Source organism: Silene latifolia, chromosome 5 (assembly GCF_048544455.1).
Source record: "Silene latifolia isolate original U9 population chromosome 5, ASM4854445v1, whole genome shotgun sequence".
Classification (NCBI taxonomy): domain Eukaryota; kingdom Viridiplantae; phylum Streptophyta; class Magnoliopsida; order Caryophyllales; family Caryophyllaceae; genus Silene; species Silene latifolia.
Genome location: NC_133530.1, coordinates 53839950 through 53912038, shown reverse-complemented (window position 1 = coordinate 53912038; position 72089 = coordinate 53839950). Strand labels below are relative to the sequence as shown.

The 72089-nt window shown below is 35.8% G+C and overlaps 3 protein-coding genes across 3 annotated transcripts; all 3 read left to right on the top strand.

Moving 5' to 3' along the window:
• Nucleotides 1-3045: 3045 nt before the first annotated feature.
• LOC141657409 (L-ascorbate oxidase-like) lies at nucleotides 3046-29044 on the top strand. Its single transcript, XM_074464644.1, has 5 exons — nucleotides 3046-3564; nucleotides 6434-6526; nucleotides 7528-7740; nucleotides 26483-26680; nucleotides 27910-29044. Exons 1-5 carry the CDS (start codon nucleotides 3292-3294, stop codon nucleotides 28870-28872), a joined length of 1740 nt encoding a protein of 579 aa, XP_074320745.1. The 5' UTR covers nucleotides 3046-3291; the 3' UTR covers nucleotides 28873-29044.
• A 5537-nt stretch (nucleotides 29045-34581) lies between these two features.
• Nucleotides 34582-44493, top strand: LOC141655377 (uncharacterized). The gene is made up of 2 exons (XM_074462462.1): nucleotides 34582-34692; nucleotides 43561-44493. Exons 1-2 carry the CDS (start codon nucleotides 34582-34584, stop codon nucleotides 44491-44493), a joined length of 1044 nt encoding a protein of 347 aa, XP_074318563.1.
• A 417-nt stretch (nucleotides 44494-44910) lies between these two features.
• LOC141655376 (uncharacterized) lies at nucleotides 44911-46539 on the top strand. Its single transcript, XM_074462461.1, has 4 exons — nucleotides 44911-45420; nucleotides 45535-45541; nucleotides 45648-45817; nucleotides 45937-46539. Exons 1-4 carry the CDS (start codon nucleotides 44911-44913, stop codon nucleotides 46537-46539), a joined length of 1290 nt encoding a protein of 429 aa, XP_074318562.1.
• Nucleotides 46540-72089: the final 25550 nt, after the last annotated feature.

The following is a 72089-nucleotide window of genomic DNA, read 5'->3' as shown; positions in this document are numbered from 1 at the left end:
TATGCACCAAAACCTAATTTGGTAAATGGATGTTTAATTTCCGTCTTGCATGCAAATCAATCATAAATCCAACTCGACATCTTATACTTGATACTTAGATTAAATCAACCGACTTAGAAAGCTCTCACATGTTAGGTTCAAACTATTGGATGCGCATTCATGCATTTAAACCGTTTTATCCACTTTTGCATTCAACCTACCAAGATCGATCAGTAGAGGCCGCTGCCGCGGGCGGGATTGGGTGTCTGATTAAAGGGCTTCCCAATACGTACCTTCACCTTTTACTCAGAAACTTTGGATAGTGGACGACCTTATCCAGGGCGTACGAGAGTCATTCTAGAGATAGGATGCTAAAGAGGGACGATTCCTTATCTTTAGTACCTATGTCAAACACTGCTTTGTGCTTCGTTTGACCGAGGTATAAAGTGGATTCGAACGGGTTCCAAGCATCCCACAAATGCTTGGTGGCGACTCCGAACATCTCTAATCGTTTCGAGACCTTTGCCGAGACGAAACCGACCGATCTAAAACGATCCGGTCGAAAGCATTTTTACGCCGTCGAGCGTGGCTTTCAAAAGACCGCTGCCATTGCCCACAGATCGGTTGGGCATACGCAGGTGGGCCCGTGTCCACAGGATGTGGCCGAGGACGGAGTGAAAACCCGAAAGGGCGCTCCGGGTAAAATGAAGAATCGAGTTGCGTGCTATTGACAGTAGTTGTGAGATGACAAAAATGATAAGCTAGAGTGAAAACCCGCAAGGGTGAGCGCTCTAGGCAAAATGAGAGATTTAGGTAAAGGAAATAAATTCCGATGTTATTTTGATCTCTGGTTGTTGTGTTGGAGACCGTCTTAAAAGAGTTTCATTATAAGTCTTCTTTGCTGCTTTCGTATACTTCTGGGTATCGGTGTTGGTATGAGCTTATAATGGGTCCTTTGAGTTTACTTGAGGACGAGTAAGATCTATGTTTGGGGAAGTTAGTCTTATGATTTAAGTTAAAATTACTTTCTGACCCTTCTTATTTTGGCGCAAAAATTAAAAATAAAAATTCATTTATTTAGATTTTATCATTTTAATTATGATGGTGCTGACTTTCAGTACCACCCAGTGACACTCTATCACTTCCTAATTTTGATTGGCAACATCTATGGGGACTATGACACTATAATATCATAATTGTACTGTATGACTGACTATCTTACCTAAAGAAAAGCTTAGTATTTCATATCTATACCGTAAAGCTATTTTTATAATAATTTTTTCTAGAATGTATCATATTTTTATTATATTGTCTTAAAAATATCATGTGGCTGTGCAATTGATATGTCTTTTTAGACAAAATTTGCATATTAGGACAAATAAAATCAAGAAAGAAACCAAATAATCTAAAATTAAAATTGAAGATAACTAGAGTCGAACTCTAAATGTGTGCGTAAATAAGACTAGTGGGCCACAAACTTAACCATTGTGCCAACCCTAAAAATCTAGTGGGCCACAACTTAACCATTATGCCAACCCGAAAAATTGGGGGCCTTGTGTGTCCGCACGGCCCACATATGGGAAAAGTCAGCTCTGACGGTTAAGACGGATATGACTGTTTTAAATGAGAATTTGTGTAACTATAATCTCAAATAGTTCGAATTCTTAACTGTAAAAAATTGCACCCCTTCTATCCCCGTTAATAGTTTAATTTTTTACTTAAGTTGTATCAATAAATAGTTTACGTACACTTTCCTTTTCAAGTAAAAAACTAACATATGTGATTAGAGATCATTACATTTTCTCCTCATTTTAAGTTGCTTTTGATTTTTTTAATAATTATATACTCATTTCTCTTCTTATATTAATAATCGTGTATAAAGCCACTATAAATTATTGATCAATATGAAAAGAATACTTTGTATAGGAGTAGGTACTTATTATAGGCTTTAGGCCCTGTTCTTTTGGACTGAAACGGATCTGATCTGAATCGAATCGAATCGAACTTATAGAATCTCGAATCGAATCAATCGAACTTATAGGATCTCGAATCGAACTTATAGGATCTGAATCAACTTATAGGATCTGAATCGACTGAACTTATAGGATCTGAATTGAATCAACTTATTGGATCTGAATCAACTTATAGGATCTCGAATCAATCAACTTAATCAATCAATCGAATCAACTTATAGGATCTGAACTTAGCTTATAAGATCTGAACTGAACTTACACGATTTGAATTTAAATTAACTGAAATTAATTTAGCTTAAATATTATTATTATTATTATTATTATTATTATTATTATTATTATTATTATTATTATTATTATTATTATTATTGTTGTTGTTGTTGTTGTTCTTGTTCTTGTTGTTATTTTTATTATTATTTGTTGCTATTATTTTTTTATAAAACCGCAACTTTTATTATTATTATATTATTATTATTATTATTATTATTATTATTATTATTGTTGTTGTTATTATTATTATAAAAATAAACGCAAACTTTTATTGAGATTAAACAAATTTTTTACAAGAAATTAGTGGGCAATCAAGAGAGAACACTGATAAGAAAATATAGTCTAAAACACAAGGTGAAATAATAACATTTTTCCGCTTTATATACATTGGTTTGTTCATACATTATACTACGGTTACATAACGATAAAAAATAATGAGATGAGTTATAATTTTGGTTTAAAAATAATAATGTATATATGTATCGAATAATTAATAATGTCAAATATTTTTGCGTTGGTTTTAAAAATAATAATTTGTATATAATTTTTATAAACTAAATTTATAGGATCTGAACTTATAGGAACTGAACTGAACTTATAGGATCTGAACTGAACTTATAGGATCTGAACTGAACTGAACTTATAGGATCTGAAGTGAAACTGAACTTATAGGATCTGAACTGAACTTATAGGATCTGATCTGAACTGAACTTATAGGATTTGAAGTTAACTTAAATTAAGTGACTTTAAGTCTAAAAAAACAGGGCCTTACTCAACGTGTTACGCTAGAAATGTAGAGTACTAGTATTACTAAATGTACCATAAATGATTAAACGAAAAGAATAATATTAAATGGAGGGCATCTCTCTGGGTAGAAAAATGGCCACGCTCTGACGTTCGTATAGTAGAATGTGTTATATAAGGACACTATCCATCAATACATTTTCATCATATTTGACATTGAAGTAAAGTAAGCTAGCTAAGATATTCTTAGCTGCTAACCCATCTTCTACTCTGTATTATATATCTAAGAAAATAAAAAAAGGGAGGTTGGAGGGTTTTTAGTAAAATGTCAAGGGTTGTAAGGCTCGTGACGCTTTGGTACGTGGCGGTGGCGATGGTGGTAGGATCCATATCCAGTGCGGCCAAAGTGAGGCATTACAAATGGGACGTAGAGTATATGTTTTGGTCTCCTGATTGTGAGGAGAGGGTGGTCATGGGTATCAACGGTCAGTTTCCCGGTCCTACTATCCGAGCACGTGCTGGTGATACTATACATGTTGACCTTACTAATAAACTTCCTACTGAAGGTGTTGTCATCCATTGGCATGGTATTCGACAGGTATCTCTAACAATTTTCAACATTATTCCTCTATTTTCCATTTCTAAATTATTTAGGTTATTCTAGGTTCTACATTCAAGTTTTTAACTTCGATATACTTGACATACTTTCTTCCTTTGTTCACTTAGATTTCATATGTTCATTAAAATACATATATCTTATATATATGAAACAAACGTATGGAATCTAAGTGAATGGAGGAAATACTTCCGAAAACTGATGATGAATCTATGTTAGGGGTTGCTGGATTTCGAGATAATATAATGCAAAATTTGTTCAAAGTAGTCAATTGAAGTTTTGTTATCAATGTCACTTTTAACAATTTTCATATTAAGAGTATGTTTGGCCTGAATTCTCAAAAATGAGTTTTTGGTTTTAGAGCTTAATTTTTTAGAAGTGTTTTTTAAAAACAAAAGTACCAAATTGATGCTTCTATTTCTATGGGCAAAAAAATGGATTTCTAGCTTTTGAGAATTTTTTTAAAACTTTTAAAAAATGATGTGTTTGGCAAAAAAATATTTTTAAGTCCAAAAACACTTTTATAAGCTAGGTCAAACACACACTAAATTAAATTTCAAAACAATAATAAATCTATGAAAAAAATATTTAACAAAAAGTTACTGTAACATTTTTATTTTTATATTTTGGACCATTTTGAGAAGATATTCTTAACAGATTAGATTATTTCGGACAAAATCCGATCTTATATATATTGTTTTTTAGTTGCATTATTTTTATTAACTTAATATTTATTTGAAAAATTTAACTTAGGGGGCGTTTGGTTAGGGGTATTTAGGAAATTAAAGGGAAAGGGAATTAAATCAAATGATTCCCTTTGTAGTTGTTTGTTTGCTTATTTCAATCACTCCCTTTACCCCTCTCTTACCCTCAAGTAACTCCAACTCCTTACCCCTCACCCCCCTAATGAATGAGATTTCATTACCCCTCATTCCCTCAACCACATCACTCATCATCAACCACCACCACTGTCACCATTACTTGCAACCACCACCACACTTGCGACCACCACGACACCACCGCCATCACGACACCACCACCAGTAACAGAGCCACCTCGTCGCCATCGTATCTAAATCTAACACCACCACTGCAAGCCTTACAACCATCAGCCGCCCTCCCCTGTCACCACCTTTTAACCGTCGTTACCGCCACTGTACGAAAGGCGACACACCGGATACATCTACTTCCCACATACAGCGACGCCACTCATGCCCCACAACCCCTCACTATCAGTGGAAACCCCCGTCATAAACTCCACCCAAAACCTCGAAAAACTCTCCCCCACCCTTAGAAACACAAGATCGGTGGTGAGGAGTGAATGTCGGTGGTGGGAGAGAGTTTTTCGAGGCTTTTGATGGTGTTTATGATGGTCGGGTGATGATTTGAAATGGGGTCGGGTTGAGTACGGTGGTGGGGCAGAGGAAATATCCGGCAATAGTAGTTGTGCGCTGGCGCTCAGCGGTTGTTGAAGGTGATAGGCGGAGGTGGTCCTGGTCATTGATGGTGGTGATGGTGGTTGGTAGTTGAGTTTATAAGGGGATGGTTGTGCGGAGGCTTTTGATGGTGTTATCAAAGCAATTAATTTTATTCCTTTGATAACAAACCAAACAATAAGGTAGATTAGAGGTGATCCCTTTCCATACCCCTTATTTCCCTTTCTTGATTTCATTCTCTTTCCCTTTCCCGAACCAAACGCCCCTTAATTTACATGGATTGTTTCGTAGTTACTTCGTTCGTTGTAATCTTAATTTTAACATTTATCTATGTAAATAATATGTTCAAAAACTCTATAACAAAACTCATTAAATTTACCACAAAGCTGAATACTTTTTAATAAACTTCAAAAACATAAAATAAGTTATTCGTAAATTAGTGATAAAATCCATAAACTGGATTATTTTAGGATAATTGAAAAGGTTTATTTTGTAAAGGTTTAGCAAGGTTATGATTACCTTCTAAGAATTTTCCTTTGACTGACAGATATCAAATAATCTATATTAAATAAAATTTTTAATGTGAGACGGTTTTATAATATGAGGCTACATACATTTTTTACAAAGAATTACTCATTTATTACTAATAAATAAATTATCTTTTTGTATAACAAGACTTGATACCGTCTCCTAAAATAAAAAAAACCTTTTCGCTCAATAGTTTTTCGTATTCAAAAATGTCAAGGAGACTATAAGCGGGTGAGACTTGCTATCTACATTCTCATCTCTCCGGCCATCTCCTTTTACTCACTTACAATCTGTTAAAATAAAATATATCGCATGGTTGTGTGGGTAAATTGGTAAGGCAAAATATATGATATTTTAAGCCATAGTGAGAGAAGAAATTGAAAAAAAAATAAGATAGATAGTCATTGTCAGAAACGGGCATTTTCAGAAGACCCTATTATTATGGAGCACCACAACTCTTGAAAATGCGTTCCATACTTGCATTAATTTGAATTTCAAAGTTGTATTAAATTTGTGATGTTTAAGTTGGACCGTGAATGGGAAGGAAAGAATAATCAATAGTAGAAAGTTTAGCTATCCTTAATAGGAAATGAGAAGGACATGCATGCCAGTTCATGAATGCTTGTCAACTTTTACACAAAGTGAGGATTGTAAAGGACAAAGAAATCGAAATATAAATAAAAAATACGAAAACCTAACGTAAGTATGGGGCTTTACAGTTTGATTAGATATGTCTCCGTATTATTAATACATTTATGGGGGTTTGCAGCTCGACGAATCTTGTCATGTGCACTGGCGCACTACTTACTTGAATAAGGATATTTAGACTAACCAAAGTTTATTGTAAAATAGTACTACTGTGTTTAATTGTTTTTGGTTTAATTTCAGCTGGAAACACCATGGGCTGATGGTACTGCATCAATTTCTCAGTGTGCTATTAATCCTGGGGAGACTTTTACCTACAGATTCAAGGTCGACAAGGTAAGCATTGTCAATTGCCATGCAAGCATGCTCATATGAATTATACTCCGTATAACGTGTTTAAGAAAATGACCGTCTGAAATGAGAATTTGGATAGTACCCTATTATGAGAACGTCTTTTTTATATTTAATTCAAATAATGTTTGGTGGAAATTAACCCTACCACAAAGCTAAATAAGAAGAAGAATATAGAACACATGTAACACGAGTCCATCTATAAATCTATACGCACATAGTACTTTGTTCTCAGGTAAAGGTAACGTCATCTTGTGTAATTATGATGAATGAAAACATATTCCATAATTGTAGAAAGTAGTCACGCGTCCTGCTATGCTGTTCAGCTTTAACTATTTCGTCTATGTACCTAACGTCGTTTTATGAAGTCATCAGTCCTCCCTGCCATTTGTGTTCAAAGTTAAATCAATAATATAGCTACACGACCAAAGTTAAGAACGTGTAGGAAGTCCATCTCAACAAGGAATAATAATCAATAAAATAATATAGTTGATTGAGACTAGTTCTCTCATAGTCCGTCCATACATGAAAATTCGTATGAAATAATGGTAATAACATGAACAACTATTACTATTACTAATTCGTGTGATGTGGTAATAGACCAATAGTAAAAGAGGTAAAAACTGAAAGAAGTAGTCTATCTTGAGATGAAGGTATATCGGTCTGAATAAGAAAACCGATTAAATATCATCCCACATAAGTATATACGACCAATCTTTTGTTTTTCCTAATATTTTTTGTTTTATTCTACTTGTATGAGCATAATTGATATGTTTTAATTTTAAGACGGAGATACACGTGTTAAATGAGCATTTGACATGCAACATAAAGATTGCCTAAAAAAAATAGAAATTTTATTTAGACTTTCTTTTTTATTTTTAGTCAAATTTCTCAAACTTTTGGTTGACCAGTTATAGAAGGCATAGGCTTAGTGATTATTAGTACTCCATTATATTACAATAAGAATGTGTGGTGACGTGGTGTAGGCTGGAACATACTTTTACCATGGACACTATGGAATGCAAAGATCGGCAGGGTTATATGGGTCACTAATAGTAGACGTAGCCGAGGGACAGACAGAGCCATTCCATTACGATGGTGAATTTAATTTGTTGCTAAGTGATTGGTGGCACGAAAGCACTCATCACCAGGAGATTGGTCTCTCTTCTAAGCCTTTTCGATGGATTGGAGAACCTCAGGTTTCCCTTCTCTCATTTTTCCCTACTCATCATAACTCGTTTTTACTTGATTTTCATGTCAAAACCAAAAATAAAGAAATAACCGAGAGGAAGACATTATTTATCACGTTCCTAGTTATATTCAATATGCATGAGGAGATAGACATTTGTTAATTTGCCGCATCTAGTATCTCATAATATCAAAGTCCCTCTACGGACTATGTCTATCGAATTAATTAGCAGTGTTCTTTGAAAAATTAGACCTACCCAAATAAGGGAATATATTTATTAACGCAAATTCTCACTTGTAACGGGTAGTATTTCGTCACAAGCTTACGACGGGCCAAATGTGACCATTTTATGAAAAAATGTGACCATGTGTGGAAAGGTAACATTTTTATGTGTGGTTACATTTTATCATAAAGTGGTCACATTTGACCCGTCGTAAATTGTGACTATCACAAGAGAAACCTACTGATTTATTAAAATTTGACCTAATAAAGCACTTTCATTTTTCTTTTGTATAAATATATATTTAACGACAACTTGGAACAATCTAAAATACTTTTTGAAAAGCTAAAAGCTGAAATTGATAAAACAATACTCCGTATTGGTTAAGAGTATCACATAACATGATTATGTTCATACACGACTTACTCGGTACTTAAAATGAAATAATAATGGCTAATAGGAAATTGGCAATGCTTTTTTCCTTTCTAGATTTGTTTGGGTGTGTTGTCCAATATCTTTTGTCGGGCATGAAAATACATTATACATGTGGTCTTTATCATATGGGCAATAGTAATGTACTTGTGTTTATGTTACTATTGGCTCGTGAGGATTGACAGCCGATAATTACGCTCCGACTATTTTGCAGTCCACACTTATCACTTGTCGGAATATAAAGCCCACCTTCCCATCTTTCAAGAGGCTTATCACCTCTACCCCGTACGCCTTATAAAAGGTCGAAATTTGTGATGAAATAATGCAGTCATAGATGCGAATTTGTGATATGTGATTTTTTTTTGATAACGAAAGGAAACTAGGTTAATGATTAATCAACCTATAACATCCTCATGGATGAGAGTGAGAGCGGTAATAGGAGTCGAAGACTTCCAAGTTACCATAAAAAGCATAATAAGAAGAAAAAAAGAAAAAGACATAAAGCATACTACTCTCAACTTCTATCAAGCACCAAAAAATTAAAAAAATAAAATTTTAGTCTATAGCAAGACAAAACAATATGCTTTAAGGAAATAAACTAAGCAGAAAACAAGAAAACATTTTCAAAACCCCAAAGAGGGGAAAAAAATTCTAGATCTGTGATTCTCCATCACAATTTAAAATCGTGTTTCACAATAAACAAATCATAAGCTTCCAAATCTCATATAAATTTATCTCATATAATTTTTTTTGCTTAGTTTTCTGATCTAAACCTTCATTCTTTAGACATATGACAAGAATTGATTTCCTAGGCTAAAATGGAGAACAAAATAAGTCGGTCTTAAAGAAGGTAAAAATCAGAAAATATAACTAAAGAAAATGCTTTTCTATTGAAAAGATTCTCAAAGAAGCTTAATGAAGTTGCATTTCTATGGACAAAATAACTGAGGAATAGAGATGAAGAAATAGGATAAAGAAAGGCAAAGACTCATTTCATATTTTCTAGGTTTTTGTGATTTCTAGAGGATTTTCTCCTTCTACAAATTTAGAGAGAGGGAGATAACGCCCCTCAAGAGACTGAGTCTTGGACAGTTGGAGCAATTGAGTGTTTTGTGATATGTGATATGATTGTATTAAAACAAGCATAATATCTTAAGGTAAGGTACTCTATTTTAAAGGTTATAAATGAGGAGAGTTTTAGGAAATGGAGAGACCATTTTCTTTCGGTGGTACAAATTGTATTCTGGCATCATCGAACGGCTCAAAAATTATGGGTAAAAATAAAAGGATAATGAGGTTTGGTGGAAAAAATATTATTAAATGAGTTTAAGAGAGTAAATGGAGAGAAAGAAAGAGAGAGGATCCATTTACGTTATAAATACCCTCCTATAGTATGTTATCTACTTCAAATGTGAAGGACCAGGCCCGACTCGAATGGGTGTACAACCCGTGCGTCTGCACAGGGCCTCCAAATCTGGGGCCCAATTCTATTGTAAGTTAAATTATTAAATAAACAATACAGCTAAATTCAGTATAATGCTAATAGTGTAGTGGTAGGCATATTTAACTTTTTCACGAAAGTCCCGCGCTCAATTCTTTCTGAAGTAGTTTTGCTTCTTTTTTTAAATGAGGCCCCACCACTACTTTCCTGTTTTGTTTTTTTTCCCTTTATTTCTACTTCAACTGGGCCCCTTTAATTTCCCTCTCTCTAATTTGCTATTCATAATAACATATACTTCCTACTTTCTTGTATACACAAACTTTTTAATTTAATATTAATATTTTACTTGAGCAAATATATAATGGGTAAGTCTCGTGTAAGGCCGTTTACACTAATATGATTGTACAATAGATTCAAACACAATTCTATTATTAATGGATAAAAGTGATTACTAAAAGATCTCATTTAACGATAAATGTTTAAAATCATTCTACACATCTATTTTTGCTACATACTCCTAATATTTACCCTCATTTAATTTATTATCTTTGTTTTCCGCCAATAGTTAAAAAAATGCCTTCTAAATCTCAAAACGGCTCTGATTTGGGGCCTACTATGAAATCCCGCACAAGACCCCCAAAATCTCAGAGACGGCCCTGTGAAGGACTTGAGTCAAGATTATTGACTCTTAGTTAATACTTAATAGTAAGCATACAACCGAAGATAAATGCTATGTTTCTTATAATCTAAATACAAGAGTTTTAATGATACTTATATATTTATAAAACCAATTACACAACATCAACAGAGTTTTTACAAAAATACTTTAAATGTTAAATTACAAACTAAGAGATAGATAACTAATTATCTCCGTTAAAGGACGACTTAACCATGCTAATACTATGTATAAATTAAGATAAATTAAAATTTAATATTAATGTTAGATTAAGTTGTAGTTGTTTGAGTTCTGTACTTGTGTGTGTCCTTTCTTTAATGGAGACTACTTCTTATTTTGCAACTTTTTTTTTTTGATGACGAGGGGTTGAATCCCCCCGGGCCCATGCATTCCCGCACCACCACATGCACCATGTAAGTCAAGTGATCATCGCCCCAGCTGGTAGTCTAGTCGAACCTGAGACTTCTCAACTCCTGCATTTCTACAAGTTTCAAGGTTTAACCCAGCTACCACTGGACTAACACTTTTCTTAGTGGGGAGTAGTGAAGTAACGCTGATAATCCGTTGTTCTCCCTTCCAAGCAGTCCCAACTCCTTTTGGACGGGTTCTTGACTTATTGATCTTTCTTAGTTCTTGATTTCAAAATGTTTGACTCCAAAAAGTAACTACTTCGTATATTTTGATCAATTGTTTACCTTTTTTTCAAAGTGAATAAGTGATCAATAAAATAAGGAAAATGAGATGGCGACACCGGGTGTTACTCAATTTGATTAACACCCAGGGTATAATAGTAAATTGGTCAAGTATTTTCAAATTTAAAAAGTGAAATAGTAAAGGGTAATTAAGGCAATTCAAGTATTACAATTAATTAACCAAATTAAAAGTTGTTTTAAAGAAGAGTAACTAAAAGATTTTTACGGTTGTTATCAAACCAATTTTGTAGGCATTTAGTTGTACATACTCCGTGGACATCAATAACTTGCACATTGCATAAGATGAACAACTCTCCCCTTTAATATGATCAAGTCATCTCTTTCCAATTTCATAAAATAAGATCTACTTCTCTTAATCATTCACTAATTACACGAGTAATGGGCTAATTCTTCGGGTGCGTCGTGCGAAGGAGCATCCATTTAATTTACAAGCACGAAGATATGAACTAATTACATGTATCAATACTCTGTACTAAACAAATCAAGTTTTACAATAATGATAATGATATAAATTAAATCATTAAAATCAAAGTAAACAGTCAATAATTCTAAATTGTGATACATATATGACTAGAGGAAGATGAAGAAGTGTGTTATGATATGTATTGTTGTATAATATTAGATATGGTTTAGTTTAATTAGTACTATCTTTTACTAATTTGTGGGTTTTTTTGGTCAAAAACTACCTTATTGTGGAGTCTATTGATCGAATACGAAAGAGAGGGGGGGGGGGGGGGTGAATTGAGTATTATAAACGATGACCGCTTTTTCGAAATATATGATATAAATTAATTACTTGATTTTATTGATTAAAATCAACTAATTAAATTATTAACAATAAATGCAAAATCGAAATAACAATAATAAAGAGAGAGAGAAAGAGAGACACACGGGATTTTTGAAGTGGTTCAGTTTCACAAGTCGAAACCTACGTCCACTATTCTCGATTAATAATTTTTAGTACCTTTCTCCGGATTACAAAAATTATCAATCCACTCGTATAATCAACTATATGATTATAACTCAGATTGAGTATCGCTAAATACTCTAGGTTGCTCTTACGTTAATAAGAAAAATACAACGATAAATACTAATCTCACGTTATGCGAGTGAATATAATACCCTTGTGTATTTAGTATCCTATAACGATTTTTCTTTGAGTGATTGACAAATTTGATGCGTAATTTTTGTATAAGCAAATTTGGAAAATAAGAATTAAAGCTCAAATGATTTTGCTTAAAATATTTTTCTCTCTTGAAATTTGTAGATGTGTGTGTCAACAATTAATGTTGAATGAATGAGAGTATTTATAGTAGAGTGAATTAGGGTTTGGAATATTCTGGAATTAGGGCATAGGAATGTTCTGGAAACATAAATCCCTAAATGACTTGATGAACAAGTAAGAAGCAAAGGAAGGAGGAGTTTGTCCTCCCTAGGGTTTCGGCCTCCTAGGGTTCGGCCACCTAGGGTTTGGCCGGCCTCTATGGCTCCTTCGGTCCACTCCTTGCTTCTATAGCCCACAACAAATCAAGATAGAATTTAGTTAAAGCCCTAGGTTGCATGACGATATAAATATCGTGTTACAAACCAATAGTTTATTTAACTTAAATTCTAATTAATTAATTCCAAATAAAATAAATACTCTCTTATTTTATAAATCACTAAAAAATATATTTTCCAAAAATTAACGCATCATTTTTGTCTAGTAATGAAGTTATGGCTATTAGGTCATAACTTCACTAACCTTTAAATCAAACAAAGTAAAACCATTACCGGATGACGACCTATACTATCTAATCTTCAGTAGATCTTCAGTAAACGAATCGTCTCTTCACAAGTCTCTCATCTTGAGGCTCGTGGTTGATTTCCAATCTTGATCTTGCTTGAATGCATCGATCAAATGTATTTGAAGTTGTACCTCCTTGGTCCAAACTTCAAGCTTGCGTCATTGTAATTGTTCCTTTCTAAATTAAAACTTAAGCACACAATTACACGCATATGTTTATATATTAAGTCCACATACAAATCATTACTGTCATTATCAAAACAATTAATTGGGACTAAAGGTCCAATAAATTCCCCCTTTTTGATGATGACAAGTCTCCTATGATTTGTGTCTAAGTCTAGTTCCCCCTCAACATAATACTTCCCAAATTATAGAACAGTTGAGCTCAGAAACTAATAACCTCTTCAAAGTTATAACTATAGAACGCCACGAGAGAATTAACTTTGAGACGGTCTCAAATCATAAAAACAATTCCCCCTCTTGGCATCATTGAAAAGATAAGAACAAACATAAAACGACCAGAATAATATATTATGAGACAAGAATTAATCATGAAAAACATATTATATTAATCGCAATCTAGTTCTTAATTAGCATAATAATATTATAAACTTGAAATCACAAAAGGAATAATGCGGAATTGAAAAAGCTAATATCCATAAGAATGGATTTTTATTGTGAGCAAAGGAATTAAAAAGATAAGGCTAGGTTGAATGGATTAGGGCAAGATGGTCAAGGGTAGCGTGGGCTTGGCGGGTTGGACCTAGGACGGGTTCGATATTCCAAGTCCTCGAGTCGCGCATGACAATGGTCTAGGAGTGCAGCTTGGGCAGTCAATCGAGTATCGAAGTTACCAATCCTCAAAGTCATTGCTTTAACTGCTTCATATATAGTTTGCATCTCAGACCTCATCTCCTTCCCAGATTGCAAAAGCTCATCACCAAACTTAACCAAACTAGCCATACCTTCTTTCATTTGAGTAGACTCGGAGTGAGTTCGTACGGCGGTCTTAAAAACACTGTCGAGTCGTGTATCAAACCGTGACAACACGGTGTTAATACGAGCCGAGGTCACTTCACTTGGTCCACTAGTATCAACTCTCCTTTCCTTTTTAATTAGATCAAACAACTCTCCTAATTTCTTGTCTTGTTCATTAATCCTTCCAAGAATAGAAGAGAAATTCGATTCCATCTTAGAATCCAACATCTCAAAGCTCACATTGCTTTTTCCTCCTTTTTCTCCTTTTTCTCCTTTTGTCTCAAAATCTAATTCGTTGGCATTAATAACGAGCTTCATATAAGATAGATAAGATCGCTCATCTCGTCATTAGTGATAACTCCATAACTATGCTTCCCAATAACTCCTTTCTTCTCTAAAATTCGTGAGATCCAATTCCCATAAGGCAAACTTAAAGTAGAAGCTAAATCATCCATCTTAGCCGTTACACTAGCTTGTATAATTTTATGAAACACAAGCAAGGGTAGACTAACCTTTTCTCCTTCAAGCCAAGCCTTCATCATAATCATCTCATGTGCCCCGAATTTATCTCTACCTTCTTTTCGAGGAACAATGGTATTCCAAAGAAAGTTAAAAAAGAACCTCAATGTTGGCGACAACTTCGCAGTTAAGATAGTCTCAGACGAAGTTGCATCTTGTTTGAAAAACCGTTTCACAATCAACCTCTTTTCGGGTGTCAGACTTCCCCATTCTACGCTTGGATTGATTTCGATTCCTCCTCCAGGAACTCGAGCCAAGTCGCAGAAATCACCAGGTGAGACTTTTATGGAAGTCTCATTAACCATAGCAACCAAATTTCCTTCCTTAAGATGAACAGAAGCATAAAATTGATATACCTCAATAGGAAAGACAGGACCACTTACAGCAACAATATTTTCCCATCCTTGATCCTTGAGAAAATTTCTGAAGAACCCAAGTGCTTTATATTTCTTTAACCAATCAATCGAATATACTCGTCCTGCGTGAATGCGATATTGAGCAACTTGATTGACATCTCTTCGTTCTACTTGAGTTAATCTAAGATTATTCAGTCCATTGTTGGTGTAATCATCCATGTGCGTAAAGAACTCGTGAAGAACCATCTTGAAGTATATAATTTTCAGTCTTTGAACTTACCTCAATTTCCGAAACCAACTTTCCCTTACCCTTAAACAATTTTCGTCGCTTTGTGAGGTTGGCGGGTTGGTCGACGGCGGACCGTGGGGAGCGTGGGGTGTCGGCCGGTGAGGTGGAGCGGGTTCTTGGCGGTGATTGGCTTACCTTCTTTCTAATAACAACATGTTTCTTTGATTGAAAACGGGTTGTAGGTTGATTAGTCATTATTAAAATTGAAGATAGTAGTAAAAGGTAATTAGGGTTTAGATGATTAGAATTGATGAGAATTATGGAGAGATTAAAGGGGTATATATAGCATAAGGAATTTGAGTTTAGGTAAGAATAGGATTCCTTAAAAGATAGAGAATAATACCAATTTCCTTATTTCTTTAATGCCTTTTTTTTTTTTCGGCACCTTTCCCCTTTTTTTTTTTTTTTTTTTTCGCACCTTCCTTTTTTTTTTTTTTTTTTTTTTTTTTTTACTTTTGGCATTATCTCCTATTAGATGTAAGATTAGGAAAGGAAATTTTGTGATGGAGTTTAGGCAGGATTTGTGTAGGAATATAATAAGATAGAATTATCTTTATTATATTTAGGCAGTTTATTGTAGATTTTGTCGAATTTTTGTAAGGAATGTGATTATGCAAAATATAAAATATTACCATACACATAAGCAAGATATAACACGTAAAATAAATATTATTTAACATAATTAAACTTGCAACAAAAATATACGGACACAATCGTACAATCTCATCTTCCTAGCTTGATCATTCAGTTCCCGGACATAATTATGACGGATTTAATTATCGCTAATTAAACCAATTTCAAGTCTCAATAACTCAAAGCGTTTTCTAGCTAATGCCTTAGTCAAGATATCAGCCCATTGCCTTTCGGTACTACAAAATTCAAGTGAAATGTTGCCTTTCTCTACATGATCTCGTAGAAAATGGTGTCGAATATCTATATGTTTGGTCCTCGAGTGCTGGGCAGGGTTTTTAGAAATTACTATAGCACTCGTATTGTCACACATAATAGGCATACGACCTACATTAATACCATAATCACATAGTTGTTGCTTTAACCAAAGTAATTGAGAACATACCAGTCCTGCAGATACATATTCGGCTTCAGCAGTAGACATTGCAACTGAATTTTGTTTGATGGACTAGCATCATCTGCAGACGAAGAATCATGATTTGTTCCCCCTGAGTTGGACTCGGGATTTTCTTCAGAAGCATCACTAACTTCATTAGAAATATCATGGTTTGGATCGGAAGTTACAACATCATTAGGTATAACTTCAAGATCTCTTTCTTTATCTAAGGAAGGGTCGATAGTATCATTAACTATGGACTCATCACTTCTCTTAGGATCGTTTGCAGAATTTTCTAGTTCATCATTGATACCTTGAATATCTTCATCTTCATTTAAGGGCTCATTTCTTGCTAGAAAGAAATCGGGCTCATCTGGATCCTCTTCTTCCTGTTCAACTTTATCAAACACATTATCTTCGTCAAAGCGAACATGAACACTTTCTTCTATGCGCAAGGTTCTTTTATTGAACACTTTGTAAGCTTTACTATGATCCGAATATCCCAGAAAAACAGCTTCATCACTTCGGGGGTCAAATTTTCCTAAATTTTCCTTTCCATTATTGTGAACAAAGCATTTGCTCCCGAAGCAACGGAGATGTGATATATTGGGCTTTCTCCCTCTTAAAAGTTCATAGGGAGTCTTTTTCAAAATAGGTCGGATCATAGCTCTATTGTGCACATAGCATGCGGTACTAACAGCTTCTGCCCAAAAGCTTTTAGGAAGGCCACTACACAAAAGCATAGTACGAGCCATATCCTCTAGGGTTCGATTCATACGTTCCACGACACCATTTTGTTGTGGGGTACGTAGTGCGGAGAAGTTATGCCCCACACCATTTTCCCTACAATATTCTATAAATAATTGATTATCAAATTCCGTGCCGTGATCCGTCCGAATCGAAATAAGCTTATTATCATATCTATTTTGGGCAAGCTTCATTAATACCACAAATTCATCGAAAGTTTCATCTTTAGAGGAAAGAAAGATTGGCCAGACATACCTTGAGTAATCATCGACTAGAACAAATACATACTTTGATCCACCACGGCTTCTAACTCTCATAGGTCCACATAAATCCATGTGTACCATCTCAAGTGGTCGTTTAGTGCTAACTATTCTCTTAGGTTTAAAAGAGGATCTAACATGTTTGCAGCGGGCACATGAGTCACACATTGTCTCTTGCTCGAATTTAATTGAGGGCAAGCCTTCAACTAAATCCATGGACTTAAGTTTCTTTAAAATAGTTGGACTAATGTGTGCAAACCTCTTGTGCCACAAGCAAGACTCATCTGAGCTTGCTTTCATACACGCAAAGGAATTTGTATTGACAACATTTAAGTCAATCATATACACATTCCTCATACGGTGACCCTCAAGTAAAACATTACTAGTACCTTCAATTATGATACGACAGACATCGGCATGAAAAACAACTCTATTTCCTTTGTCACATAATTGAGAAATACTAAGTAAATTATGTTTAAGACCACTTACCAGATATACTTTATCGATTGAATGAGAGGTTGAAATTCCAATTTTTCCTACTCCAATAATCATACCCTTCTTGTTATCTCCAAAGGTAACCTTGCCACCAAAGAAGGGCTCTAGTGAAAGAAAAAGATTTTTGTCTCCTGTCATGTGTCTCGAGCATCCACTGTCGAGATACCATAGATTATTTTCTTTCACTTCTACCTGCAAATGAATCAAATACAACTTTTAGGTACCCAAGCTAAGTTGGGTCCTTTATGGTTAGTAATTCTATATATTTGATCCTTTCTAACCCATACTTGTCTTATTATTCTTTTGGCTTTAACATTGGGTTTACTTGGTCTTTGTATAACAATCGGAACATGAGGTACTCTAGGTTTTGTTCTATCGAAAGTAGCTTTAGGTCTAGTACCTTTATGAGACGCTTTAGGTTTAGAGTTATGAACTTTAGGCTTGAATGTATGCTTTCGATTCTCATTTATTTTCTTTGATTTTGAAGAAACAGATGAGTAATCAAAAGCCATATCATAAGTCCATCTAAACTTATTATTGCGTTCTTCGTTGTCGTTAGGTTCATCTATAGTAGAGACATCATCTTCTACTATGAAATCACAAGTCTTAGCAGTTTCGACATTCTTTCGCTTATCCAAGGTGAGTTTGACGCAATTGACTTGTATATGTCCAGTAGAGCCACAGTAATTGCAAATCAAGTATTCTGGAAGATTAACGTATTTTCTTTTTCTGAAATCATTTTCAGAAGGATTAGATTTGCATTTATCATGGTCTCTACGGCTATAGCATTCATGACCAAGTCCTATCTTCATGTTATTATCAGATTGTTCAGTAAGGAAGTTTAAAACCTTTGTGCTTCCTTCCCACTTATCATGAACTTTTCGTGCATGTAAAAGTAATTCTTTCAAGGATTCAATTTCTTTTTCACATTTTGAATGATCTACACTTGAATCCTTGGAGGAGTTACCTTTCTCAAAGTCTTCACGAAATTTATCAAAACGTTCATTCAAGACACGTTTCTCAATTTCATATTGTTCCTTAAGTTTGGACATACTATTACTAGTTTCATCCAATTGCTTAGAGAGAAATACAATTTCTCTCTTGTGTTCGGAAACCACACTATCTTTACCATTAAGCTCATCTTTTAAAATCTCATTGACTTTCTTCAACTCAGAAGTTATAGCATCACTAGCTGTAACTTTAGCTTGAAGATGCTTAATGTTGAGTTTAAGCTCTGAAGTTATGGCATCACTAGCCGTAACTTTAGCTTGAAGATGCTTGATGTTGAGTTTAAGCTCTGAAGTTATGGCATCACTAGCCTTAACTTTTGATTCAAGAGCGTTCTTCTCAGCATTCGTCATCTCTGAAGTTATAGCTGGAGTAGCCATAACTTTAGATTTGAGCTTTTTGGCTTTGGCTTTCAGAAGTTGGTTCTCCTCAGCAATATCTAAAATCTGTTCCTTAAGGTCTTTTAACTCTAGACTTTGTTCATGACAATGATCAAGGGATTGTTCACAACACTTAATTAAATTATCCTTAGAAAGTTTCTTAACACGCTTTTTAAGTTCAAGATAATTTACCTTTTCATCCTCTGAATCTGAATCTGAATTTCCAACAAGACACTTCTCAGCATTTGAAGCATTGCTTTCATTGTCGCTTTCGGAGAATAGGTCAAGACTGACGCTACTTAGACAAACGTTGGCAGTTTCTTCTTCATCTTCGGATTCGCCATCTTCAGAGTCCAAGTCTCCCCAACAATATGCAATCATAACTTGCTTGAATTCTCTCTTTGTTTTGTCACGTTGATTTTTGTCTTTAATTTTCTTCCATGTAGGGCAATCTTTGATCGATCATGTGATCATTATCACCACACTTGAAGCATCCACGATTAGAGAAAGACCCTTTTGACTCAAAAGTTTTCTTGGGAGTTTGCTTTGATTTGTTATTCGTCTTATTTTGATTTTGAAAGAAAGACCTTTTCTTAAGACGTTTAATAAGCAACGCAGTTTCATCTTCAATATCTGAAGAATCATCAACTTTGCTAGACTCAGCTTGTAAGGCCATCTTTTTGCTTGTGCTAACTTCCTCCTCATCCTGATTTAGAGTAATCTCGTGAGCCATTAAGGTTCCGAGTAGCTCCTGATAGGATAATGAAGTTAGGTCCTTACATTCTTCTATGACAGATACTTTATGTCTCCATCTGCGAGACATACTTCTGAGTATTTTTCTAGCAAATTCCTCGGAGTCAAAAGTTTTTCCTAAATTCTTTAGCTCATTGATGATGCTAGAAAAGCGAGAGGACATGCTATCAACTGACTCGTTTTGCTCCATGGCAAACAGCTCGTATTTTCGCATTAGTAATGCCATACGTTGCTTTTTGACAACAGTGGTTCCCTCATATGCTAATTCTAGACCATCCCATATTTCCTTGGCAGATGAACTGGTTGAGAAACGATCGAATTCAGTGGCAACCATACCGTTTTGCAATAAGCTTATTGCTTTTGAATTCTTCTCAGCCTTTTTATAATCCGCCTCAATATAGTCTTCTTCTTTCTTTTCGACGGTAGTGCCATTCTTTGGTTGCAAGTAAGATCTTATTCGGACCATTCTTGATAATCAACCAACACTCCCAGTCGTTTCCCTTAATGAAGTGGGTCATCATATTTTTCCATAAACCATAGTTCTTCCCATTGAATATAGGACACTTTAGGTGTTTGGAATCCATTTGATAAAAAAAAATAAATGCAGCGGAAAAGACGATAAATAGACTACAAAAAAAACGATCAACTCTAGCTGTTAGGCTATCAAGAGCACGAGGCTCTGATACCAATTGTGGAGTCTATTGATCGAATACGAAAGAGGGGGGGGGGGGGTGAATTGAGTATTATAAACGATGACCGCTTTTTCGAAATATATGATATAAATTAATTACTTGATTTTATTGATTAAAATCAACTAATTAAATTATTAACAATAAATGCAAAATCGAAATAACAATAATAAAGAGAGAGAGAGAGAAAGAGAGACACACGGGATTTTTGAAGTGGTTCAGTTTCACAAGTCGAAACCTACGTCCATTATTCTCGATTAATAATTTTTAGTACCTTTCTCCGGATTACAAAAATTATCAATCCACTCGTATAATCAACTATATGATTATAACTCAGATTGAGTATCGCTAAATACTCTAGGTTGCTCTTACGTTAATAAGAAAAATACAACGATAAATACTAATCTCACGTTATGCGAGTGAGTATAATACCCTTGTGTATTTAGTATCCTATAACGATTTTTCTTTGAGTGATTGACAAATTTGATGCGTAATTTTTGTATAAGCAAATTTGGAAAATAAGAATTAAAGCTCAAATGATTTTGCTTAAAATATTTTTCTCTCTTGAAATTTGTAGATGTGTGTGTCAACAATTAATGTTGAATGAATGAGAGTATTTATAGTAGAGTGAATTAGGGTTTGGAATATTCTGGAATTAGGGCATAGGAATGTTCTGGAAACATAAATCCCTAAATGACTTGATGAACAAGTAAGAAGCAAAGGAAGGAGGAGTTTGGCCTCCCTAGGGTTTCGGCCTCCTAGGGTTCGGCCCACCTAGGGTTCGGCCACCTAAGGTTTGGCCGGCCTCTAGGGCTCCTTCGGTCCACTCCTTGCTTCTATAGCCCACAACAAATTGAGATAGAATTTAGTTAAAGCCCTAGGTTGCATGACGATATAAATATCGTGTTACAAACCAATAGTTTATTTAACTTAAATTCTAATTAATTAATTCCAAATAAAATAAATACTCTCTTATTTTATAAATCACTAAAAAATATATTTTCCAAAAATTAACGCATCATTTTTGTCTAGTAATGAAGTTATGGCTATTAGGTCATAACTTCACTAACCTTTAAATCAAACAAAGTAAAACCATTACCGGATGACGACCTATACTATCTAATCTTCAGTAGATCTTCAGTAAACGAATCGTCTCTTCACAAGTCTCTCATCTTGAGGCTCGTGGTTGATTTCCAATCTTGATCTTGCTTGAATGCATCGATCAAATGTATTTGAAGTTGTACCTCCTTGGTCCAAACTTCAAGCTTGCGTCATTGTAATTGTTTCTTTCTAAATTAAAACTTAAGCACACAATTACACGCATATGTTTATATATTAAGTCCACATACAAATCATTACTGTCATTATCAAAACAATTAATTAGGACTAAAGGTCCAACACTTATATTTAGGGGTATTTGTAGTAAGACTATCTTATATTATTTTTCTTGTTTTAGACTACCTTTGTTTTCTCTATACTGAAAAAACGGCGAAATTTGGTCAGTTTAATGACTTTAACCTATCTCACATTACTCTCTTAACACCAAACAACAATGATCAAGAGCGGTCAAACCAATATTTAACTTCAAATAAGCATAATTTATGTTTTCACATTTCAATAATAATTATGAACATTTCTTAAAGTTACGTGTAAGTACATCATGCCTTCCCAAAATAGGGTGTAAGCAAGTTTGAAACATAAAGGACTCATGCAAGATAGGTTAAAGCAAGAAAACATGTCAATTCCGTCTAGACTCTTAGCATAGATAGTTATTGACCAAAAATAAAGAAACCAAAGGTAGTCGAAAACAAAAAAAATAATATAAGATAATATTTTTACAAATACCCCTAAATATAAGGTAGTTTCTGACAAAAAACCCTTAATTTATCAATAATAATTGATTATAAATTACAGTTTTATCCCTACGATTTTGGCCAAAAACTAAAATTACTTCTTAATTTTTCAATTTTTTTCAATTTTTTTATTAGATGTTACTGAAACTCGGTAACACCCGGTGTCGCCCTAGCACTTCCCAATAAAATAATCACGATTCTTTTGACGCACCATACACTGGTCTCTCACGATACCTATAGTTGTTATAAAATGAGTTTGTGGTGATGATTATAAAGAATCTAGTTTTTTTTTTGTCAAAAACTACCTAATATTTACCTCATTTTCATAAATACTATCTAAAGTTTTTAATTTTGCGAGAAACTACCTTATATTTTTTTTACTTTTGTCGAAAACTACCAAATTGAAATTAATGAGCAAATCCGACAATTTTTTCCCAAATTACCTTAAGGTTTTTGAATAAGTCAGCAACTTCGTAACTTAAGAAATCTCGGAAAAACACATAATAATCGACTTCATTATGATTATGTTAAAACCTCAATAATGGCCTTGGTCTAACTAAGGTAGCTATAAAATTTAGCGACTTCTTCCGAATATGAAAGTAAAAACCAATTGAACATATTAGTATTTTTTTTTTGTAACATCTTTTTTTTTTAAAATTAGAATATTAATGAAATTATTTTAAATAGTTGTAATGCTAAAACTTATATCTTCGAAAATGAGATTTGATCTAAAACAAGGGTCTTTCGCCAAAATAGCCGTTTTTCCAAAATGACTATTTTATAAATCTAATTACCAAAATGACCATCTAAGTTATAAAATTGCCTAATTAATGCTAAACTAGAAAATTTTCTTCCACATTTCTCAAATTTATTATATTATATATTCTCTCAAAATAATTTCTACAAAATTGAAAGAAAATCATATTTCAAAATTATTTTCAAAAAATTAAGAAAATTATCTATTAAAATTACTTTTAAGTGAAAGAATCAGAATTATATTTTTAAAATTTCAAAGTAAAAAAGGGTATCATTTCAAAAAATATCAAAAACAAAAACTTGGAGTTTTATAAAAAAAATAAAAATAAAAGTATACACTTTTCTTTCTAATTGACACAGCCGCACCATTAATGTGAGTGTATTCCTAAATTTTCTAGATGTTGATGAAGATTTCGTAGATATTTTCGACTTGTAAAAGAGTTATACAATTTTCTCTACTTTTCTTTATTTAAATGTTCATATATTTTGAAAATAAGTGATTTTTTTCATATATCATGATAAATTAAAAGTTAATTTTTTTAAAATTAAATTTGGATACTATGTTTTGTTTAGATATTCATATTACCAATTTACCATGTTATATGGTCATTTTGGGGAATATAATGAACATATGGTCATTTTGGTAAATAGTTTAGACTAAATGGCTACTTTGGCAAAAGACCCCTAAAACAATGTATATACTAGGTTGAAAGCCCGTGCGTTGCAACGGGTTAATTAACTTGGTTATAATGAAAAAAATGTTCTAAAACTTTAATGTTTACATGATAATCACTTGTTTACATATTATTAAAATATCTCTTTCAAAGAAAATAAATGATAAATACATACACGTCTACCGTTTATTGATTATGCGAGAAAAATTAATAATAAATAAATTTTTCTATTAAAGAGATAATAAAAGAAACTCTAATAAGAGATCTCTAATAAGACAATACTTAAGAGACTCAAAAAAATTTTGGTTGATATTTAAGTGCCAAAGATGACTCCGATTTATAATCATAGGTTCACCCCACTTTATAGTAATTTTCCGATGGGGGACAATTCGACTATTTATACATTATATATTAACACCACCTACATTGTTTTTTCAATATGGAATAAATAACATTGTCAGAAATACACTATGTTTTTCGCATCCAGTTCGACATCCAACCCGATTAATAATGAGAAAATAATATGCTATGTTCGTACGATTTTTCTATACTTATATATATGATATGATGTTTTTTCTAAGTATATTATTTGTCCCACATTGAAAAATAATGTAGGTGTGGTGAATACTACATATAAATAGTTGAATTGTCCCACCTCAGATGATTATCAAGGTGGAGTTTCCTAAAAATTAATTTAGGAAAGTATTATAAATAATATTTTTGGATGCAAGAAATAAAGTGTAGAATCTTTTAATTATTATAATTTAATATTTATTATATTGTATTATATTTAAGTGATATTTCTAATTTTTATATAAAAAATTATACATTTCATTTGATTTGTGGTAACAAATGCTATCATTAGAGTATCGATTTCATATAATTTGTTAACATAAAAAATTGTGTACTTCTTAGTATGTTATATGTTCCACATTAAAACATAATCTAGTGTGATGAATATACTACATATATAAATAATAAAATTATCCCACATCGAAAGATTAACATAAGAGGGGGTGATCCCATGATTATAAATAGGAGCCATCCTGGAAAAGAGATTATATATAATGTATAAATATACGTGTAAATGATAATAAATCTATACTCTAATGGTAATAATTTTTTTTACCACAAATCTAATCATATAATTTTCATAATTTTTTTAAAGATACTTTTTGATCAAATAAAATGAAAAAGCTTTTATATAAAAATTATAAACTATCACTTGAGTATAACATAGGAAATACGTGTTATAATAATTAAAACATTCTCCACATTATTTTTAATATCATATTATGGAGATAATGATATAAACTCCTAAGAACTCTCTAAGATAATATTTGAGAGACTCAAAAGAATTTGGATTGATATCTAAGTTCAAAGGATGCCTTCTATTTATAATCATAAGTCCACTCACCTTTTGTTAATCCTTCGATATGGGACAATCCTATTATTTATATGTTCAATGTGGGGCATATAACATACTTTTGGGTGCCTGGTTGGCTAATATGGAATTGAATGGAATGGATTGAATCAATTCAAATGTTTGGTTGGGTGATTTTGGAGGAGTTGGATACTCAATAGATTCTAACTCCATCTCAACCCCTTCAAAACTCGCATCCACCTTCTCCCCTTTAATAAACTTCATTCCTTCCCTTTACTTATTTAGATTGAATCAAATAAATTTGAGATGAAATGAAGTTGGAATCTCATACATCTATGATATCATACTCCGTTCCATTTCATTCCTTCATCTCGAACCAAACGACTCCTAAGAAATATATCATCTTTAATATATGCAAATAATATGAAATCAATACCCCAATAATAACAATTTTTTTTACCATGAATCTAATTATATTATTTTCATAACTTTTTTTTACCATATCATATGATCACCCCATCTTATAGTAATTTCCGATGTAGGAAAATTTTACTCTTTATACATTATATATTAACAACACCTAAATTATTAATGTGGACAAATAACACACTAAGAAGGAAGAAGTACACCATCTTTTTTCGGACCTAGTTTGACATCCAACCCGATTAATACTATACTATGTTCATAATTTTTTTCTTTTTTTTATCAATTAAAATATGTGCAGATGATAAGAAATTTATACTCTAATGATAGCATTTTTTTTATCACAAATCTAATTATATAATTTTCATAATTTTTTAACGATACTTTTGCAAATGAAATGTAAAAAATATAAAAAATATATATTATAATAATTAAAATATCCTCCACATTATTTTTTTATATCATAATATGGAGATAATAATACAAAATCTTAACTCTTAGTAACTCTCTAAGACAATACTTGAGAGACTCAAAAGATTTTGGGTTGATATCTGAGTTCCAATGATGTCTTCTATTTATAATCATAGGATCAGCTCACCTTGTGTTAATCTTTCGAAAAAACTCTCTTTTATATAGATATATAGATTTAACAAAACTGCGTTACTTAATGCCTCTAAAAGTACTTTAATTGAAATTTCTTGATTAATTATATGATTGTGTGTAGTTATGATTTACTATGTGAATATTTAAGATCACGAAGGTATTATTTTTGAATTTTATTATCATTATAGACAAAATTTACTTTTATTTAGGTATTAATCTATGAATTTATTCAAAATTATGATTTGTGGCAGACATTGTTGGTGAATGGAAGAGGGCAGTTTAATTGCTCATTAGCTCCAAACTTTACGAACTCGTCATCAGCAACGCAATGCAAGTTAAGAGGGAATGAACAATGCGCGCCACAGATCCTTCGTGTGGACCCAAATAAGACTTACCGACTCAGACTTGCTAGCACTACCGCTCTCGCTTCCCTCAACTTGGCTATTGGGGTATTTCTCTCTCTTTTTTCTTCCATCTAATAACTAATAACTGAATATATCCGTTTTAAAAATAAAATGGGTTAAATAACATTTCACATCCATATAAAAAGAAGTTTTTGCTTAAATAGGGTCGAAACCCAAACTATTTAACAAAATAGGGCGGGTTTCAAACTATTTACCAAAAATGGGTCCACGTCATCGATTCCGATTTTTTTTATTTTTTTTTTGAATTTCAGAGCATGTCGCTGTCCTGGACAGCGATAAGTTGGTTCCATGTTTAGGTGTTTGACAAGCTACATTCGTCGTCTCCGTTCTCCTTACTCCGACTACCAAATAATTAAATACAACCACCAGTCTCTTCTTCTCACTTCCCTTAACATACACACTTGGTTGTTTGAGTTATTTGCTCCATGGTTTCCGCAAAAACTGATCCGCAAGATCGCCGTTCACTAACTATTTCGGTTTCGAGAAATCCATTTATATTGATAGTGATATACAGTAGGAATTATAGATTTATGATGATAGTGATATACAGTATTTAGTAATTACGGTGAGCTTTGAAAGGTACAGCTTTGGTTCATGGGAAGCTTACTCAGAATCGTCGATCGTGTTGCAACATGTAAAATTTAGCCATTTTGGTTTCGGTTTCGGTTTCGCAGCTAGCAACATAAATTGTTTGTGAACGGCGATATTGCGGGTCATTTTTTTGCATAAAACATGAAGCTAATAACTCAAACAAATATGTGTATATGATAAGGGAAGTGAGAAGAAGAGAATGGTGGTTGTATTTCATTATTTGGTGGTCGGAGTAAGGAGAACGGAGACGACGAATGTAGCTTGTCAAATATTTAAACATGGAAATAACTTCTCGCTGTCCAGGACAACGACATGCTCTGAATTTCAAAAAAAAAAAAAAAATTTAAAAAATATGAATCGATGACGTGAACCCATTTTTAGTAAATAGTTTGAAACCCACCCTATTTTGTTAAATAGTTTGGATTTCAACCCCATTTAAGCAAAAAATTCCATATAAAAACTCCCTTTAAGCAAAACAGAGTAATTTTCTTGGCTGGAAAATGTGTAGCTAGGAACTAAATGAAGGATCAAGAGCAATAGGACAAAGTTAATCAAAAAACTATTTGGGTTTATTGAGTGATATATAGACAATAAGTTATATTGATGATTAAATTACCGTTGACAAATATTCTTAATATTAACGTTTTTTTTTGTTTTGACAGAATCACAAGATGACTGTTGTGGAAGCTGATGGAAATTACGTGAAGCCCTTCACTGTACAAGACTTGGACATCTACTCCGGCGAAAGCTACTCCGTTTTACTCCATGCTAATCAAGACCGAACCAAAAACTACTGGGTATCACTTGGTGTAAGGGGTAGACAACCCAAGACTCAACCTGCCCTTACAATTCTTAACTACAAAACCACATCGGCCTCGAAACTCCCCAAAATTCCGCCCCCGACAACTCCGGCATGGAATGACTATAACCACAGCAAATCCTTCACCAAACAAATATTTTCGCTCATGGGTTCCCCTACTCCTCCTACCACTTTCGACCGTCGTATCACTCTCCTCAACACCCAAAACAAGTTGGATGGTTTTATTAAATGGTCCATCAATAACGTCTCCCTTACGCTACCATCAACTCCCTACCTTGGTTCCATTAAATTTGGTTTAAAAACCGGGTTTAACCAAGTTAGCCCACCCGAGGATTTCTCGTCATCCTATAATGTCATGGTTCCTCCTCCAAACCCTAACACAACCGTAGGGAATGGTGTGTATAGGATTGAGTTTAACAAGACGATTGATATAATATTACAAAATGCCAACGCCTTGGCCGCGGATACTAGTGAAATTCATCCATGGCATTTACATGGGCATGATTTTTGGGTGTTGGGTTATGGAGAAGGCAAGTTTAGTAAAGGAGATGAGGCCAAATTTAATCTTAAAAATCCACCATTGAGAAACACTGCTGTGATCTTTCCTTTTGGATGGACGGCTTTACGATTTGTGGCCGATAATCCGGGAGCATGGGCTTTTCATTGTCATATTGAGCCTCACTTGCATATGGGCATGGGAGTTGTGTTGGCTTTGGCTATTGACCGTGTTGAAAAGATCCCTACTGAGGCTCTTGCTTGTGGGCTTACAGGCAAAATGTTCTTGAAGACGAACGTTGTGCCTTAATTATTTGGTTGACTGCTTCACCTAATTATTATTTTTTGGGGTGATTTAAGTATTTGAGTTGGTTATTTATTGTGAGAAGAAATGTAATTTGTAATTTCCGGTGTGTGGTTTTATGTCTAATGATTGAGAGCGTTTCGGAAAATTTATGAAGAGGAATGGACTTTTGTTCTTAGTGTTATGTTTAATAAGATCTTAACTAGATTTATAATTTATATTTTTCGAAAGATCTTACCTAATGTTTAAGATTGAGGTAGAATGACGGTAGATCATAAGTTTTAATGTTTTTTTATTTGAAAATAATTTTACAAATTTTTATTTGAGAAATAATAACTTTCGAGCAAATTATTTTAAATAAAAGAATTTTAACAAATAAATTTTGGGATAATGCACGCGGGGCCCTTGAAGTTTCAATTTTTGCCCGAAATATCCAATTTTTTGTTTCGAAAAACTTTAAGAGGCTATAACTCGTGTCTACGAGTTCAGAAAGTGATATTTTTTTTTCAAATCGATTATCTTTCCGAGAACTACAACTTGAAAAAAAAATTGTCGTATTTGGATCCCGTGGTGACACGCCTAAAACGTCGTTATAAAAGACGGTCAAATTAACAATTTATAAGCCACACTTAATACTAAATAACACTATTTATAAAATTAGTAAAGTAGTAAGAAGGGGATCGTACCCAAGAGAAGGGGAGTTTGCAAACGTGTAATCAAAAGAACAATTACAACAATTGTAACAAATTAACAAGCAAGTAAATAAAAAAGGGGGAGTTGGTTTGGTTTGGTTTGGTTTTCAAGCATCAAATAGGAATTCAAATAAGAGTAACAAGCAATTAAGCAATTGAAGATGATTTTCAAATATGAAAGGAAACTTAACCCAACCCAATTAGTAAACCACTTTGGTCGATCCTAGATACAATCAATCCTTTAATTATATATTATCACCTTATTGTGAAGATTACTCTTCTAAATCTCCTTAATAGTGGTTAAATGACAAGGAAATCACACTTAGGCCCTGTTCTTTCTGGCTTTTTAGAGCCGAATCAAATCGAGAAATAATCAATAGAATAAATCAATCGAATCGAGTTGAATCGAATCAATGGAGCTGAAATAACTTGAACCGAGCCGAATCGAATCAATGGAGCCGAGCCAATCAATACTGATTGAATCGAACTAAGTGATTGAGTCGAATCGAATCAAATAATATTAATATTAATACTAAATATAATAATAATATTATTATTATTATTATTATTATTATTATTATTATTATTATTATTAGAAGAAGAAGAAGAAGAAGAAGAAGAAGAAGAAGAACCTTAATAAGAATAATAATATTAATACTATTAATTATACTAATTTGAGTGATTAACTAGGTAGCCACCATGAACCACAGTTCACCATGAACCACGGTTCACCATCAATCTAATTAGGTGAAATAATGGAGCATCGATTTGCTAAATTGATGTTCAAAGTCTAGCCGTTTATCATCCTAATTTGACTGATTAGGTAGCCACCACGAAGCACCAACAATCCTAATTTAATTAATTAGATAAATAAAAATCGACAGACCCTAATTTCATCTTTAACAAATATATAAAATTTGGTTAATTAATTAAAACTCAGCAAATAATATTAATAATTGATAACAAGTAAATTAATTTATTATTTGATAAATTAGAATCCATCTTGTAAGTTTTAAGTCATTTGAGCAATTAAATTAAGTTTTAGGGAAAAATATTGATTTAAGAGTTCAATTGGTTCTGTTTTAGGTGAAAAAGGTACAAAACAGAACGTTATGAAAAAGTGTATGTGCAAGAGTAAAGTTCGTATAGTAAAAAATAATTAGGTATTAATAATAATAGTAATATTAAAATTAACAATGTTATTAATAATATTATTATTAATTAATATTAATATTCATATTAATAATAATAATAATAGTAATAGTATTAATTATATTAATATGAATATTATTGATTTTAATAACCATAATATTCATAATAATAACAATAATGAGAATGATTAATTAATAATAAATTAATGATGATGATGATGATGATAATAATAATAGTAATAATAATAATAATAATAAATAATACTAATAATACTAATAATAATAATAAATAATATAAATAATAATAATAATAATAATAATAATAATAATAATAATAATAATAACAAATAATAAATAATAATAATAATAACAACAACAACAACAACAACAACAACAACAACAACAACAACAACAACAACAACAACAACAACAACAACAACAATAATAATAATAACAACTTTTGATTGATTAATAAAAGTTTGCGTTTTTTTTTCATAATAATAATAATAATAATAATAATAATAAATATATAATATTAATAAAAACTATTAAGTTTAAGATTCGTAAAATTTAAATTGGCTGAATTTAGTGGAGCTGAACTAAAGTAAGTTGAAATGAAATGAGTGAATCGAATGAAGTTTGAAAGCCGAGCCAATGAATCAATCAATAGAGCTGAGCTGAATCGAATCGAGCTGAATCAATAGAGTTGAGCTTTAATCGAATCGAAAAATCGAATCGAATAGAGTGAAATTTGAAAGTGGTGAAAAAAATAAGCCAGAAAGAACAGAGCCTTAATCAATTAACCCAACTTATCAATCCTACCAAGTAGAAATCACATACATTGGTCAAATTAATAAGAAGATAAAAACATGAGAGATTCAATGAGGGTAATTAGATGCAATGAAATCACGATTAATGCCCAATTACAAGTTAATCCTTTACTTGATGATTAAGGTCCTGTTCTTTTTCTACGCTTTTTAAGAGCCGAATCAATCGAATCAATGGAGCTGAGCCGAATCGAATCGAATCGAATCGAATCGAATGAGTCAATCAATCGAATGAAGCTTTAGCTGGATGAATCAATTGAATAAAGTGAGCTGAATCGAATCGAATAAAGTCAATTGAGTCAATCGAATCGAAATAATCATATTAATATTAATATTAATAATATTTATTATTATTGTTATTATCAGCTATAATAATACTAATATTCATAGTATAATACTATTTAAACTAATATTAATATTTTTAAGAAAAAAATTATAATATTATATATGAATAATCATAAATATATTTTTTAATAATAATATTCTTAATAGCAATAATAAATAATAATGTCAATATTAATAATGATATTAGTAAAAATAATTCTTTCGAATAAAAACACTCAAGTAAGCGTTGCTCGAATCCGGGTCGGGTCAACGCGCTCCTCTCAGACGATGACATCTCGAACCTATGCTTGCTATCTCTGGATGGATCTTTCACGCGTAACAAATAGGGCATCAGAGGGTTCGCAATAGGTCCTTCTCTGATGCCTTACGGTACTGGTGGATCGATAGTTGGGACCTTGCTTGAAGCTAAGGTCTCCGTGCCCTCTCATAGTAGCTCGAGTAGTCTTACTTCTAAAGAGAGGAAGTTGTTGGTAAGAAGTATTTTACCATTGATTGGTGAATAATGAGGTATTTATAGGTTTCTATGTGTACCTCAAATGATGGCTTGGCAAGCATGGTTACCATATTCGCTATGAATACGCCTTACGAATTCACAATTCGCTTATAGAAAATGTGTTATATGTATTTTCAGTAATCAGTTTGATAGAATTCACTTTTAACGATTCGTGATTCGTAGGGTACCAAGCGAATCCGTAACCATGTTGGCAAGCGTATTGACTTGTATGACACCATATTGGCTAGTGGCTCAAGTCGGTTGGGCGTGCTCCATCAATAATATTAATGATAAATGTTATTAATTTTAATAATAATACCAATAATAATTATAATAACAACAACAACAACAATAATAATAATTTTAACATTAATAACATTATTATTCATTTTAACAATAACAACAACATTAACATTAATAACATTATTATTCATTTTAATAATAATATTCATAATAATAATAGTAATAATAATAATAATAATAATAATAATAATTATAATAAATAAATTATTAATAACATTATTATTAACATAATAATAATAATAATAATAATAATAATAATAATAATAATAATAAAGAATAATAATAATATTAAAAAAAATAGTATTATTGATAACAAAATTAATAATAACTATTATTAAGATGAGTAAAGTTGAAATGAGCTGAATTTAATGGAGTCAAATCAATCGAATGGAGCTGAATGAGCCGAATCGAATCAATTGAGTAATCAATCAATCGAATCAATGGAGTCAATCAATGTGAATCGAGTTTAATCGAATCAATAGAAATGAGCCAATCAAGTGGGTGAAAATAAGCCAGAAAGAACAGGGCCTAAGCCAAGAAGAAATCACATTCATTAGCATAATAACAAGGTGTTGCAAAGATGAGATTACAAGGAAATCACACTATAACAATAAATTAAGGAACTTGATTAAATTAAGCAACAAGGAAATCACACTTAATTACTCAAATTAAACAAGATTTCCAAAATTCAAACAATAAACACAAAGGATTAACAATAATAATAATAAATTATGAGAGATAAAATAGAGAGAGAAAAGCTCTAAATTTCAGGAAACCTAATAATGACGGTCGTTAAACACAACAACCAAAATCGTTTTTCGCTATTACAAAAAGCTTCATCTTCTGTGTCAGCTGCCAAACGTTCATTTCTTGGAACTGATGGAGCTAGTTCATCGAAGATGGGTCCTAAAGTTGATACCTTTAGGGGTCCTACGTCAGCAGAAGCAATGAAGACGAGGTCTTTACAAGAGATGAATGGGATTCATGTCCTTAACTTGACTGAAGAAGAAGAAGTAAACCAACAGGATGGATGGCTACTCAGGCGAGGTGGTAAGGCTATACCGGTGATGGAGCCTATAGCAGAGGAAGAGGAATTGGTGGAGATGCTTCAATTTACGTTGGAGGACATCAAACCTGAGGTAGAATTCTGGAAAAACTCTGTCTTTTGCTATGTCTTGGGTGCTAACCCACCATGGAATCTTATAGAGGACTATGTTTACCGTGTTTGGGGTGAGTTTGGCATTGACAGAGTCTCGTTTTTAGATAATGGGATATTCATTGTTAGATTTTCTAAACAGGGTAGTAGGGAAGCACTATTGAAATCTGGGTACTATTTGTTTGATAACAAACCAATAGTAATTAAACCTTGGGATATCTCTTCTGAATTAGAGAAAGGCAAAGTTGAAGTGGTACCTGTTTGGATTCATCTAGCTGGTATCCCTCTGAAATTCTGGGGAAAATGCTTGCCTAAGATAGCTGGTCTGGTGGGGAACTTTGTTCAACTGGATGGGCCAACTGCGGAAAAAATCCAGTTGAGTTATGCTAGGGTTTTGGTCGAGTTGAAAATGGATCAGAGTTTGCCTGACCAGGTCAAGTTTTTGGATGAATCTGGGAAAGTGGTTACTGTTACTGTGGTCTATGAATGGAAACCTATTACCTGTACCAGTTGTAATGGTATAGGCCATATTGATAAGCAGTGCAGGAAGCCAGTTCCTAAAAAAGGGAGGAAACATGTTCAAAGGGTTGTTCCTAAACCACAAGCTCCCCCTAAACAAGTTTGGAGACCAGTGCAAAAGCCTCAGACTGTTGTTCAGTCCCCAACTATGTTTACACCTGAGGCATTCTCTCCCTTGGACTAGCTTAGACTGACTCCTCTAGTTAAATCTACACCTACCAAGTAGATTATGAGGATAAATAGGCAAGGGGGATTGGATGGAATCAGATTGTCTGGGAAGTTCAGTCCTTATACTTTTGTTGATGCACTGATAAGTAATGCTACTCCTGGAGGGGAAGTGGTTGAGAGTGGAAAGGACCCTCCAGAGACTAATATTAATGCATAGTATTGGTTTCTGAAATGTTAGGGGTCTTAATGACCTGAATAAGTAGAAGGTGGTCAAGTGGTTTATGCACAATAATGGGGTTGGTGTAACACCCCCGTTTATTTAAGGGCCTGAACTAGGACTCCTCAGATAAATGACGGTGTTACCATCTCGGTTTCCCGAGGTAGTGAATAACAAATTAAACTCCAAGGCAATTTATTTAACATTTTAACTTAATTATTACAAATTCTCCTTTTAAATTAAATTACAAGAACTGACGTAAATAAAAGTGAAGTCTTCTAGATGATGAACTAGCCACTAGGTCATCTGATCCAGTGTCTCACGCCCATCCAGCTCCCGTCCTATCTCATAAACCTGTCAAGTCTGCTCCCCATAAAACGGTTCATCACAGGTGTTCACGAATACACAGGGTCAACCACGAGGTTGAGTAGGGAAAACAATAAAACAGTAAATATGATATGCATGATACTCCGTCACCTCCATCTCCATCTCAACTCATCACACACAACCCCGGCACGCCCAGCCATACCGATCCCCGGTAGACTATATATATCGACCGTAGTCGATCTGCCCGCTCGCAGCGGAGGACACCAGGGCAAGTCCTGCAGAACCCGCCTGGGCCTTATCACAACATCACCTCGTATCTCAACATCGTCACCACCACACCATCCTCCAACTCCAATGCATATGCAATGCTCAACAGTAATCAATGCAACATGATATGTATATCAATGAATGAAATCATGCCAGCTATCGAAATAACGAAATAACATAATCAACACGAACAGTTCAGTCAACCACACTCCAGTATATGAATCATAACATAATTTACAACCACGCACAAGTCATCGATCACAGCTCGGTCACATGTAACACAACAACTCAACACAATTTAACAACACCGGTAAGTCAAGTGTATTTCCCTACCTCAGATCTGCAGTCAAATGGTCGGGTGCTCGGAATATTTCCACAACAATACGCCCTCTGAAAGGTAAATAAATGATAATTGATTACTTAACTATTCTCGTTCCCAAAATAGAAATTTACCAAAAATAGAAACTTTCCCGATATAGAAACTTTCCTCTTTTAACAATCCCGACACAAAACCTGCTTCCAATTATTTAATCGACTCGGAAATTAAATTTAATAACTACTATGATAGATAAAATATTAAACGAATTAAACATTTTAAGAAAACCCGACTCAAACATAAAACAATTCAACAACCCGACTTAAACTCGTCTTTCATTAATTAAATAACTCGAAATTAAATTAATTAGTTAAACATACGACCCATTACCGAACTATAACGATTAACTATGAAAACCCGTTTCAAAAACAACTCGAATAACCCCTCACGCACCCCGTCCCCTTCGCACACTCACACACCCTCACGCACCACCCGGCCACCACGACAACCACTGACTCGACCCCACTTCGTCCCCACCGCCAAAGAACCACCACCACTGCCGATCGATCGCCATGCCGAGTCGAACCAGGGCCGCATTCGCCCGGTTCACCGCGCATCATCACCAACACCCACTGTTTTCCTTTTTACCACCACCGCAACCAACAACCATCCCCTGCCAAACAACCACGACCCTACTCACCGTCATCCCACGAACCTAGACACCGTGGCACCACCGTCTCGACCTCCCCCTAGTCCACGGTGGTGCCACCCCAAACATACCCGTCTGAACCCGTATGCAAAACCCCCGCTTACCCGTTTGCTACCCCCCCGTCAAAGACGCCTACTTCTGCCACCACTACCACCCAAAGCCCACCTGACCGCCACCAATAGGGGCGACTCAGACCACCCAACAACATTACCCCGACACCAACCACCCTTATCCCCTCCCTAAGACACGCAACCCCAACCAAAAACCCGACATAAAAGATGAAAACAGAGGAGGAATGTGACATGCTTACCTTTCCGCCACCACAACAACCACCAGGGCCACCCTACGTCGTCGACAACCTCCCTTTGACCTTCCTTGCTGCGCCGTCACCACTCCTGCTCTCTCCCTCTCTCTCGTTTTGCGTGAAAGGCTGCCAAATGGGCTGATGAAAGAGGGAGGCGGGTTGAGGGTGTTGCTAGGGTAAAATTAGGTTAAAACTTAGGTTAGAGAAAGGTGTTGGGTGCTAGGTTAATTGGGTTAAACATGATATTGGGTAAACCCAAATGGGTCGAGGGTAAAAGGTTTAGCTCACGTCTCGAATACCATATAAACCCGTCTCAGATAACTTATGCAACAACTCGATTTTACGATATCAACACGACTAAACAATTAACTCGACTCAACTATTATCCCGACATAATTAGTAAAATAATACCTAATAATTATATATAACAATATCCGTTTAATTAATTATATTATATAAAATACGGGGTATTACAGTCTTCCCCCCTTAAAATGAACTTCGTCCCGAAGTTCGCTCCACTATCAAACAGATTTTCTAGTACAAGGATTCATGGACTCAAGCGGTTGAAACGGAATGTTACATTCTACCCTCCTAAAAGAAAGTTACGTCCCGGAACTTACTTCATGCAACCAATCACCACTCATAAGCTCATGCAACTATCGAGCACCATAACAAAGAAGTTTAATTACACAACATAGAGGACACATTTGTGTGGGTACCACGCAACGAAACATCAAAACATCGCCTTGAACAAACTACGATCTACAACTTGATCAACACCACAATCTCTACACAAGTGGAACATAAACCTTAAGATTTTACAATCCTACCCAACTAAAAACATGGTTACGTCCTCGTAACCTCTTCTCAACTTTCATATTCCAATGTAACAAAACACATCAACGACATGTAATCGAAAAGAACACATGACCAAAAGATTGCGCAAAAAACATTAAAGTTGAAAACAAGGTTTTATTATGAAATTAATCGATTGTCAACAAGTACCATTTATTACTTAGTTCATGCTTGACTTAAAACACAACATCGAACTAAAAGAACAACAAGAAGGGACCAAAGGTTTATACGGTTTCACAACAGACCGATCATGGTGTTACTAGCCCTAACCTAACGGTCCTTAGGTCGCGCTTCCTCTGTTTCTGGTGACTTCTATGTCATTCCCTTTCTGGTTCACCTCTTCCCCGAAGTCTGGCATGGGTGGTTCAATCGTACTTTCGGCATCAGGTACATTAGCGTAAAATTCGTGTCTCGGTCGCCTCGCTATGAAGTCAAAGGTATGCTCGGGCGGGTATTTGGCCCCGCCGATGGAATTGGGGTCACGGAATAGCCTCATGCAATGGGTGGTCAACTCTCTCATATAAAATCGTTTGCTGTCCTTTAGTATGCCAGAGTCAGGAATAGAATCGATAAGGGTATACGCTCTTAACTGAGTATTAGTTAAATACTCAGGGTGCCCATTATGGCCATACATGTCCATGGTAGTGCAAAGTCTCTCACAATGTTCATTAAAGTCAGCATCAAGTGACATGTAACAGTCTTGCGGGTGTACGTTGTAGGGATCCATCCTACAAAATGGAAAGTTAACAAATTAAGACACAAGGGTGTTAAGACAAGGATTCGTCCTCGAGGTTTAAGTGTGCGAAAGTTATATGACAAGTTTTCAGGGTAACTGTTGTAATACCAGGGTTTTGGTCAACTCAGGATCATCACAGTTCGCATTATCTACCAGGAAACAACCACTTTAGGAATATCAACCGCAAGAATACACGTAAACCAGCATACAATCTAACATTGACTCCACCAAATTCCTCTCCCAAGTCAAAACCATTACCAATTTCGAACAATTGACCCGCCCTACCACTAATAAATCACCAGGAGTATTAAAACATGCGGTACATAAGCACTACTTAACACCTTGAAACCATAGAAACATAACACGTAATCAAAACCTTTTGACTCGTCCGACATACAACACGACTTAGTCAATTAGTTTGGTATAAATTCTGAAACCTACTCGCTAATAAAAGTAACAACATATGATCCCTGACAACAACAACATTAATTCCATATCACACATGTGTTTGACATTTTAGCAACCATATCGTTCAGTTGTGTCCAGCAACTTAGTACAACTCATTTTCAGCATAACAACCGATATCGCATAAAGTGTTTAAACATACATTTGCCACCATATATTTTGTAGTGTTCTAGCTATAGTAAAAGATTAGCAACTTGGAAACTTCACTGATTTGCACGACTTAAATACTTAGGCAACCCGTAGACTCAATTAAATGTAACTATAACTACTATCATTTAACCCAATGCATATCATGTGAATCATCAAAAGGGTTATCCTATTATAATTGTCAACATAGTTTTCATAACAATCTTCATGTTAATATAATTGATAGTAACGACACAAGAATATAAATATGCCAATTGTCGTGTTATATCAAACAGTTTCCTTTATATCATACCCACGCATTTGCAAGAATCACTTTAGTGCTTTACGACATTGTAATAACGAACATATTCAATAACAAAATAACAACACTGTTTATTATCATGTTATAGGTTTTAGGTTCGACTGAAATAATTTAATACAAGGAAGGCAATAAGTATAACTATAGGCACACAGACTCGCATAAAGGACCTTAGGACCCAGATGACATCCTACATGTGGGAACATTTAGACGTAACCATTACTACCGTTCCTGTGTAAAATATTTAACATCATTATTGTAAATATTCATGCGAGTACATGAGGACATTTAACGCCACCAAATTTACCAAGATATGATAATATGGTTTTATGTTTATGTATACCCGACCACTATATGACTAAGATGCACACTCAGAGACATTACATCATGCCAAATGTATACAAAGTATGCAAACAACTGGACTCGTATAAACATTTCACCCTCGATTAAGAATCAAATTAAGCTATCCAATTTTACTCATGCTATCATGCCAACAATGTTATCAACTAAGTTTTAATTTTATCACTTGTTAAGATATATAACTACTGAACATGCGTGCTACTATCATCATATAAAACATTATAATTTCACCTTACTAAGGCTCATGAATTAATCAAACAACTGTGTGAAAACTTAGCATAGAACGCACATTATACAGGTCATGATTCACGTTGTAACTTTCAAAAATCACGAATAAACAGCCGTTCAACGAAAACTTAAGTTATATTACTTTTCATAACATACAGAGAGTTAATAATTCGTGATAAAAAGAATGAGGTCGAAAGTTCAAGAATTCAATTTTTAAAGAATTTTACAACTCAGTTGGTCCAAACAAGTATGTGACAGCAATTGGTCCGAAACTTGGGTCAGTTTGAAAAACTTACCATTTAATATAGAGACATCAAGAATTTTCGTGGCTTATCAATTTGAAAACATATGCGAAACCTCTAGTCAATGGAGTTGGTATCATGCAAAAATAATTTACACAAATTAAATGAGGATTTTTTACAAAAACGTTGGTCAAAACATCACTGCACAGGGACTTCCCGACCACAGCCCACTAAAACAATTATTACTCTTAATCTGTATACCCTATACGCATGAAACCAACGCCAAAAGAACACTAACTCACGAGGCTATTCCTCATAAAATTTTCATCCGTAGAAAATTAACAGGAAGGAAATGACAGCAAGATCAATTACAGAGTAAAATCAAACAAAACGGATTTCAACACTAAATCATTCATTTTCCATGTTCCAAGCTCTTACAACCATACTATCGGTACTAACTCATCCTAACTTAAATCTCACACGTTTGTATTTACGTAAACGTCTATCCCATAGAAGTCCCTTCGCCTCTCGACCTACCCCTTACATCTAATCACGATTGCTATGACTAGAAATAAGCAATTCAATGGTGTCTCTCATTACTATCACGATACTATACTAGCATGGCTTTGGGTTCACATAACCACATATTACCAGACATAATAGCACTATCAACACGTCATTCACATCCATCCAGATAAATATCATAAATTCGCAATTATTCTCAAGGTATACATCAACTCGCTTATATCCAAGGTTTTCCTTCTAACTACCCCATTCACTCGTTTTCTCTTGGGTTGCCTGGTTCAAAACTGAGAGGGCTAAAGAGCGCGCATTAAGGCGCCTTCTTAACCGCACCGTGAGCTCCTAGCGCTTTATTCCCGGGGGTTCATTTTATTTAGACACATCCTACGTTCATTAGGTTCATTGGTTTAGGCCTGAGGATCGTTTGCTCTGATACCACTTTGTAACACCCCCGTTTATTTAAGGGCCTGAACTAGGACTCCTCAGATAAATGACGGTGTTACCATCTCGGTTTCCCGAGGTAGTGAATAACAAATTAAACTCCAAGGCAATTTATTTAACATTTTAACTTAATTATTACAAATTCTCCTTTTAAATTAAATTACAAGAACTGACGTAAATAAAAGTGAAGTCTTCTAGATGATGAACTAGCCACTAGGTCATCTGATCCAGTGTCTCACGCCCATCCAGCTCCCGTCCTATCTCATAAACCTGTCAAGTCTGCTCCCCATAAAACGGTTCATCACAGGTGTTCACGAATACACAGGGTCAACCACGAGGTTGAGTAGGGAAAACAATAAAACAATGAAATATGATATGCATGATACTCCGTCACCTCCATCTCCATCTCAACTCATCACACACAACCCCGACGCCCACCATACCGATCCCCCAGACTATATATATCGACCGTAGTCGATCCGCCCGCTTCGCAGCGGAGGACACCAGGGCAAGTCTGCAGAACCCGCCCGGGCCTTATCACAACATCACCTCGTATCTCAAAGATCGTCACCACCACACCATCCTCCAACTCCAATGCATATGCAATGCTCAACAATCAATGCAACATGATATGTATATCAATGAATGAAATCATGCCAGCTATCGAAATAACGAAATAACATAATCAACACGAACATTCGATCAACCACACTCCGATTATATGAATCATAACATAATTTACAACCACGCACAAGTCATCGATCACAGCTCGGTCACATGTAACACAACAACTCAACACAATTTAACAACACCGGTAAGTCAAGTGTATTTCCCTACCTCAGATCTGCAGTCAAATGGTCGGGTGCTCAGTAATATTTCCACAACAATACGCCCTCTGAAAGGTAAATAAATGATAATTGATTACTTAACTATTCTCGTTCCCAAAATAGAAATTTACCAAAAATAGAAACTTTCCCGATATAGAAACTTTCCTCTTTTAACAATCCCGACACAAAACCTGCTTCCAATTATTTAATCGACTCGGAAATTAAATTTAATAACTACTATGATAGATAAAATATTAAACGAATTAAACATTTTAAGAAAACCCGACTCAAACATAAAACAATTCAACAACCCGACTTAAACTCGTCTTTCATTAATTAAATAACTCGGAATTAAATTAATTAGTTAAACATACGACCCATTACCGAACTATAACGATTAACTATGAAAACCCGTTTCAAAAACAACTCGAATAACCCCTCACGCACCCCCGTCCCTTCGCACACTCACACACCCTCACGCACCACCTCGCCACCACGACAACCACCAGACCTGACCCCCACTTCGTCCCCACCGCCAGCAACCACCACCAGCCTGGTCGACTGCCGCCGGCGAGTCGAACCAGGGCTGGCATTCGGCCTGGTTCACCGCGCATCATCACCAACACCCACTGTTTTCCTTTTTACCACCACCGCAACCAACAACCATCCCCTGCCAAACAACCACGACCCTACTCACCGTCATCCCACGAACCTAGACACCGTGGCACCACCGTCTCGACCTCCCCCTAGTCCACGGTGGTGCCACCCCAAACATACCCGTCCGAACCCGTATGCAAAACCCCGCTACCCGTTTGCTACCCCCCCCCGTCAAAGACGCCTACTTCTGCCACCACTACCACCCAAAGCCCACCTGACCGCCACCAATAGGGGCGACTCAGACCACCCAACAACATTACCCCGACACCAACCACCCTTATCCCCTCCCTAAGACACGCAACCCCAACCAAAAACCCGACATAAAAGATGAAAACAGAGGAGGAATGTGACATGCTTACCTTTCCGCCACCACAACAACCACCAGGGCCACCCTACGTCGTCGACAACCTCCCTTTGACCTTCCTTGCTGCGCCGTCACCACTCCTGCTCTCTCCCTCTCTCTCGTTTTGCGTGAAAGGCTGCCAAATGGGCTGATGAAAGAGGGAGGCGGGTTGAGGGTGTTGCTAGGGTAAAATTAGGTTAAAACTTAGGTTAGAGAAAGGTGTTGGGTGCTAGGTTAATTGGGTTAAACATGATATTGGGTAAACCCAAATGGGTCGAGGGTAAAAGGTTTAGCTCACGTCTCGAATACCATATAAACCCGTCTCAGATAACTTATGCAACAACTCGATTTTACGATATCAACACGACTAAACAATTAACTCGACTCAACTATTATCCCGACATAATTAGTAAAATAATACCTAATAATTATATATAACAATATCCGTTTAATTAATTATATTATATAAAATACGGGGTATTACAGTTGGTCTGTTTGGTCTGCTGGAAACTAAGCTCAAACCTAGTAACTTACTTAAGAGACCTACCTCTATTTGTGATGGTTGGAGTGTGACCACTAACTGCAGGTGGCATAAAGAAGGGAGAATTTGGATTTTTTGGAGGCCTTCATGTTTTGATATACAATTTATGGCCTATAATGCACAGTATATTCATATGCTTGTCCATTCTCAAACTGATGATAAGAAGTTTTATTTGACCATGATATATGCTTTTAATGGACTACATGAAAGGGTGGAGCTATGAGATTTTCTTAAACAGGTGGCTAATCATTGCTCTGATCCTTGGCTCTGGCTAGGAGATTTTAACACTGTTCTTTCACCTATTGAAAGACTTGGTGGTCATACTACTGAGATTGAAATGAAACAGTTTCAAGAATGTGCCTCATTATGTTGTATGGAGGATATTTCACCTACTGGGGCTCTCTATACTTGGTTTAATAAACAGAAGGTTTCTGAGAGAGTTTATAGCAGATTGGATAGGGCAATGGGCAATCTTGAGTGGGTGACTATGTATGGTGATTACATTGCTCATTTCCATCCAGAGGGACTCTTTGATCACTGCCCATGTACTGTGGTGAATAAGAGAGCTGACTTAGGAAGGGAAAAAAGCTTTAAATACTTTAATATGTGGGGCAAAGCTGCAGATTTTAAGTCTAGTGTAGTTAGTGTCTGGAGGGGTGTGTATACTGGCACCAAGATGTTTGGAGTGATCAATAAATTAAAAGCTCTCAAACCTATTCTCAAAAAGTTGAATCACACTTGTTTTTCTGATATAGAAAATACTACTGCCAATGCTGGCCTGGCTCTAGCAAATATTCAGAAAGCTCTAGTTGACAATCCAGGGGATCTGGACCTTATTCAACAGGAATTGGACTTAGCAAGTGATCTTAAGGAGCTTACTGTGGCTAGAGATAGTTTCTTATCTCAAAAAGCTAAAATCCAATGGTCTATTGAGGGGGATCTGAATACTGCCTTTTTCCATCATGCTATTAAAAAGAGGGTTATGATGAATAAGGTTTTTCAAATTGAAGATAAAGATGGAAAGCTCTGTACTGAGGGGTCTGATATCCAGCTGGCTTTTTTGGACTATTATCAATCATTACTTGGTTCCCATAAACAGACTCTTTCAGTGCAACAACATGTAGTCAGTTGTGGTCTATATGCTGTACTGAGGAGCATTGGCTCATCTTAGCTCAACCAGTTATTATGGATGAAGTAAAGCACAACATCTTTAGTATACCTAATAGAAAATCTTCTGGTCCAGATGGTTACTCAAGTCAGTTTTATAAGGATGCATGGGATATTGTAGGTGCTGAGGTTGGTGCTACTGTTGTTAATTTTTTTTGAATCTGGGAAGCTCCTGGTTCAAATTAATTCTACTGTTATAACCTGAATCCCTAAACTATACAGGCCATCTAGTGTGAAACATTTCAGGCCTATTTCTTGTTTCAATGTCCTGTATAAAGCAATTTCTAAGATTATGTGTCATAGACTGGTAAGGGTCTTACCTGATATTATTAGTAAGAATCAAGGTGCTTTTGTTAAGGGGAGGAGTATACTTGAAAACATTCTCATTTGTCAAGACCTTGTAAGGTTGTATAATAGAGGAATGGTCTCACCTAGATGTATGTTTAAGCTTGACCTACAGAAGGCTTATGATACTATTGAGTGGCAGTTTGTGGACCAAATGCTACAGGCACTTAATTTCCCTGATCACTTTAGGAAATTGATTATGCTTTGCATTACTACTCCTTCTTATACTCTTAACTTAAATGGCTCACAGTTTGGGTTCTTTAAAGGTAAGAGAGGATTGAGGCAAGGAGATCCTATCTCCCCTCTTATATTCTGTATTTGTATGGAATATTTGACAAGAGTTATGGAGTATGCCACTGGGAAATGGTACTTTAGATATCATCCTCTTTGCAAGAGCTTGAAATTAACTCATCTTCTATTTGCTGATGACTTGTTAATGTTCTGTAAGGGTGATATCAAGTCAATTATGTTGCTCTTAAGGGCCTTATCTACTTTCTCTGAAACTTCTGGTTTGAAGGTTAATGCCTCAAAGTCAGAGGTTGTGTTTAATGGTGTCCCAGATGAGGTGAGAATGGATGTTGTACAGGTTTCAAGATTTCAGCAAGGAGTTTTACCTTTTAAGTAGCTGGGGGTACCAATTCAACCTGGGAGATTATCCAAAGCTGATTGTCATATGCTTTTGGATAAAATTGTGAACAAGATCAGAGGTATTGGTGCAAGGAAGTTGAGTTATGCAGGAAGGCTTATTTTGATTAATTCTGTGTTAAAACACTCTCCATAACTATTGGGCTTCTATTTTTCTTATTCCCAAAGGAGTCATAAGGAGAATTGAAGCCATATGCAGGAATTTCTTTTGGAGTGGTGATTCTGAATATCACAGGGTCCCTCTGATAGCTTGGGAGAAAGTTTGTTGCAGGAAAAAGGAAGGAGGGCTTGATATAAAGCAAGCTGAGGTGTGGAATAAGGCTACTGTTGGCAAATTGGTTAATTGGATACATACTAAGGCTGACAGGTTGTGGGTGTTATGGATTGATCATGTTTACCTAAAAAGAGTTGACTGGCAAACATATCAACCACCTCCTGATTCCAACTGGAACTGGAGGAATATATTAAAATTAAAGATGTTCTGAGTGCTGGTTTTGTGGGTGGTCACTGGGAGTTTGATGTTAGGGGCTACTCTATTAGTTCTGGCTATCACTGGTTGCAGTGTCCACACCCCCTTGTCCAGTGGTATAATAATGTTTGGGCTTCTTGGAATATACCTAAACATTCTCTGGTTGGATGGATGATTAAGCATCAAGGTTTGAATACTAGGGAAAAGCTTTTTCAGTTGCAGATTAGTGACAGAAACAGCTATGTGAACTGTGAACAAGCTGTTGAAACACATGATCATCTATTTTGCAGCTGTGTTTATGGATCACATATTATTGCTGGGATTGAAAACTGGTTGAACAGAAGACTGTATGGTTCTAATCTGAACTGTACAAAGCTGCAGAAGCAGGTTTGTAGCTTGGCCTTAATGGCTAGTTGGTATTGTATTTGGCAACAAAGGAATGAATGCAGATTATCTTTGGCTCTAGCTTCACCAAGGAAAGTGGTTATGGAGGTACAGTCTATGGTGAGGGCTCGCATCTTGCAGAAAGTTCAGACTGTTTTGCCTAGGAAGGATAGAAGTTGGCTACTTAGCTTAGGTGTTCAAGTCTAAATTTGTTAAAAGTTTTTGTAGCTGTTGTATGATTGGTTGAGAATGTTAACATCATTTTGTAATATTGTTTTATAATTAATAAAAGCTCACATTCTACCAATAATAATAATAATAATAATAATAATAATAATAATAATAATAATAATAATAATAATAATAATAATAATAATAATAATAATAATAATAATAATAATAATAATAATAATAATAATAATAATAATAATAATAATAATAATAATAATAATAATAATAATAATAATAATTAGGGAAAGATTAAAGTGTCTTACAACCAAAGTTTATACCTTTTGGATTGGATTAAGAGGGGAGATTAGTTCTCCATAATAGATCTAACAACCTAATAAAGATGATAATATTCAAATTACAACTTGATTAACAAAATAAAGCATAAGATGGTGAATCCCTGATGGTATTCACCTATATATAGTCCTAGGTTAAAGAGGAAATGATGAGCTTAAGTTGGATGGAAGCCCGTAATCAAAACGCATAATCCCAGAAAAGGCGCTCGATGTGCCCTATAGCTTTGGGAAAGGCGCACGGTACGGCCTTCGTGCTGAACTCCGCTTTGAATATTTTCCTTTGCTTCTTCTCTTGGACGGTTCCTTCATCGATCTCTTGTTGCTTGCTTCCAGGCTTCCCTTGGGACTTAGAACCACCCCGAGCTTCCTATAAAACATGATCAAATCCTTCTTAATAACTCACCACTCGGAATTGGTTAATAAAGACGTAAGTCAAGCAAAACCGCTCCCTAATGTCGTTTATTGTGCACAAAATGGACTAATTAGATGGTAAAGATATGAGCTTATCAAACACCCCACACTTGAGCCTTTTCTCGTCCTGAGCAACTATTGTAACACCCCAACTATCCGGCCAAGATAATTGAAGCGTTACCATCTCGGTTTCCCAAGGTAGTGTTTCAAAACTCCAATCAAAGAACATTTAATTAATGTAATGTTTAATGATTTACATGAAACGTAAACAAATGAATAAAAGTACAACTCATGACATCTATACTCTTCTAATCAACTAAACTCGTCTCGTGATGTTATCAAGCTCGCCCCGTCTCCTGCGTGCTAACCAAACAACCTGAACTTAACCTGCTCCCCATATGACCAAAGGATATCATATGGATTGACACAGGCCACCCCAAAAGAAATAGGTGACAAATGCACAGACACAACAAACGTCAGTTACAACAAATAAATAAAGTGTGACACAACTCGAGTGTGTGAACATACAACACGACTATGATATGAATAACATGATATCACACGACCACCACTCCGGTACTGGGACACGCCCAGACATACCGACAACCACGCTGGTACCGGGACACGCCCAGACATACCATCAACCACACTGGTACCGGGACACGCCCAGACATACCGATAACCACAACAGGTACCGGGACACGCCCAGACGTACCGGGTCCGAAAGCCAACCGGATCCCCTGCCAGACGTCGTGTCTCAACCACACGAGTCCCTCCAAACTCAAGTCATTAATGTGCACATCCCTCTTGGAGTGGGAAAGCTCCAAGAGGCGACCCAAGTGGAAGACGGTGTCCCAACCGCCTTCCGTCTCCTCAACAAAAACCAACAGTCACAACCATCATATTATCCAACATTCACGACAAGTACAATAAATACAAGATACCACACAACATGTCAATTACCGACTCATCTAATGCTCTTAACCAATATCATTTTATAATGCAAATGACTAATCAATGCCGACTCACTTAACCATATAAACATATTGAAACTAAGTAGGATTAACCTACCTTTTAGCAAATCCGCATAAGCAATCCGTCATACAAGCTAGGCCCGTCTCGTAAAACCGTCTCACAAAACTCATTTCCTAAAATACGATAATAATACAAATACGTATAAATATACTAATCTAGTCATACAAATACTTATACAAATACGTATAAACATACTGATCTAATACGTATACAAATACGTATAATCATACGAATATATTTATACAAATACGTATACGACTAAATAAAACTCGCCTTATACTCATAACCCAAAACCCGACTAACCAACCACCACCACCACCTACTGCCGCCACCGTGGCCACCACCACCAGCCACGGTGGACCACGGCCGGCAGCAGCCACGACCCACAACAATGACAACCACACGGCAACCACAACAACCCCCCACACCCGACACCCTTCCACTTTCACCACACAACCACCAACCGTGGCCACCACCAGCCACGACCGACCTCACCAACACCCCCACCTTGACCCCCAACCTTAGCCGATACCGACCCTCCCCGACAACCACCAGGAACACGACAGTAGCCACAACAACAACCTGACACATGCCCTAACTTGCGCCCGTACACCCTCCTTTCTACCCAGATCCTAACCGCCACAGCCACCCTACCCACTACCCAAGACCACCACTACGACCTCCTCACTTCTCTCGACACAGCCCACCCAAGGTCCGCCTAAAACAGCCACGAATGGTGGGTCAACAACTCGTCTTAAGACTGTCGCACAAAACAGCTATAACAACAATCTAACCCCTATAAAGTCACGGTCAAACCCTTATTTGGGTGGTCAACGACGGTCAAATGGGTGGTCAACCAGAGCCAAAGGCGAGTCGGGGTCAAGGCGGGTCGATGATATAAATTAATTAGATGAAAGATGGTATTACCTTACGATATCGAGGTGAGGTGACGAATCTCCCTTGTTCTTCTAATCTCTCTTTTCCCCCTTTTTCTCTCTTGTAATTTGATGGTGGATTTTATGAGATTGCAAATGGATAAGGGTAAGGGATAGGGGTGGATAAGGGTAGTATATATATGTATGGTTGGAGTATATAATACATGTATAATGTATTATTATTATTATTATTATTATTATTATTATTATTATTATTATTATTATTATTATTATTATTATTATTATTATTATTATTATTATTATTATTATTATTATTATTATTATTATTATTATTATAATAATAATTATTATTAATATTATTATTATTATTTCGTCTCAACATAACTCATATAATTACAATAAAATATTAATATTATTATTATATAATTATTAAATACGGAGTATTACAATCTCCCCCCTCCCCTTAAAATAAACTTCAGCCCCGAAGTTTTACCTCACTCTTCCCTTTCCGACTATTCCCTCAAATCTCATGTGTACTCTCTTCCCAAAGTTCGTTGTTCCATTCTCACTACTTCCTCACAACTTTCACTATTTCCTCGCATTTCGTACTTCCTTTTTCCTAAACTTCAGAATTGTTACATTCACTCCCCCTAAAACGGAACTTCGTCCCGAAGTTCAACTATCAACCTCGAAATACGGTGTCATACACTCATTACTAAATTCCCCCAATGACTATGTTCCAGGTTCCACATTCTCTCTTACGTATTTTAAATTCATAAATGAATCATACATAGTTTTAATGCCATGATATAGCCCTACTCTACGAGCCTCCCAAACGTCAAGGTACAAGGTTCAGCCCACGGTTCAAAACCCTAATCCCATCACAACACCCAACTCAGTTGGTTCTAAGGGCATTAGCAATAGACAAACCTTCAATAGGTTTGTTCTCATGCCACATAAGATAATATACAAACTCATTTACTCACAAACCTCATACCAACAATAGATAAACCTCTTTAAGGTTCATAACATCGTCCACTATACTATTTATCCTCTCACATTCTCTCTCCACAAACCTGGATACAATATGTAACCCCTATCATCCATGAACCTCAACACCCATGTCCAACAATAGAGGGTTTATAGACAAACCTCTAAAATAATTGACACATCATCTTACAAACCTTTTGACAAACCTCTATTGCTAATGCCCTAAGTCTATGGGTAAGTCTCGGGTATAACTTGATTATTACGACACACTTATATATCACGTCTAATCTCATACATGCACAAGTATGCAAATCAATCACGAACATGCAAACTCTATGAAACAACCAAATGGTGCAACGTCAGTCGTCATGTGACCCAACTATGCTCAACATTCCAAATTTCCGAATACCATGCCACGCATATACCGCGTCAAATCCGCCACATGATCACACATGTGTTTTCAACATCCATTCCCATCTATCACCAACACTTCCGCTCATACGGAAGACCATAACCACAAGTACGCAAATGACCACTATGTCACACACACACAATTGTAACCACATCAATTAACGTGCATCACACAAGATTATTACATCATTTTGTCATAAATCCACTCATGCCGAATCAACAATTTCCATTTACTTTGCAAAATGTCACACCACGTAGTAAAACGTAAACAATTCACACATATCACCCATGTAAGGTCAATCATGGTCATCCAACCCAAGTCAACTAATATAAACCGCGAAATAAGGGTACATGGTCAATATTTGGTCTAATATCCACAAAACAAGGGTCAAAGCAGTCCACTCGGTCGAGTGCAGAAAGCCACTCGGCCGAGTAGGAGACCACTCGATCGAGTGCATGGTACACTCGGTCGAGTGTCACCTAGGGCAGAATGTTTTCATTCTCAACTTGGTTCAAAACTTCCCATTTCATCACACAAATGCTAATAAATCCCGATGGTGACTCATATACCATTAAACAACCGAATCAAACAAAATTATTGGCCTTATGGCTAGCATTACTACACAATTTAGATAACGCATCCAAGGCATACTACCAACACAAACCTAATATTTCATCACCAACAACTGCACCGTAGTGCGACACTCTAGTTACAACGGTAACCGCTATGCATTACGTCATCTCATGGACACGGTCTAATCACTCATCACTCTCAAGGAATAGTAACAACATCACCACTCACTTAAGAACTACAACACAATAACGATGCACACCGTGGGCATTTTCATAATAACGCTTGGGAGACAATTTTGCAAACAAAATCTATACTATCACTCTCAGGACCGAAGTCCGACACAACCACTTTCACATATCATGTCTATGCACTTAGTTTAACGGTTACCTTATGTATCACCAATGATCAAATTCATCCACGCTTATACCTCTTCACACGGTTTACTTAAAACTTACAACAAATCCCTCACTGAATGACGGCCTACCACTTGCAAATCTCCAACTCATCTCTCGTTCTAATACTCTTTCTTTCCCGTATTCCAGATTCCTAAATCTTGTCACCATTTATTCAACTCATATCATTCCCCAAGCCAAATTTCACAACCTCCAACTACTTTCATCATTCATACTAACACTCCTCTTTCAACTCTCTGAGTACTTCAACTATTACCTCATCGTTTCACAAGTTCTAACTCAATCATATGCTAACCAGAACATCTGGGTAGTGCTAAAAAGGTCATCCTCACATGTCCTCAAATTGCGTTCACTATCTATGAGTCAGCACCACCGCTAAGAATCCAAATTCTGATTGTATTCCACTCATCATTTGTAAGTTGTCTCTCATGATCGATTCGCCACACTCAAAGCATCACATGGGCTAACTACCGTCCTAGTGCCCCCAAATTATCAAACTTATGACTATGTCCAAATTCACTCATCTTGTCGGAAACATACTGTAACACCCCCATTTATTCAGGAGCCTTTAGCTAGACATTCCCAAATAAATAGGACTGTTACCATCTCGGTTTTCCGAGGTAGTGAATAACAAAGTCCAACTCACCAAAGTACTTTAAATGAAAACTTAGCGATTACATGTTCATTACAACTTAACCAACTAAAACTCAATATAAAATAATTACAACTCGCAGCGGAAATAAATAAAGTGATTAAATATTCTATGTGGTCTAGACTTCTAGGTAGATTAGCCAAGTCCTCACGCATTCCCTTAACCTCCCAAGTCAGCTAATCTTTAGTACCTGTCAAATCTTCTCTCCATTAAGGTTCACCACAGGTGTTCACGAATACACTGTCAACCACGAGGTTGAGTAGGAATAGCCAAACAACCACAATAAATAGATACAAGAACAATATTAAATGCAAATGCAATGCACGCTCATGATCAATCCTCCGACGCTCCCGTTCATCCCGCCAATCCCTGGCCGGGGTAATCTCATCATCCCAACCGAAGTTGAGGTAGTCTCATCATCCCAGAAACAAGTCCTGCAGAACCTGTTCTGAGGTATCCAATGCAAGTGCTTATGATATGAAAATGCAAACAATTGAGCAACACAATTTCTTACCATCTCAAACACGAAGCTGAGGAATCCAATAATCAATATAATCATCTCAGTCACGAGCTGAGGTAGTCAATAATCAAATCATCTCAGTCACGAGCTGAGGTAGTCAATAATCAAATCATCTCAATCCAACAATTCAACAATCATAATTCATCCAACACAACTCAATCAAACAATCATATAACATTATACAAGTAATCATTAAAGTAATTGAGTAGCTATCCTACCTGGCAAGCAATATCCAATCAAGCAGCTCGAAGCGATCCAATAATTAAGCACACGAACCCGATTATAAATTCTTCACAAATCACCTAACAAAATATTATAATTTAAATCAATTTAATTCAATTATTTATTTGTTTATTCCTTTTATTATATTAATTATTCAAACTAATTATTTATTATAATTAAATATTACGATATTATAATTATTGTGTAAAACCCGATTACTTAAACAAACCCGAGTCACCCGAATTACCCACTTAAAACCCGTCACAAAACAAACACACAAAACCCCCAATACATGGTTTAGAAACGGTGTACACACCCCCTATAAACACACCCAAAACCGACACCACTGACCACCACGACTACCACCCAGTCAGCCTACCTCTTCCCTACACCACGGCCCATCCAATAATCCCCTAACCACTCATCAAACCAACCCCCGGCAGCCCAGAAACGCACGCCCTAAACACCTGACACCAACAGCACTCCCTTCAACCCATGTCCCAAAACAGCCCGACCCCGAAAACCACACCCAACCTCACCATCTCCAGCCACCACCATTGTCACCGTTGACCCACGGTGGTTCTAAAGGTACCCTCCAACCTCACTCAAGATCAGAAACACGGCCACGACGCTCGTCTTAAAACAGCCTCGACAAATCCCCTGCTCTCCCCTGTTCTCGCGATTTCCGACCACCACCAGCACCAACCACCCTCTGCCACCACCACAATACCTCCCTCCTGGTCGAATCGGCTACCTCGACACATCCCCACCAATGCCAGGTCACGCCATGCCCAATTAGTGGGTCAATTACCCACCTCAACCCCACGACCACAAACACGCAATCCCCCTTGACCAGCCACTTTCAGCCGCCTCAAAACCTCCCCAACCCTAGTCAACGACGGTCAAAGATCGTCAGGTTCTAATCATGGCAGTCCAGGCTAACTATGGTCTAAAGCTCGAGTCACATGGTGGTCCATACGATGCTATACGGTGGTCACAAAAGTCACGGTCATAAGCTTTATAAAAATTAAATTGAGTTTAAGACGGTTTTACCTTTTAATCGATTAATTGCTCTTCCGTCTCCAAAGCTCCTTCTTTCAATTTGTGATTAATTTCTCAGATTAAATAGGGTATTTATAGTGTAGGATTATAGAGAATACGAGGTCAATTAGGAAATTATTATAACTTACCTTATTCTAATTAGTATAGGAATTACCATTATATTATTATTATTATTACATATGTTAATCTTACCATAGGATTTCTTCATACTATCTTTACTAATTTTTTTATTATTGCCATAACTTATTATTATTATTGATATAATTATTATTGCTTTTATATAATATTATTTCCGTATTATATTATTATTAATTCCCGATATAAATCCCGATTACACTCATTCCAACTTAATAAGTTTCGGTCCAATTAACAATGGCACACGACCCAGTACTCAGTTATTAGCTAAGCCCAATTCCCGACTTGCTTTATTAATTTATTATTTAATTAACCTCTTACTTGTATTTATTATTAGAAATGTCATTTAATCAATTATTATATTACATAAATTACTTTCATCCCCATACTACTAAGAGAATAAAAATTCTCTTAGTTTTCCCTCCAAAAAGCATCTAGCTAAATAAGGTAATAAATAAAACTTTCTTTCATTACATTATTATATTTTCAATGAATATATTCTTATAAATAAACTCTAATTTTTTAAATAAAATTATAATTATGATTTTTTCATTAAAATAAAATATAATTGATATTAAACTATAAAGTATAAGTTGCTAAATTTTCAGTAATGCAATAATTATTAATGTAGAGAATAACACATGCTTATTATTAGCTTCGTGACAAAAAAACATTCACTAAAAAAATTCAAAACTTAAATAATTTTTTTTATTGGTTTTCCATTTCAATTTTTTTTGTTTCATTTCAAAATACAATGGGGTGAAATGATAAATATTAATGAGGTGCAAATTTAAAAAGTATAAATCCTCCTATATATTAAGAGAATACAACTTCTCTAAAGTTTTCCCTCCAAAGTGCTCAAACTTATTGTTCCGGGTGTAATTCCGGAGCAGGATTTGTTACCACGTAAGCTTGTAGAATGATGACTTTGCTTGACTCTTCCTTTCGGCCTCTCTTGAAACAATGAACAAACTGAGGGCTCGGCTTGGTACCGAGCGAACTCACTCCGACGCTCAAGTCAGTAAACTTAAAAGGGATTAAGTTGTGTGTTACTTGGCAAAGTATATTGTAGAGAGATAAGGGAGTTTATACCAGATTAGTGTGTTTAATTGATTATTTTTCGGATCCTCTCCTCAATGACGGAAGTGGAGTATTTATAGACTTTCACCTTTTGTCACGTAGTGGTCAAGTGGCCAAGTGGCTTTAGCAGGTGGAAAGACTGATCTACCCTCGGCCGAGGGACCCATGGCAGGCCGGCGGACCTGGTTGACTCCATGCCGAGGGGTCTTGGATATGAGTACGCGGATATGCCTCCCGGCTGGCTAGCTGCCTAGCCGAGACCCAAGTGACAGGCCGGCAGGTTGCGTCGGCTAAGGTGTCTAAGACGTTGACTTGCTGTGGATGTCTTTGACCTTGCTCAATATGTTGACTCGGTCAGCGGGTGCAGAATATGCCTCATCACTTATATATGGAAACAAATTAGATTTTCATTTATTAAACTAATTTTTCATTTAAAATAATATATACATAAAAACTCATGTATCTTCTATAATTAACTTCGTGACGAAAAAATATTTTTTTTAAATAATTTGATGTAATTAAACTATTTTCATAAAAAATACAATTCATGGAATTATTCAATTCTTTTGATTAATTTTAATATTAGTTTGTTATTTTTTTATAAAAATTCGTGAGATATAAATCTAAAATTTATAACTAATACACTAAAAATTAAAAGCTTATATTTATCGCGCATTTGCGCGGGATCTACACTAGTAATTTATTATCAAAATACGGAGTATTACACATACACCTAAGGCTAAGGTGAGAAGACACCCTTTTGGGTCACACGCAACTCTATGCCCGGATATCTCGGGTTAACTCAACGGATAAGGATGATGGGAATTAAAACAAGCACTACGCCAAATAAGACATTCAATAACGGTCAAATAATGCAAATTACCGTTTTTAAATAGAAACACGGGACCGTTATTGCAACGACGGTTGTTAAATATATACCACGGTTGTACAAATAACACGCGATCGTTATATAACATCAAGAACCGTTGTAAAATATTTTAAGAAACCGTTGTTAAATCTTATGAACGGTTTCAAATCCGTTGTCGTAGTTTACTATTGATAACGTCTTATCGTTCCAAAACCGTTGTTAAATATTATATATGATAACGGTTCATTTCGTTATCTTATTTAATTGAATGTCAAATTTAACAACGGCTTTATTGCGTGCAAAACCGTTGTTATATTCATCTGTTGACAACGGTATGTAACCGTTATCTATTTGTATTGATGAAATTTTGTCAACGGTTCTGCTTAAATAAACCGTTGTAAAAGTTTTGAACTCGACAACGGTTATCGTTCGTTATCTTATATTTTTGGCGGTTTGAATGGGAGGGAAAAATATGTCAACAGTTATTTATCTAAATAAAACCGTTGTCAAATAATTGTTTGCAACGGGTTGTTTTTAACCGTTATCGTTTTTAATTTTTTTTTTTTTTTTTTTTTTAAAAAATGATTTTAGCTTTATCTAGCAAATTTCTTTGAAAATGCTATTTTTTCAAGCGTTTGTAGCAAATTCTTTGAAATGCTATTTTTTTTTCTTGAAAAATAGCATTCCAAAGAATTGTCAAAGACAAAAAATTCAATCTTGTATCAAAATATTACACCTCGGAATCAGTTAAACCCAGTTTAAAAACAGTACAAACAGGATGATCAACAACCAAAACACAACTGCTATTGAGAAAACAAAAGAAACCAATACACAATGGATCTATATATACACACTCGTACATAAAGAATGAGAAAACTATCGAGACATTTCTAATGGAACAACATAACTGGCCCATATATTTCTCATCTGGTTGATGTCCTCTGGCGAATATTCCGGGGCTTTATGGAGTATTTGTGGAAACTACAATTCAAAATATACATAATCAAAATAGATATAATACATGGAAGTATACAGAATTGAACTCAATTACGTCTGCAATAGTTTTTAAATAACACTAACCCGTATCGGAATGGTAGATAGTTTTCTGTTGATAACCTCCCACATGGACTGGCAAACGTAAAAGGCGCATTGTTTGTCGTCTGGTGCTTTAGGAGACTATTATATAAATCACACACAAATCAGCTGCATTAGATAATCAACCTCTCGCATAAACATTAATTAAATGATACGAGTAATTATTAAGAATACACTTACTAATGGCGTGATAAAATTGGGAACAATGTCGCTTTCATATTTCCCAAGTGGACATAATCTTTTTTTTTTGCTTCAAAAACACTAAATCATAAATATACACACATGCCATTATTATTTGCTTATATATGTCTCAAGTCATACAATAACAAATGACATTATTGAAGGTTGTAAACTTACTCAGTTATCATCCTTACAAACACGAGGGTTTGACTTGAGAGTCAATCCAAGATTACTCGTTTTTGTTTCCACTTGGATTGCCAGTAGCACCCAATGCTTCCTATTCAATTTGGGACATTGAACTTTTAGTTCATTTACACGCATTTAAGTATGTTAATAATAAATTTATAGAACCGTGATTCATTACAATAATCACGTACTATACATACATATTCTCATTGTAGGGGGCAAGCCATAGTTTTTGGACGACATCAACCGACGAGCGATACTATTGATTTGTTCTTCGTATGAAATTCTGTGCACAGAGAACGCCTTAGGACTCAAGAATCCGTAGGCGTGAAATGGGAGCTTCCACTCAGCGATCTGATAATTCAGGTACCTATTACACCACATCGAATGAAAAATGTTATTGTAATTGATAATTTTAACAAACATCATTATTCGTAAATGGAAATGACTAAATAGTTTTATTAATAAAACTTACTTCATCCAAATCAAAATGTGAACAACATCTAAATTGTCAAGGTCGACAAATTCCATCAGTTGCTTTGGGTCCAGTACGGCTATATCAGTTGCGCCCATAATTTCCTCTTCAATGTTAATCATGACTATATCCCCTCTAAGTGACTTCTTTACAGCAAGGTTGTGCAAAGCCATCAGCGAAGCAGTTTTCATTTTTTTCTTATATTCACACGATTCATAATAAGAATCATAAGCAAGCTTGACTGCAACAACTTCTGTTGACGTAGTAGTAATTGCTTTAGCTGGTGCCATGACTTTGCTTAACTTCTGCAAATGTAAAGATTAAAGTACTTACGATGTGTTAATATTCGTACCCTAATATATTTAAAGAACAATTAATAATTAACGTCTTCATATAGGTACCTCGGGGATGACAACATTGATGAGGTTGTTAGGCCATTGCACATAAGAGCTCAGGCTTCTTTCAAATAAGTGATCTCCTCATTAGGAAATGGTACTTTTACTTCCCCATACTCCTCTTTATATAATTGGGACACTTCCACTTTACTGCAATTATGACGAAGGGGTATACCATGAACCTTAACTTGTTGAAGCCGGTCGTAAGAAAACACGTATTCCCTGGCAACAGCAACTTTCTGTTTCCCCTGTAAATAGAACAGACGACAAGCCACCTTGAAATCGCCCTTCACGACAGCTTTAATCAATTAGTACACATACATTCAGTACCTTTAATAAATTTCATAAGTAAAAAACGTGTACTGAGATGAATAATTATAAACTAGCAGCTATTACCTTTTTCGGTGTAGAGAAGAACATCTGATCATCAACTACCTCAATCTCTTCCTGTGTCACGACCTTCCCGGCTTCCTCTTCCTCTTCAATCGCCGATATCGATCCTCGGCTCCCACCTGAGTCTCCTTTGCCATTTCCTTCTCCCTTGCCATGTCCTCCTCGGCTTCCTTCTGTACATTAACACTTGTCCATATAACACGTATTGATTTTCCAAATCATATAACACATTGTATATATATAAGACATAAATATTATTACCTATTTTTCCTCCTCCTCCTCCTCCTCCTCCTCCTCTGCTTCCTTTATGACTTTTTGAACCATATCCAACTCTTTTTCTGATGGCTTTTCCCCAGTTTCCAACATTCTCATCATCAACCTGGCTATTTTATGTAGCTGTGTAGTAGAAATTAATGTCAGCATATATAGTTATAAATTACGTTGGTTCAAATACAGTATTTATAGATTACCTTCTTGGAATCATCACCACTTCGAATAGTTTTCCCAAAATACTTAGTGATACCAACATGCGTCGATACCCCTCTCACACGATCTGGATGCTCTGCTTTGCCGATTGCCCTAGCAAGAATGTCATCACATCCTTCAGGCTTCCATTTTCCTTCCTGTACCTCCTTCTCACAGATCCTCTACATACACATAAAACCATTAAGCAACACACAATTATATAACTCCGACTACTAGTGGTAGGAGTGACATATTTATTCAAACTTACAATTTTCTCTTTGATGTCCTTATCATATTCAGTTTTCGTCTTTCCATTCTTAGGAGTGTGACCTTCCACCCAAACGTCGTGACGACTGAATTTTCCAAGCTTTGCCTACAATTCATTCATCACATTGATATCCTCTCAAAATATGTATGATTACTATGAACATATATAACATCCGACTAAAACACCTAATAGTGTAATACTATAAGAATTATGTACTTACAAGTTTCTTCTAAATCAATCTATAACCACCTCGGGAGCCGTAAAAGACGGTCTTTTTCTTTGAAATGTTTGCCTTGTTCCTCTCACTCATAGCCTTCATCAAATAAATTCTATCAAGAAACGTAAGCATGACCAAACACTAAACTAAGTATACTTCTTTACTTATTATTATTAAGTTACCTTAAACTTGTCAGACTGCCTATAAGCGATATAGCTATCCCAATGGGCTTGACTGACATACGAATACTTCTTTGTTGGTGGGTCTTGTTCATCTCCCCGGTTTCCTTGTTGAACAAGTGCTTCTCAGCAATCTTTAACTTTCATGAACTGAGGGCTTCCCCTGTCTTTGTTTTTAGGTACTTATCATACTTTTCGGGGACAACGTAAGCTAACTGCATATATGATGAGCATAGTTGGTACAAGGGTTTCGGCTAATACACATATCAAGTAGTAACTTAATTTCAGCAAAAACATTTATTATTGTATATACATACCTTTATTCTGTTTATTAGCATGGTGTTCCGTATTTTACTCAGTTCATTGATACGCGGCGTACCGAGAGGCACATACTGTCTTACACAACAACCAATCCGACTCGCAAAATACCCGGCATACTCACCATATGGCAGCCCCGTATCTTTATCCCATTGTAAAGGATTAGATATCTTTGAATTTATTGCTTCTAGGGAAACCCTGTGGCGCATTCGACCCGCAGTGTGTTGCAAATTATTCTCATTACCTGAGTTGTCGCCTGACGCATTTCCATCGTTTCTTTTCCGCTTTTGGACCATATCTAAAGCAGAAATTAATAAACAAATTATAACAATGCATACTTATAAAAACAAACAAATCTACCGAGAGGAGGGTTTATTACTTCTTTAAAGAGGAGAATCCGGATTTATCTGGCGGCAGCAATGGCGATGATGAGGATGATTGCTACATCGATGGGGTAGGCTGGTGGTTGAGGGGAAGCTCAATGTTTGAGAATATTATGTGGGGGAGGGGAAGCTCAGAGTATATATGTGTGAATAATACAACACTTGCAAGACTTTGTTTATTGGAAAGTAATAAACACGGTATAAGAAAAACCGTTATATTTTGTTCCAAACAGACTACGGTTTTGTTTGAAACCGTAATTGATTCTTACTATCTACAACGGGTTAGAAATAACTGTTGTCTGTAATATTTTCATGTTGTTTGATTTTCCCGCCAAGAAATAAAGCATCATTTTTATATACATAACAACGGCTTGAACCGTTATAACTGTATACGTCCTTAACAACGGTTTGGGTATAACCATTTTATTTCATATTTCATTGTGTTGGATTTTACCTCTAAGAAATAAAGCATCATTTGGTATATGCTAGCTAATTACAATATGTTTCTTAGAAAATCTTGCTTATTTCCATTAATTTAAAGGATTATAAGTTTACACATAAAGAGTACAAACTACCACCATACATAATAAACTAGGTAAATAACAATTAGAAGAAGAAATTTGACAATTAACTTAAGCCACGCCTCATTATTTTTGAGTTCTACGATATCCATGGTTAACTTCTTGCATTCTTCTTTTGCCTTCAATATTTCACTGTCATTTCCCCGCTTCGATTCTTCAAATTGACATAGTATACTTCTCACTTGAGTAATCTCGATATCTATGCTCTTTTTCTCATTCACTAACCTGTTTATAACCTTCCTCTTCCACTCGGTCATTGGTTCATCAACCCACTTGAAGTAATTGCATCCACGCATTTTAGTCTCGGGATTATAGAATTTGCAAGTAAGAAACTTTCTTCCCGGATTTTGCAAAGTCCAAGAAGTCCGCAATGCTGCCGGAACTGAGCAATTACATGTCCCAGTTGAAATAGAGGAAGAAGAAGAGCTACCACTTGACATAATTTGAGTAATAAGAGAGAGAGAGAGAGAGAGAGAGAGAGAGAGAAAGAGAAAGAGAAAGAGAGAGAGAGAGAAAAAAAAAATAAAGAAAGAAGGTTATTTAAAATAATGTTATTCAGCAATTGCATAATTTAACACGGTTCTTATAAGAACCGTTGTAATTTTCTTATTAATATCTTCCAATTTCCATTTATTTTTAGAGGTGTTTGTGATCTAACACGGTTTTTATGCACTACCGTTGTCATTTTTAGAGGTGTTTATATTCAACTTGCATGTAATAAAGAGTAGAACTATATATTAAAACGAGCATATATTAAAACGAGCATATTATACAATGGTGGAAAAAAAAACAGTACAAGGGAAAAAAAAGAAACACAATAAAAAATAAAAACCACAAAAACAAACAGCTAACTAATTAGTAAATTAATTAAACACCCTAACAGAAGTTTGACAAGGAGGTGGGTACTGAGGATAAACTTGATTATAAATCAAGCTTACTACATCGGCATCAAGACGGTGATAAAAATGAGGCACTTCTTCGTCTTCCCATGATTTCGGTACATTAATAAACCTGTACGGTATGAACCTTCTCATCAGATGAGCGTCCTCAGCGGTGGCAACCCATAAGTAAGGCCCAACGTGTACATAAAGATCCTTAGGGTCGCCGTCATAATAGTCACTTTTGCCCCTTTGATGGTCACGTGATGCATACCTTGCAGCGAGTTGTTTTGCTTGGCGAAAATCGTCAAGACCATCCCCTCGAAACACGATCAGAGCATATCCAAGAAACCCACGACCAGAAATCCAAGCCGGGTGGATTGCCCTAACATTTGAAAACCCATTCTCAATGAGGATGTCCCTCAATGGGGTAAGAGACTTAGAAGCTGGCTTCCCAGCAGCATCGCATATGACTGGGAGATTGTGAATTATGCATGTAATCGGGTTGATATAGCGGGTTACCGATTGCTGAGAAGGTGCGACTGCAGATGATGAAGACGACGACATTCTTTTAATTATTATATGTATGTATATGTAGATTATTTAAAAAGTGAAGTAGAAAGGTTAGTAATAATAAAGTGATTCTTATTGTTACTGCAAATGTGATGCTATTTATAGTATAATAAAGCTATAATTAATTAGATTAATTTCATCCATACTGCAATTGTGCATGCATGCATGAGGTGAATAATGGTCAAACAACCAATAATAATAGGGCATGCATTGGTAAAACCACAAACTTTTCAGTTTTCACAGTGGATCTGTATTTACAACGGTTATAAGAAAAACCGTTGTTTATTGGTGTAATATGACAACGGATTTACAATAACCGTTGTTGATATATGAAATATGATGACGGCTTAACAAAGAAACGTTATCTTTTTGTGTTATACATACTGTCAAACAATCAATACTGCAACTTTGAATCAAAAAAAGTAAAAATTATAGGGCATGCATTAGTCAAATCACAAACACTAGAAAATCACAAATAATTAAACAAATTTTTTTAAAACGGATTCTGTCCAACCATTGTTGATATGTGTAATATGATAACGGCTTAACAAAGAACCGTTATCATTTTATGTTATACATATGGTCAAACACGCAATACTGCAACTTTGAATCAGAAAAAGTAAAAATTATAAGGCATGCATTAGTCTTGTTAAGTAATTGGACCGTTGTGTTTTTACTAATTGGAAAACGGTTTTTTGATAACCGTTGTAAGCTAATATGTTTAACACGGTAGAGTTGACCGATTTTTATTTAACTTGTACCGTTTCCACTTTCCAATTCTTAACTTGTTAAGTTTCCAATTCTTATCTTATTATTATACCGGTTCCAATTCTTACTATCTTATTATACCGGATCCAATACAACCCAAACTCATTATAAGTAGAATTATAATTTTTAGAATCTTAACTTGTACCGTTTGCACTTTCCAATTCTTAACTTGTTAAGTCCTCCATTAATTTTCCACATCGATTATGTCGTCAAGTTCATCAACTTATAGTGGTTCATATTATTCATCCGCTGATGATGATGAAGCATCATATGAACCTCTTGTAGGACCCCCAAGTAGATTTATATACACTAAACCCTTTACGTGCATCATTCAAAATCTCCCGTATACAGAGGACGGGCATGGAAAGGCTATACTCTCGTTTAGCCTTGACTGGTTAATAGGTTTGATTCAGTTAGCCGGATTGAATTTGGTTCAAACTATCTACCCGGACAATGATGCGCATCATGGCTTCGGGCGGTGCACCCTCATCGATTTTGGTGGGGGTGAGGAGCGGGAATGCTTTCGTCAGGCTCGCAAACTTGAGCGGGCATTCTATAATAATGACTCTTCGAGACTTCGGTTTGATCAGGATGAACAACGGGTAGGCCCATATTTATGGGTTGCGAATGAATCTGACCGTCTTCTACTACTTCTGATTCTGCACCGCCAAGGTCGCATTGCCGAGCAGGGGACAGTGCCGTTGCAATGGGAAAAGGACTATGTGGATTGGGCTGAAGGTGAAAGAGACATATATGGTGATATTGTCTCTGAATTCCAAAGGATGGGGTAACAAAAAACATACTCCCTCCATTCAACTCCACACTACACATTTGCTTTTTCACGTTTGTCAACGCTTGTTTTACGCGATTTTTTTTTCTTTAGCTTGATATTTTAATGTACTCCTAAAAACCTAAGTCATTATAATAAAAGTTTGATATTTTTCTGGTGATATTGTCTCTGAATTCCAGAGGATGGGGTAACAAAAAACGTAACAAAAAAACGTAAATAATTAAACTTTAATTCAAACCACCACCATAATCCAAATACAACATATAATGCCAGATAATAATTAAAGACTTAATTATTAGAATCTGATGAAGTATTAGGATACTCATTAGGAATTTCGGTATAAAGCAAGTCGTTGATCGGCCCTTCATTATCACCGGGAAGCGCAGGTGGAATGGCCTCTCTCTCCCATGACATAGGCACGGTAGCAAGAATGTGATGCTTCTGCAATGTTTCAGCAGATGATGATCAAGATGGGTCGCAACCCATATATAAGGGCCTTGTTCTTTATCATCCGAGTAGAAGTCCTCTTTCCCCGCATCTTCCCTCGCAAATCTAGCCCCTAATTTTCTTGCCTGACGAAAACTATCATGGCAGTTGGCTTCGTCAAACACGATAAAAGCGAAGCCTGCAAAACCTTGCTTGTTTGTAAACACAGGGTACATTTTTTTAACCGCGGTGAAACCGGAGTTATGAAGCATTTGCGTCAACCACCCAAAATTAGGGTTTAAATCCTTTCCATCCACACCATAATGAACCAGGAGATTATGGAGAATGCAAGTAAAAGGCTGTGCGTAACGAGAATGTGATTGTAGCTCCGATACACCAGCCATATTTTTTTAGAGAGAAATTTAGAAAGAAATTAGAGAGTAAATGTTTGATAATTTAGAATTTGACCTAAAATATTATGAAGACATATTTATAGAATTATTTTGGTCAAATTGAATATTATTGGTCAAACTGAATATTTATTAAAGTTCAGTTTTGATTGCAGTAATCAAATTGAAAAATCTAATCAAATATTGACAACGGTTGAATTGAAAAACCGTTATCTCATAATAGAAAATAATAACGGTTACAAAAAAATCCGTAGCTATAACATAACAAGGGGTAACAAAAACCGTTGCTGGTGTTAATTTAGTAACGGTTTTCGAAATACCGATATCTTAAACTGGTAACGGTTTTCTAACAATCGTTGATAAGAGTGATTCTATAACGAGTTTTTGGAAATCGTTAAAAGTTTTTGACAACGGTTTATTAATCAGCTGTTGTCAAATTATAATAACAACGGTTTTCGAGGGAAACCGTAATTCCTATTAGCACGGTCTAGGTTTCCGCCAGTATTTGGAAAACGGTAATCTAAGTGTCGTTATTAAATGCATTAAACCGTTGTGATACGCTCCTTATTGATTGCCAGATTTGGCGTAGTGAAGCTAGAACGGATATGGAAACGATAGGAAACCAAATAACGTGGAGAGGATAGGAAATCCATGACCAACACCTTAAAATTGCCCTAATAGCACACTTGAAATATAATGAGCTTTGAAAGACGATGCAATTTCAAGATTGAACTTTAGCACTTTACTAACTTGTAAATAATTCTTTCTCATTATGCAATTTTACTCAAATTTACTTAAATGCGAAATGTTATATTAAAACTTTAACATAAAGGTCATTTGTTTCAAATTTCTTGAAAACTTTAATACGGAATAACGCGTCATAGGATGGTACGTGTCTCTATAGGCAAAATTCAAGTATTACTATTCAATTGGTATAAAATATAACTTAGAAAAGTCAAAAAACTGGGTGGTTGTATTATTCACTTTCAAAGAAAATCTTAAGACGGAAAATTTCTTATATACGATTTCACAAAACGTTGTAATCGAAGATTAGAATAATAAAGAATAAACGAAGTACGTCATGAGCGAAAAATCAAAGCTTATTTATATTTTTCATTACATTTTCGGGAGATTTGTCAACCTTTAAGACGGAAAATTTTTGATTCAAACCTTTTTATTACAAAATTCCAAAATAATATTATAGCTTTATAATACTATTAAACCATATTTGGGTTAAAATCAAAATTGTTCATATTCCTCACTTAATTCAAAATTCTAGACAAAATATGCAACGAAATCTTCATTTTTTTTAAGACAATATACCACACTATTAGGGATAACGGTAGTCTTTATAAGACGACTAAAGTAATGTTCACTCATGAAAATGAAAGATAAGTCAAAACTTTTAAAATTGAAATTTTTGCATACAAGGTAAAAATCCGACATTAACAAAAAGTGTTAAGCTTTTCTTGTTCAATATGACTCAACAACAAGCATAAAAATTTGGTTATCGATGATACGTGCATTTTATATAGTCTTTTTAAGCCTCTTTATGCACGTATTTCTATGCTATCCTCGTAGTTTTATGCTACGAAATGCCCCGAATATTCTACTTTGGGGTTGTTTTGCTTTATTTGCAGGAATGAACCAGAAAGTGGTGGAATCAAGCCTTTTATCGTCCACTTTGGTTGCATTTAGAGGATGAATGGATTTGGAGCGGGAAATACTGCTGTTACGGGATGCGTGAAGTGATTTCGGAAGCTAAATCACCAAGTCAATGCTGAAATTAATGAAACAAGTAGCCGGCTGAGTCAAAGTCACTCGATCGAAGGTTTTTTTGGTCGATCGAGTAGTTTTGGATAGCAGAAGACTTCGATCGAGTGAAATCCATGCTCGATCGAATTGCGCATAATTGGAGTTCCTCGATCGAGTAGGTTTTCTACTCGATCGAGAGGTTTTTGCTATGATTCTGTTCGATCGAGTTGTTCTAAATGGCTTGATCGAGTAGTTATCTATTGGGCTCGGGCTTTTTCTGTTTTATTTCGTTTCTAGGTTAAATAATTGTCTTTCCTATATATAGGAAAGACGACATACCACTTGTTACATCACAATATACGTTACTTTTCTCCCTTTCTCAATGGAACATTGTTTTTCTCTTTATTTTCCGGATCTTATTCTGTAACTTTCTCTTTACCTTACTCTCGTTATTTAATGCTTATTATTCTTCCATCCCTTATTCTTGCTCTTTTCTTATTTATGTCTAGCTAAATATCCTGCTAGGGTTTAGGGGAGTCAATAGATTGTTGTTAATTGCTAATTAGGTTATGGATCTTACGTTGTCGTTATGTCTGTGTTGTTAATCACTGCTATTAACTGTAATCAGCTACTTGAATCGATGCATTTAGCTCAATTAACCTTGGTAAGCCTTGACCTAGACCGGAAGGTTGGAAGGGGTGAGACCCGCAGTGAACAATAGGATGCTTTAGTGAGGGCGGAAGCTAAGCTAATAGTATTTTAGGGCGAATTGTGACCGGAAGGAGATATTCGTTGCCCCTTAGACTGATACAATTGATCGATCTGTGACCTTAGCTGTAATTATCTGACATTCATTGATGACCCGACAATCCTAGTTCTCTTCCTCTACTGTTAATCTCTCTTACTCTTTTCTCACTTTAATCTCCTTTAGTTTTAGTTCAAACAACTTAAACCCCCAACTGTGACCTTAGATAGACCGAATAGACAAGTAGATAGTGACCGCCTCCCTGTGGAGATCGACCCTACTTACCACTGACTTCTGTTAGTATATCTAGGTTTTATTTTTGGTACTGTAACGACGGTATCAATCGACTTAAAAGCACAAGTTTTCAAGCTCATCCATGGTGGGAAAAAAAATTAAAAAAAATTTATCGTAAAAATCTGATTTTTGACCACTCTAATGACATAGAAAATCAACCATTACTATAAAACTGAACAAAGTCATGCAATTATTTGATAAAACTTGAATAAGCATGTGTATATATAAAACATTTCGAATTGCAAAATGAAGAAGATGAATTCAACTACATGGCCAAAATTTGGGAAAACGAATCAAGAAAAGTGAAGTAGCAAAGTGTAATTCAAACAACAAATTACAGTATGGAAATTTTGAATTATTTTAAGATAAATCAATGCCGAAATTGCGAGGTTCGAGATAGAAATGAAAAGACAAGGTAGAAAAATCAAATTTTACACGAATTTCTCAACTAATCAGGCCCACTCGACCGAGTACTTAGGGCACTCGGTCGAGTGCAACTCCACTCGGTCTAGTGACAGGTGACTCGATCGAGTGGAAAATTTTCCAGAAGTTTTCCAATTTCTTAATTTTGCCCACTCTGTCGAGTGACAGGTCCACTCGGTCGAGTGAACTGTCCACTCGGTCGAGTGACTCATCCACTCGGTCGAGTAACTGGTTAACACGCTTGAGTACTACTCTATTCGATTGGGTTTGGTCTCACACTCACTATCTTTGGCACATTACTCTCATAATCATAGCTACTTTACCAAAAATCATCACTATTCATGCTATAACAACGACACTAGCAAGATCAAATACGCATACGATATCTACGCGCCAAGACTCGGGACTACCGTCCCTCATATAAACATACACCAATCATATCTACGATATACTACTTACATGAGTCTATACCACTTATCCATTTATCACATGCTACCATATTTCACAAACGATTCTATCATACGATAAACCTATTACGAGTCACAAAACATATGTATGCATACCACTTTCACTAATGATCATATTCCATGCCATATGCAAATACAGATTAAATCAATAACACATATGCATTCATATTACGATTCACATCACGATTCCCATACTCCTAACTACCCCCGTAGTGTCCAACTGAGACGATATGCACTAGCTTTGGCATGAGGGCGCCTACTCATCCAAAACCGATCTCCTATTATACTCACGTCGGGTTCATTTTACTTAGACTCTCCTAAATTCATTTTTGGTTCATTGGTTTTAGGTTCCAAAATCGTCGCTCTGATACCACTTTGTAACACCCCAACTATCCGGCCAAGATAATTGGAGCTTTACTATCTCGGTTTCCCAAGGTAGTGTTTTAAAACTCCAATCAAAGAACATTTTATTAATGTAATGTTAATGATTTACATGAAACGTAAACAAATGAATAAAAGTACAACTCATGACATCTATACTCTTCTAATCAACTAAACTCGTCTCGTGATGTCATCAAGTTCGTCCCGTCTCCCGCGTGCTAACCACACAACCTGAACTTAACCCGCTCCCCATATGACCAAAGGATATCATATGGATCGACACAGGCCACCTGAAAAGAGATAGGTGACAAATTGACAGACACAACAAACGTCTGTTTCAACAAATAAATAAAGTGTGACATGACTCGAGTGTGTGAACATACAACATGACTATGATATGAATAACATGATATCACACAACCACCACTCCGGTACCGGGACACGCCCAAACATACCGACAACCACACTGGTACCGAGACATGCCCATACATACCGTCAACCACAATGGTACCAGGACACACCCAGACATACCGATAACCATAACAGGTACCGGGACACGCCCAGACGTACCCCTGCCAGACGCTGTGTCTCAACCACACGAGTCCCTCCAAACTCAAGTCATTAATGTGCACATCCCTCTTGGAGTGGGAAAGCGCCAAGAGGCGACCCAAGCGGAAGACGGTATCCCAACCGCCTTCCGTCTCCTCAACAACAACCAACAGTCACAACCATCATATTATCCAACATTCACGACAAGTACAATAAATACAAGATACCACACAACATGTCAATTACCGACTCATCCAATCCTCTTAACCAATATCATGTTATAATGCAAATGACTAATCAATGCCGACTCACTTAACCATATAAACATATTAAAACTAAGTAGGATTAAGCTACCTTTTAGCAAATCCGCATAAGCAATCCGTCATACAAGCTAGGCCCGTCTCGTAAAACCGTCTCACAAAACCCATTTCCTAAAATACGATAATAATACAAATACGTATAAATATACTCATCTAGTCATACAAATACTTATACAAATACATATAAACATACTAATCTAATACGTATACAAATACGTATAATTATACTAATATATTTATACAAATACGTATACGACTAAATAAAACTCGCCTTATACTCATAACCCAAAACCAGACTCAACCAACCACCACCACCACCTACTGCCGCCACCGTGGCCACCACCACCAGCCATGGTGGACCACGGCCGGCAGCAGCCATGACATATAACAATGACAACCACACGGCAACCACAACAACCCCCACACCCGACACCCTTCCACTTTCACCACACAACCACCAACCGTGACCACCACTGGCCACGCCCGACCTCACCAACACCCCCACCTTGACCCCCAACCTTAGCCGGCACCGACCCTCCACGTCAACCACCAGGAACACGATAGTAGCCACAATAACAACCCGACACATGCACTAACCCGCGCCCGTACACCCTCCTTTCTACCCCAGATCCCGACCACCACAGCCACCCTACCCACCACCCAAGACCACCACTACGACCTCCTCACTTCCCTGGACACAACCCACCCAAGGTCCGCCTAAAACAGCCACGAATGGTGGGTCAACAACTCGTCTTAAGACCGTCGCAGAAAACAGCTATAACAACAATCTAGCTAACCCCTATAAAGTCACAGTCAAACCCTTATTTGGGTGGTCAACGGCGGCCAAATGGGTGGTTTACCACGGCCAAAGGTGAGTCGGGGTCAAGGCGGGTTGATGATATAAATTAATTAAGATAAAAGACGGTATTACCTTACGATATCGAGGCGAGGTGACGGAATCTCCCTTGTTCTTCTAATCTCTCTTTTCTCCCTTTTTCTCTCTTGTAATTTGATGGTGGATTTTATGAGATTGCAAATGGATAAGGGTAAGGGATATGGGTGGATAAGGGTAGTGTGTATATTTATGTTGGGAGTATATAATACATGTATAATGTATTATTATTATTATTATTATTATTATTATTATTATTATTTTTTTTTTTTATAAAGGGATGCGCGCAGCTTTCATTAAAATAAGAATAAAAGTTTACATGAAATTGGTGGGGAGCCGAGAAACAATCTGGGCCCCCACACCCTTAGCAATAGCAAAGCTAAGTCTAGTAAAAATGTAAGCGGCTACCCGAGCCCCCGCATCCTGAGATACCGAGAATTTCTGGATCCGCTTGAGCAAGGCAACAACATCCGAACCCAGCTCCCCAAGTGAAGAGAAGGAGAAAGGTAGGAAACCATAACCCACCACCGCGCACAAATCCCCATACTTAGCACACTTTTTGCTGAGCGAGCAAGATTGGCCGACAACCCGCCCGACACAAACCCGCCAACCCGGGCCCGAGTCAAAGGTGAAGAACCTGTCAGGTCGACGCACACATCACGCCCCCTGTCCCAAGAATAAAGCAATAAATCCGCAGGACGAAGAGAGCCACCATGCCCATCAACCAAACCGATATCAACCTCCTTCCCCGCAGTAATACCAGATCTATAGCAGATGTCGAAAAGAGTGTCCCGGACAAGGTTATGCCGATGTTTAACGCCCACAATACCAGTACAAGAAACAGCGTGGTCCCCAAAAACATCCCCAAAGAAAAACCCGAGAGCAAGCGGATGTGGCCTAGATACCGTGAATAACGGAACACCCAGACGATACCCCAGCACACTACGGTAAGTCCTCCCGTTCATAGTCTGCCCCAACCCTGAGATAGGAACCGCACGTAACCAATCAGAGGAGTGAGAACCCTGCTGAGACTGCCATAAAGCAAGCTGACGTGGTGTCAAAGAGAAGACAGACTCTGAGGTAGCAGCAACCGTCGTGAAATAAATGTCTGCCAATTTCTTCATAAATTTGGGGGCAGCAATTTCACTAGGGTGACCT

Bases quoted from the DNA above. Each gene is read 5' to 3' on its own strand.
- LOC141655377 (XM_074462462.1), top strand. From the start codon at position 34,582: ATGAGGATAAATAGGCAAGGGGGATTGGATGGAATCAGATTGTCTGGG. The intron at 34,693-43,560 runs GTTGAGAGTGGA...TTTCTTAAACAG, and splicing joins CTACTCCTGGAGGGGAAGTG to GTGGCTAATCATTGCTCTGA.
- LOC141657409 (XM_074464644.1), top strand. From the start codon at position 3,292: ATGTCAAGGGTTGTAAGGCTCGTGACGCTTTGGTACGTGGCGGTGGCG. The intron at 6,527-7,527 runs GTAAGCATTGTC...GACGTGGTGTAG, and splicing joins ACAGATTCAAGGTCGACAAG to GCTGGAACATACTTTTACCA. The intron at 7,741-26,482 runs GTTTCCCTTCTC...GATTTGTGGCAG, and splicing joins GATGGATTGGAGAACCTCAG to ACATTGTTGGTGAATGGAAG.
- LOC141655376 (XM_074462461.1), top strand. From the start codon at position 44,911: ATGGTCTCACCTAGATGTATGTTTAAGCTTGACCTACAGAAGGCTTAT. The intron at 45,818-45,936 runs GTTAATTGGATA...CTGGAACTGGAG, and splicing joins AGGCTACTGTTGGCAAATTG to GAATATATTAAAATTAAAGA.